We start from the raw sequence: 72,089 nt of genomic DNA on the forward strand, positions 1-72,089 counted from the left end.
GTAAGTTTAATGGATGTAGTGCCCAGCAGCCTTATCTGTGGTTTCTGCTACACGTGGCTCTAACCAGAGAGCTTACTAAAGGCTTTTCCTGGTCCCATTAAGTAGTAGCTGTGCAGGTGGACATGGATGCTATGCAGAAGGTGGACACGGATGATCAAATATGAGAGCAAATGAGGCAACACTGATCAGCACAGCAAGCTGAGGTATCATTTCCTTGTTGCAGTTCAGATTTTTGTAGGCAACACAGCAAAGGATTTTTTTAAGGGCACATTCAAAGAGCTGCACAGTAGCCTGTTACCAGAGAACAGTGGGCTCTGTAGTGAATGCACCCCAACTCAGAGAGGAGGCCTGGGGGGCTGGTGGGCCTGGGATAGACCAGATGGGGCTCTGGTAGCAAAGATGTGCGGCACTTGCTTATGTAGTCACACCAGGCTGCAAGTGGTGGGACGTAGACAAAACGGTGTGCCAGGAAAAAGGCAACCCATGGTAAAATCTGATAAGGGAGGAGGAAGAAGGGGCTGCAAGGGCTGTGCCCCTGAAGTAGAAGGGTAGGGCAGCTGGTGACAGTTTGGGAGGGAGAAGCAACAAGGGATAAACAGCCTCTTTTCTCTCCAGCCCTTGTGGTATACAGTGATGATTAAGATCTGATGTGTATTGACTGAAGCTTTGCTGTCTCACTTATCCCAGTTCTTCACAATGTAACCCCCTTCTCACACCCTAGCCATTGCTCTGCTCTTATTGATCGTGATTTTGCATAAGGAACAGGCTGACTTTCCTTCCCACCCACCCACACTTGTCAGGCTTTTTGTGTACAATAGTGATTCTTAAATGCTTGGGCACCAAATTTCTTGCTCTGAAATCTTCGAAACCACTCTTGACAATATTATTCTATCTTTGTAGCCTGCAAAGCATTCAGGAAAGTCATATGTAAAGCTAGGTTTATTGTAGCTAGTGCAGAAATTCAAGTTTTGCATGTGGTATGAATCTTATGTCTCAGCAAATTTTTCGATTTCCTCATGCAACAGGGATGTGCATGCACAAATCCTGGCTTTGCACATCAGATGTTGTACATGTGTCAGTCAGGCACATGCAAAATTGCAATTCTGTCTGAGAAGCAGGATCCAAGCAAACAGCGTTAGTGGCAATCCCCTGCACTGCTGTTCTCCTCACATATCCTTGGCTGCTCCAGTCCCTGGGAATTGTCCTAATACTATATGTCTTTTATAAAAGAAAAAAATAACCTTCCCTTTCTTTTTCTGAGGCCAAGACTTGGGCTACACAGACTTCAATCCAGGAAACCCAAGAAGGATGTGACGTTTTTAATCAGCGTTAACAGGTAGGGTGTAGGCAATTAAATCATTATCAGTGTTTAGTCACATTACTGAGTTGCATAAAGGAAGTAGGCAAGTAAGAGGTAGAAAAGATACTGTTCCTTTCATTTTCTGAACAAGCCTGGAACTGTGTTCCAAGCTCTTTAACCAATCTGAGTAGTTACTGACGTTATGAGGACACCCAAAACTAAATGACTCTTACAAATTCTGCCTGTAACACAGCCCCTGTGGACCCAAGAATGGCGCTGTTCATGATGAGATTGTCATTTTTGAGATGGGTAGATTTTTGCATCCTGGCTGACCTGGTCCACACATGCCACTGCTGAGAATAGTGGTCTCCCTGCATGCTCCAGATGCCTTGCTTCCCCGCGGAACAAAACAAGTAGAACATTCACCATACCAAAGGAAGGGGTTAGCGTAGCACCCTGCAGTCAGAGTGCTGGCACAAGGGAGGGGAGAAAAGGAGGAAGAGTGAATCCCCCTTTCAGCCTCAGCTGGCTGTAACATGGATTTGCACCCTGCAGTCTTGCCCACGCCTGCCTCTTTGTTTCCTTCAGATTGTACAATCCATTTAAACCGATTAACTAATGGGATACAAATTCACAATGTACCCATGTAACAATCAAGCCTGTATTAAAGAAAAGCATTTTAAACTCCTTCTATCACCAGCTTTGGCAAAGTGAGCTTGACTCCAGAGCAGCCTGGTGCCCTGGCCCCCTGTGCCATGCATCCCTGCTGCTGGCAGGAGCTCTCTGCACTCCCACCCAACCCCACCAGCTCCCTCCTCCCCCAGGCACAGTCCCCGTGGGGGTGGTTCCACAGTGGGGGGCTGATGCAGCTCTTGTGACCTCAACCTCAGCTTGCCATGCCATCACACAGGGAAGGTGCCACACAAAGCCTGAGCCTTCTGCATGCTCTCTTTCTTCCCCTTCATCCTATGGCCACCGAAGAGGAAAGGGAGAGAAAAAGTGGAAACAATGGTGAGATGGATTTTCCCTGGTCCATCCCAAATTTATTCTACACTCCTCACTTTGAGAAGAACTGGTCTATCTCAGATCCCCTCAGCAGTCTGAGTAGGCTTTTGGTTTTGATTAAAAATAACCACAAGCTAAAAGAAATTAAGATAGCTTCTAGATTTTTCTCTTTTTCCCTTTAAAAAGCCAAAATAGATGGAAGGAAGAGTTAATGTCAGGAATTTTCCCAAATGAGTTTTCTTTTGATGTCCTAGTGCAGTCTATATTTATTAATGATATTTAATGCCTGCTCTCAGTTTAGTGATTTATTTTTTTTTAATTTATACAAGCGTGATGAAGGGATGCTAGTGTTAGAGTTGCATTTCAGTCATCTCAGTTATCCTGGAAAGGTTTCCGGCAGGCCGGATAGAAAGGAAATAGGAGTTTTAATGACATCAAGGCATGAGTTGCTGATACAAACACGTGACCTCTCAATTTACAGCAATAGGTGAAAGATGCGCTTCTGCTTTAGAAGGAGAAGCATTTCTTATTTGAATGGTGAGAGAGGACACAAGTGCATGTTGTTTCTTTCAGAAAAGCTTTTACTCTCACATTATCAAGAGGAGAGATGAAACCTCAGCAGACTCACTTTTAAGCACTGAGGAAATAGTCAAGTTTCAGAGTAGTGGCACCTTTTTTTGAACGAAAAATTACTTGATATTTTCATCCCTCCAAACATTTTTTAGCATCCAAATTTGCTTTAGGTGGTTTCCCCAGGCAATTATGTAAAGAAAGCAGCCCAGTACTATTCATTTGTCTTTATCTTGCTTCATGCTGTGCCTGGTGGCAGAGTGTTCTTCGGTTTCCCATGCTTTTTCATGAAAAATGAGAACACTGACTTCTTCGCTGGACAATGCAGTTCTGCAGTTGTGTTTGTTTTTGCAGAGTAAAATCCTGGTTTAGCACAGTGTTAGCTTTGGACCTAGCAGCTAGTGTTAGCATGGTGTAGGTTTGGCTGCTACATTACTCCAGGTAAAGCACAGCTGGCAAGCCTTAGATCTTCATGCCCAAAACAGCCTTTTCTATAGCACAGCAATCAGAAAAAAATTCAGGGATTAAGTTCATCCACCAGGTTTGTTGCCGTGGTTGAGCTCATAACATTGCTCAGTGTTCAAGAAGGGTGAGGATCCCTGAGTGCTGGTAGTGGAGGGTGGTAACAGCAATTTTTGAAGAAGAGCAGAGGGGAAGCACACACTGAACGAGAAGAAGAAGAGAAAACAAGTGGAGGAAAGAGATGAGGGAGACGAAAGAAAAAGAGAAGCAGACAGAGCAAGACAGAGAAATAAGTAAAACACAGTGGTGCGCTGGAGCCGTGAAAGCAGAAATGGAAGTGAAAGAGGGGGTGTTTCAGAGGGACACCCAGCACCAGCCCAGCCGTGGTGGGTCAGCACTCCTCAGCGCGGAGGCCCTTTGTGATTCCCCGGCACAAGCCCGGGGGAGCGGTCTCTCTCCCAACTGCTGCTTAGGGACACCGCTGCACCGACCAGCCACCAAAACAGTCCTGGCCTGCTCTCCTCGGTCAGGCAGAGCAGTACTAAATGAGGCCCTCTGGAAAGGGAGGTTACCGCAAAATAAGGTGGGAAATCCCTCCTGGTTAAGGAAAATAGCCATGAGTCAAAACATGCAAAATCTCAAAGCTTCCCATCACTGCTGTTATTCGTATCAGTCCTGATCCATTTTTATGCTGAAGTAGCCTCACGTATGGCTGCTCCAGTTGGCTGAAGCTAAGAAAAAAACTGAAACAAACAAAGGCTAGCACTTCCCCATGGTCAGCAGCCTCCCAGTAAGTAGCCAGCTTACTGGGAAAGAGGATCCTTGTGAAGCCATGGTCATTCCTTATTTTGATTCTGCTGCTTCAGCATTTCTGGTGGCTGTGTCAAAGAAAAAAGTCAGTTGCCTGAAACAAGCTCCAGTTGATCTGAAGTCTGAACTAGCCTTACCAAAACCCTCACGACTCATTCCCATATCTTTCCTATCCGTCCACTAGTCAAGAAAGGTTCCCCTTGGTTTGCTGAATTTTCAGAATTTTCAGTCCTTGGGCTGTAAGTTTGGGGGGATTTTTTTGCGGATGATTTGACTTGCTCTTTTTATTTTGTTCTCCTTTCACTCTGTGTGGTTACGTAGCATGGCAAAGCAGAGTTGACAGGAATGCTCTCCTCTGGCCCACGCACATTTTCATGTTAGGCAGAGGTAACTTGGATGGGTGAATTCTCTTCTGGAGTCCAGGCATCACGTTCATAATATTGACTTACTCTCATAGCTGTGGAAGTTGTTAGTGAGGCCAATGCTGCTTATTCTGAAGTATTTGTCAAGTTGTGCTGTGTGAATCCAAAGGAACAGCTGGTCTGAACTTCTCTAGAAACAGTTATCTCTGAGCAGATTTGCCTCATTTCTTTAATTTCTGCTTTGGATTTGGTCTGCCTGGTCTCCATGCCACTACACCACTGGGACAGCCACACTTAGAGCAGAGCTTCCTTTTGAATGATGTTGGTGATTCATAGGCTCCTACCACAACTCCCTGCAGCCCTCTGAACAACTGTTTCACTTGCAGAACAAAACCCAAACCAGAAATAGGAAGTTCATAGCCAGGTTGCTGGTGTTGTAGAACTGAAGTAATATAAAGTAATATATTAATAAATTAATCATGCAGTCAGCTTACACACTCTCATTTTGTCCTCGCAAAAGGTTTGCGATGGTGCTTTTGTTAGGCTGCTCAATACTCTTACACCGCTTCACAGGTTGGTAGCTTCATCTGTCAGTGAAGGTACAGAGCAGAATGAAGCATCAATGGCAAACACTAAACTTTTAATTCAATAACTCATTTAATAGCAAGAGTTTGCCAAAGTTTGAAAAAAACACTTTATGACTGAATCGCAGTCTTGATTCTTACAAGCCCAGATTTTAACCAGCCTACTGGTTTCTTCACTGCCTATTCATTTGTGTTCATTGTAGGCTATATTTTTGTAACTTATGTCAGAGTAGTGTCTAAGCCTACCACAAAAATTCATTCCAACCCTTTTTTCTGCAGTGGCCTTTCCATGCAGATGCTCTGCAGTGAAGCTGGTCCCCGATGAACCCGACGGGGACGAGCCAGGAAATGAAATGCTGAGAATCTCAGGCTCGAGCTGGAAGGCAGCCAGGGCACACTCCGAAAGCAGGCAGCGAGGCTTCTGCCTTGAATGTAGGTCACCGCTCACTTATGGAAATTCACTGCTCATGTGAAGAGTGCCATGAAGCAGCGCTTTAGGGAGAGGAGGCAAACGTGTAATGCTTTCTGTGTGATAATTACAGCGGTGCGAGGGGGAAGGCTCCCAATTGCTTTGGCTTTCTCTACTCCATTTTAACTACCTCTAGAGAAGCGAGGCATATGAGTGTCTGACATCACTAGAGAGATTCCTCGAGGGCACATTTCACATGGAAGCGTAGTTTAAATACAAAATTTCTTGACATAAATGAGGCATCTGTCTTTCATCTTTTTTAACAGATTACACTCAAGAAGTTGTTCCAGGCTGAACTCTATTGTCAAAGCGAGGAGCTGCCTGTGAGCTAATCTCCCCATTGCCTGCAGATCCCTCCCACAAGCCTGCCCACAGCAATTAATGGGGATCTTTCCTTGCTTGTGGAATACGAACATGCACACACAGATATGCATTGTGGAGATCTGACTTCTGATGGGCTCTACTGAAACCAACTGCAGAGCATGCTTACTGTTTGCATGTAACCACAGAATTACATATGCTTGGTATTGTGCTCTGAAAGCAAGGAATAAAGAACTAGTTTGGTTAAAACTAGAGCCGACAAACCTTTCTTTGGTTTTTATTTCACTGAGTTGTCATATTCATCAGAAGAACACCCTCTCTCTTGTATCTCATTTAACCCCAGGACAGTAATGCCTACTGTCACTTCTCCAACCCCTGTTTGGAGCTCCATCACCAGTCACTTAATGCCCTGCTCTGCTGCCCGCTGTCATCGACCGTGCTGTCATCCTGCACCTTCGATATACCTTAATGCATCTCAGGCATGATGATGCAACCGAAATGTAACTGTCAAAAAGAGATCTCAAGAGAGCTCACACTAAAAGACTTGTACTGGTCCTTCAGTCTCACAGATGCAGCAACCGAGGTCTTTCATATTGGCGATCTGTTCTGAAAAAACAGCATCTTCTGTTATTAATGATCCTGTTCCCACCTTTCCATCCTCCACACTGTATAACCTGTCCCTGTGCATTTATACTGCATGTTTTTATTAGTCCCTGCATGCATTCCTCTCTGTTACACTAAATCTTATGATAAAAATGGCTTTTCTATCCATCATACCACTAACAGTAGCACTTTCCAGGAACGCACTCCTGACAAATAATGCAGTTTGGCTGTATGATGCACACCAGCACTACACTCAGCTCTTCACTGTAGCTTTGGGCCTGAATCAGAAGTTGCCCCATGTCTGTGACAACAGATACTAGAAAAAAAGAGCCTCCTATCCACCAGCAGAAGAGGGACTGTAAAAGGAAAGGATGCTGCTTGGCAGACAAAAGTCAGACATCAGGCCCCAAACTCATACTGTCTCAGTTCTGGCTTGATGTCATGATTATTTCATCTTGCTGAGAAATACTGTGGTTAGAGAGATGGTGCATCTCAGTTCAGTTGCTCTGAGCTAAGAAGAGAAACTCATGCAAGTGAGTTTCAGATCCCAAATCTCATACATATTCAATATAATTTTTAACGCAACTGTCAGGACAAAATACTTTACTGGCCAATGACCAGTTCTGAAGAAATACATCTAGGATTTAGGGAGGATGTAGGTACCTGCATCCAAAATTACACTGCAAAAAAACCCACTGGCCCTGACTCTTAGGAAATTTTTTTCCTAATACTTACTGTTTTAAATTCCTCTACCCCTAGAGGTGCATCTCTGAGCACACCTAGAAGTGCCGTGCTGCTAACCTGGTTGAACAGGTTGCCATCTGAGCCTGATCAGGATTCACAGATTGGAATACAAATTCTCCGTTCTATCTGTTAGCAGTCAGACAGACAAACTCTCCAGTTCCTCCTTGGCTTAATACAGCTAGTTACAGTGTTTCTGAAAATGGCCAGCTTTTCATTGCAGGAGCCAGATGCAGCCACAGCTCTTTCTGTAAGATAATAAATACTGAATTGCAGTTCTGCTTCTGGAAGGCAGTGTCACTTGTGCTCCAATAAAAACCCCCACTGTAGCCAGAGTCTGGGCTCCAGCACTCAGCTCTGCAGTAACTTGGTAAACCACTTAACCTCCCCACACCCTGGGTTGCTGAGCTGTGGGACAGGTATGCTATGAACTCATCAGATGCTGAGAAATTTCGTTCAGGGTTTGTGCAATGACACATACAAAGAACTGTCAGTGGGACTTGTCTACAAAGCCTCTACCTCCAAAATACAAGCCTCCACCTATTTAGCACAGGAATAGCTCCATTAGATGATAATATCAGGAAGTGATTGTATTTTATTCAGACACCTATAGGAGAAGGGTATGATAATATGTGGTTATTGTGCAAAATTAATGAAACGCCCTAAGATCCTTAGTGGAAAGAGCTGAAAGAACTTGAGTTCTCAGAGGGTAAATTATTTATGATCCACCCATCTGAATTATTTATCCTCCATTAATTTCTATGCCCTAGAGGGAAATTTCTATTATGCAGCCCTAGTCATCTAAAAGTTGGATATCTAGTCAAAGTTGATTGTCTAAGGTCACTCGATAGTGGAAATATGGGCAACTCCAGAGGAAGAGTCACCCCTCCTACCTTAGACACCTCCCTTAGACTCTCCACATTGACCAGAGAAGAAGTTGAGATGCCTAGCTCAGACTAGACAGCTACCTTCAAATGCTAAATCTGTGCAGGGCCCACCCTGGGTATGCAATTAGACCCTGGGTATGCAATTAGGTGCACCAGTGAGCCTGTTGCTGCCCCACACTCCCCCCCAGTGCTGGGCCGGGGCTTGTTGCAGGCAGGGCCCCCTGCCCCTTCCTGCTCCCGCTGCCAGACTCGCTCCAGAGCCAGAGGCACCTTGCCGAGGCAGCACGCAGGCTGAGTGATAGCAAGAGATTAATGATTTGGGAAAGACAATGGAGATGGGGTGAAGGGGAGAGAAGAAAAGAGATGGAGAATGAGAAGAAGAAAGCAAAAATTCAAGAAATGGAAATCAGCTGCAGGAAAGACAGCAGTAAGGGGAGAAGGAAAGAAAGGAATAAAAAGTTGTTTGGGAGAAACAAAAAAAAAAAACCACCAAACGCCATTTGCAGCCATCATTTAAGGTTGGTGCTTGGCACTCCATGCAGGAAGATGGATGGGTGCATGACCAGGCAGAGCCATCCCCCAGAGCGGGGCAGGCGCTCTCGTCTCCTCTGCCCAGCGCTGCCCGGCTTTCCTAGCACTCTGCCTTCCTCCAAGAGGCTTACTTAATGAATCACATTGACAGCCAAGCATCGTAAATCACCTCCTGTCACACAGCTCTCACACTTCCATACTCGTACACGCTCATTCATTACCGTGGCTGGGCATGTCAGAAATAGGGCTGCCAAAGCAAAGCTGTTGGAGGAAGGAGAGGCACTGCTGCCCCATCTGCAGCCCAGCACACGCCGCTCCCCATCCTCGAGAGAACAGCCTCCACAAGGCACTTACGGGAAGGGCAGGAGGATAACCGGCACTCAGATGTCCTGAATATGCAGATTTATATTTGGAGGCTGTTACAAATAAAAAATATTTTAAAGCAATCACATTAATCAGGGCTTTTTTATGCATTTGCTGCAATGAGACACAAATGAAAAGAGTCATGAGTGCATACTGAATGTAAAGGTTAATCAAAGGCATCTTCTTCTTTTGGCAGCTATATCCTTCTGCTGGTCTTTGCCAGGAAATATTCACTTCATTGTTTCTCTTTTTTTTTTTTTTAAATGATATATGTCCAACCCCCCATTCTCAGGTTTTCTAAAAATTAGAATTATATCACACCCATTTTAAGTACCTGGAGAAGAAAATGGTGAACCTGTAACATTTCAAAGCTACTCTGACAAATGGGTTTTCATCTTAAGTAGTTTTGACTGAGACTTTTCTATATGTATTATAAAAGGCGCTGACTGATCCTTTGTTGCAGACATTGAATGTAATCCCTTTAAGAAAACCACCTGAGCTAGCAGAAAACCGCAGAGCAGTCCCAGCCCATCAAGAATCTGTACAGGCCTGTTGATATATCTGTTCTGGGGACATTATCTCCTACACACTGCCCAGCTGGGAAGCATTTGGAAATATTTTATGGACCGATTCAGCATTAAATGGTGGGTTGACTGCAGACTGCAGTGCAGGATAGGAGCACCTAAGCCAGCTTTCGACAAGCCCATGCCAATTTAAGATGCTGTTTACCTGGTAACATTCACTTTGGGGAAACACAGATGTTGCCTGCGCTCTCATTCACCCCAGTAGATCACCCTACACAGCTTCAGTCATATCTAAGTGGTCACAGAAGGCCTGGTGCAGAATTTGCAAGAGAAGCATTAACTCAAAGCACCACAATTCAGCTGGACAATGTCCCTTTCTCTCAGGGCACTGCTCCTGTTGGAGGTGGAATGGATCTGTCTGTGTGGGGTAAGGTTTGTAGGGCTTCCCAGTGGGGCAAGGCTTGTAGGGCTTCCCAGACCCTCCTGCTGCTGTGAGCCAGTGCTGGGACAAATCCAAGTGGTGATGCTTGGTCCTTTGGTACAGCAGCAGTGCTGACCTTGGCTCCACTCTCTACCGTAAGCAGCACACTTCCCATAAGTCATTAATTTTTAACTTTCTTCAGCCTCTGGCAGGAACTGAATTGCTGTAAAATAACTCATACTGAATTTCAAAAAGAGGCTGAGATAAACCAGGAAATCACCTTTCCTCATTGAAAGGATTTTACTCTCCAAGACCAAGTAGGTCTGTGGAGACCAAGTGGACTGTTTTCACATCCCGCCATCTCTGTCCTTCCTTTCTAGCTTCACATTGTTTTTTTCTCATCACAGAAAAGGTCTCTAATAATTTTCTTCTTCATCTTCTTATGTCATTTCCAAACTTAGCTCTCTGAATTTTCATCTTGTTTAAATTTCTCTGCTCTGCTGGTGGACTCTTTCTGCTACCAGGAAGGTACAAGGGGTAAATGAGGTGAATGACAGTTTAACCCTACAACGTAGTTGTGCTTTTCCAGTCCGGCCCTGGTTCTCAGCCTCAAAATTCTTTTATTAAACCTTCCCCTTCAGACTTAAAATAGATGCAGTTAACATGCCCAAAATTTTGCTAGAAAAAGGCAGATTTCTGAGTTTCTTCTGGCCTGGTGAGGTAAAAACCTACTTTTGGCTCTGTTCTCAAGACACATCAGGTGATCATGCTGGTAGATCTTCACCTGAAATGAAAGTGAGTTTCCATCTTGGTTTCTCATCCATGTTTAGACTCTCTCTTTTAAAATTTCTAATTCATCTAGTAAGTTTACATGGAAGGTATAGATGAGATCAAAAGCCTACTTTGGGTGTTGTGCTTTGTCCATGCAAAGCAGTAGGCTTTATAATCTCACTGTTTTTTCTTCTTACTTACTGTGGCTTTAAAGGCAGTAGATACCATTGAAGCACATTATCTACATCTGCATTATAAGCATTACTCATGCTGCCCCAAACACTCAAGGGAATTCAGTGGTGACATTAAGCTGGCTGCAGCGCAGCAGAAGAAGGTAAGGTCTTCTGCATCTGAACTTAGACACGAGACATGTCTGTCTGTTGTTCTTGTGCCACAGGGCTCTGCCCTCCAAGCAGGGATAAAATACTACTTTAGTCACAGGATGGAAAGATTCCCTACTGTGCCAAAAACCCCAACCCCCTGGCAGGGGCTGGCAATTTTGCTGGAAGTCTTGATGATGACAGCTTGTCTATCCAGATCAGGAAAAGGTAGATGGGTGGAGTAGCCCTGTGAAGCCTGTATAACACATGTTGTTAATAACCCACTCAGGAGATGGTTTCCATCTTCCAGGCAGTTTGATAATGACTTTTCACAGCACTTAAGCTGGAGAAGGTCAGGATTTCTTCTGATGAAATGAGATTGGTAGGCTGTGGAGAAATGCAGTTTCCTTGCAAATTGAACAGTTACTGAAGAAGACCAATTTTAGTATAACTTTGATCAGGAAAGGTTTGTTAGATACTGAGTGGGAAGTCTCACCTAAGAATGCTTCTGTTTTAGTGATGGAATGCAATTCACATTTCCTAATATAGAAAAAAAAAAAAAAGAGGAAAGAGGAGAAGAGTAAAAGGAGAGAAGGGAAGGGCAAAAATCTCACAAATGCTGGAGACCATGGCCTATTACATTTGAAATTATTGTGCTGTGAAAGTAAGTTTGTTCTGTTCTGCTTAGGAATTTAGGTTCATAAGACAAACAGCATTGCTCTGTTCAAATACAGCTTTTCAATTGAGCAAATGCGTTTGTAAACATCACAAGCTGTGCTCTAAGAATCCTTTATTCTGCCAAATTCTTAGTTTCTTTGGGCATCTCCTATTATCTCTTTAGTGGACACTAGCTAACCAATCTGCTGTGTAAACTGTTTGTCTCACTGGTGTTGTAGGATAAAGTACAGCCATCCAAGATGTCTCTCCACCAATATGATGATTCAGAACTACTTGTATGACTTATGTGCTGCTTGTCCCCACAGATATTTTATTTTTCTCCACAGCTGTATTTCCAGATTTTATCTTATTGCCACTTACCATACTAATTGTTTTGTGGGTGTATTGCTAGTGAACAAAGCCTGACTAGATTTACTTTACAAATGCTGTGAGCTTAAACTGCAGTAACCACTCTGAAAGTTATTATGCCTTATCAATGTGCATATACTAGGTTCCTACCCACACGCCTCTTGCAGAGCTGCAGGTCTGCAGACGGGCTTTGGCAGTGCTTTAGGCTGTAGTCCCTTTCTCCTGCTCAGCTAGTACAAAAGCCTAGGCAGAGAGTTAGACATCCATATATGTTTGGGAAGCTGAATCAACGGGTCCAAAAGGAATTTAACCGATATTCTGAGTTTGTGTGTGCATGCATAACCATGGTGTATATCAGCAAAGAGGTTCTTTATACAAAAAAATCCTTCTTTCTCTTTTCCATCCCTTCCCCACCTCCACTGGCCACAGCTCAAGGGTACAGTAAAGGTCACCTATAGCACATTAGAGGAGTTGGAGACAGGGCTACAGCATATCAGAGTCTACGTGCTTTGCTCTGGCGGAGCAGCCCATGTGGAGCCGGTACGAGGTGACACCACTCCCGGGGACAGTTCAGAGCTACCTTCCCATTGGCAGCCTCCTACCCTGTCCTTGCTTTTCTGCTCTGACAGTCCGCACGCCTCAGAGCCTGGCTGTGCTGACAACTTTTAACAAAGCCCTTCGAAAATTAGCATGGCCATTTCCATTCAGGAACCACGTGAGCTTTACTCAGGACATACACTGAGGTACATGAGACCTAGCTCTGGGAATACAGAGACGGTAATTTTCTTCAGCTAGTGGGGAATTTTGCCCCCCATCATTTTTCTGTTCAGTTCCTATTACAATTTCTGTCACCTCCAGACAAAAGAGACCTTTAATTCTGGCAGATAGCATGGAGGAACTAGGAATCCTTGTTCCTCATTACAGCGTTAGACTTAGCAGTCCCCAAGCTGTTATGAAACACTGCAGAGGGGTCACAACAGGAAGTACAACCATCAGCAGCAAGTAAAATAAAGGCTTTCCTTCCTATTCTAAGATTTCAGAACTTCCTTATCCTCCAGCTCGAAATCCTCTTACAGCTTTTGCATTTATTTAAGGGATTTTTTTTTTCTTTTTCTTATTTCTGCCTGGGCCACGTTAAGGACCCACCACCTGCTCGCTCCTACGGCATCCTCAATTTGCATGAAAACCAGGCAGAAGGAAAATAAAAGATGCAGCTTAATCAATCCTCAGAGGAGACCTTGAAGTCTCTGGTCAAAGGTCTGCAGACTGCATTAGGTACTCACTTCCCTGGCTCCATCTGAGCTCCTGCCGCAGCTCTGTGTCTCGTTCCTCCAGCCTCATTTCTCTTTTTCTAATTAGACATGGTGCTGCCATTCAGGATGGAAAGTAATCTCACAGCCTATTTAATATGTACCTGTTGACTCCCGCACAACAATTTAATCAGAATTTGATAGGGTTTGAAGGCAATCCGTCTGTTCAGAGGCCAAACAAATAAAAGCCGTCTGAGAAACTGCTCTCAAAACCCAGAAGAGGGATTATTTCCAACTAGGTGCAAAGCCTGGGTCAGATCCTATTCATTTTATTTATATGAGCAGTCAAACCATGAATGGAACGACACGACTGAGCTAGGTAAGCAGGATCCAACCTATTATTTTCAGCTCCCTGAATACCCCTAGTCCTTATTCATTGAGAGTCCCAAGGACCTTTTGACCACAATCAGACAACACAAGCAGCAAGTTTAAGCACGGGATTATCTGAGCAGTTAAAGTTAGGCACATGCTTAAACGCTTGCTGAGTTAAAGTTCAGAGCAGCTCTTGAGGTTTGGTCTTCCCTGCTCTCATCTGTGGACACTGAGGAAAGTCTTTGTGAAGACGTGACTGCTTCTAGCTTTCACACAGATTAATACGGTACAGTCCATAATTTTTTTGTCAGCTGGGGAGATTACTGTGTGTGGGAACTTCTCAGGCTGCACAAACAGAACAAAAAGCAGTGACCCCCACTAGCTGGATTTCTTTTCTCTCCTTTAAGGCTGCCTGCATGGGCAGAGATGTAAAAGGACTATTGCATAAATCCCAGGAGGATGGATGAAAAAGTGGGTTCCCGGGTATATTGCAGCCAAGTACCACTGCTGGTGGCAGCAAAAGAGATGGCTGCAGCTCCCAGCCAGGGCTGTGGGCAGGAGAGGGAGCCCGGCAGCGCAGGCAGCATCCACGCATGGTGCCGGAGCAGCATGCCTACCTTCACTCGCACAACGTGTGTTTGGCACCCTGTTTTAGCAGGCAGGTACACCATTGCTCGATCATTTGGAGGAAAAAGATGGGAAAAACATAACGTCTGAGCCAGGCTGAAGCAGATGCCCTTTTTACTTTATCCTTAGCACTCTGAGGAAACTAATACTTGAACCCACTCCATAGGCAGCTGACAGGTTGCAGGCAACCTCTCTTGTCCCCACCATGTACTTCCATAGCGCTCAGCTTTTGTTTCAGGGTCCGGTAGCTACTGCAGCTGGAACAGCCCTCAGGGCCTCCCATTGCAAAGTAACCTCTGCAGCTCCAGGATTATCTGGCTGGCAGGGCCCAGGGCCTGTTGGTTTTCGCTTTACCAGGCTCCTCAGGCAGGAGGAGGGGGAGGGCAGCGGGATATAGGGTAAGCGTGTACCACAGCCTCTCAAGGTTACCCAGCGGCTATTATTAGCCCTGAGCTGTTGATCCAGCAGCCATTTATTTGTCTCCGTAGGTCAGGTACAGACTGCAGGAAAGCTCACAAAGGAGTGAGCGGTGATGGACAAACTCGCAGCTCTCCTTCAGAGGACAACGAGAAAACTGTGACCTGGATGGGTCAGCCTTCTTCAGCCTCCTTCAGCCTCTGTCCATCCTGGGCGAATAGGCAGCGGTGCTGGTTTGCTAGGAAATGCTCAGCAAAGGAAGGTAGCAATAGAAATTGTAAATTGTGTTTTCTTCAATGGCCAGTATAAAAATGCCCAAGGCCTCAGGATTCGATTGACAAAATCAAATCCATAACATTGCATACCCCTTAGTTAGCCCATTGCCTCAGATTTTGTAGCCTTTATATTACATGTTGCAGACACACATTCGCCCACCCACACATGCACAAATCTAAGAACAGATGTTCATTTTGCAAACAGCTGTTCTGCTTGAAAATGTCACTGCCTTGGCTACCTGTCCCTGCCCCAAAGTGAAGATCACTCCCTGCGCTCCACAGCATACGTAGAAAGAGGGTTCGTGTGAGCTCCCCCTCATCCTCTTCAGAAAAAATGCACTGGGTTAGTTCACCTTGCCCAGGAGGATGCTGATTTACAGGACAGGTAATGCAGTGAAAATTAGACTATTTGAAAATGTTGCAAATTAGGCATTCAGAGTCTCCAAACCCTGTTACAAAACTTGGCCTTGAAATTTATCAATCAGAAATTCTCCATGCTACCACTAAATGATTCAGAACATCTTATTAAAATCTCACCATGAAGTAAAATGGTGCTGTGCACAGACACCCTCAATTTTTGCAAATCCACTCTCAGACTTGACTCCAGTTTTGTACATTATCACTGCTTGTGTCTACAGTTATGAAAGTTAGCAAGACTTCTCTCTCCCAGCAAATTTGAAGGAACAATACCTGACATGAAGAATCCAGTGACCCAATTTAAGTATAGCACTGAAAACCATCAGGTCATTGAGCTTCTTACAGTGTTCCTTGTTAATATGCAGCTTCTTTGAATGCACTATATAAAACAAGGGTAGTAAACTTCACACAAAATAGTAGCACTACAAAATGCAGCTGGATTAAAAAATAATGGATCTTTCTTGAGATAGGTGCTTGCCTGCAAAATTTCAACTGAACAGTAAGCTTTGTGGATAAATTAATTTTTTAGCAGATATAAGCATCTGAAATAGGAGGACTTTAAAGAATAGCAGGCATAATTTACACACCCAGAAGATATATACACTTATCCACAGAAATTCAGACACTGCTTTCAGCAAGTCACTCCAAAATACCCTTTCTTCCACATTTATCTTTTTTTTTCCCTCTTGGCACTCCTGAATATCCTTTAATATTCTTATGAATTTGTCTGCTTGTGATTCTGATGAAAAAATAATCTTTTCAATCTAAGCTGAAATAGAATGAATTAAGCCCAAGCCACATTGATATTAGCATGAAAATGATGCTCATGAAGTCAGTGTGATGCTTATTGTAAATGGTCATTGCAATACAGTATAATATTTTGCAGGTTCAAAACAGACTAAATTTTTATTGCAAAATACCATTTTTATTACATAGGTATGTATTGTACTGTAGTGCTGAGTGCATTCATTAAAAATATCTATGAAGCATTATTTTTTCCATATTTTTTGTAGCCAATATTGCTTCCATAGTCTGCAATTGCTCATCACCAGCAATTATTCCTAGTAATATCTTTCAGCCACCTAGCTATTCAGCTAGACATACGTAGGATAGGACACACCTCACTGAGGAATGAGCTGTGTTTTAAGGTCTTTTTTTTTTTCTTTATAAAATCTCCTGTCTAGAGACACACTGAACTGATTTTGAACTCCTGAAAGAAGAGGGAGGTAAAGAAAGAGCAAGCAACATGGTGAATGAGTTGGTTAACAGGACGATCCAGAGCAACAGTTCAGGTCTCATCTCCTAAGGTACGCTGGTTTGCAGTTCATTTCTATAATTGCTAGCTCTTCAAGTTGGCAATGACTGTCACCATTCCTTTGTGTTTACAGCAAAAAAAAATAGTTCTTTCCCAGTCTGTTAATACAGATTATCAAACCTCTCTCTCCAGTCTGTGTCTGAAGTGTAGATGCCCTGAAAAGGGCTCATGGCTTGAGTGCTTCTCCTTCTAGTGCGCTTCATTGCACATAAGTTGGCAATCACCATGTGTGAGCTCATCTTATCTCATAAGCTACGCAGGACCGGGCCAGTTCAGTTCTTCTGTGATATCTTTGAGAAAACCCGAAGAGCACTAGAAAGTATAAGTCGTCGTTTGTTATGGGACTGCCCTCTATTTGAATGATTTAATTACTTATAGACAAGCAGGCAGGCTGGATCACCGAGATTGCACCTAGCCTAGCGCACCCTCACCCAGCTCACCCTGGGGCAACGCACAGACTCCCCAGCTGCTGCTTCCACAAAACACAAGCACAAGGTGTCCCAACCATGGTAACTCTTACGGAGGAGAAGGCACCCAGAGCTCAGTGTTGTCTGAGGCTCAGTCCACCACCATGCCGTAGTCACAAGTAACAGGCAGGAGAGGTGTAATCCAGCCCACGGGTCATTGCCTTCCCCACAAGCCATAAAAGCCTTTTCAGCATCCTAGTTCAAATACAAGGGCCAGTCCTACAGATTTACAGAGAAAATGAGAAATCAAGTGTAAGCATTACCATTCTGGGTGCCTGTGTTAGCAGTGAGTTTATAAAGTGCCAATAGAGATTTCTCCCCTCTATTTGTGCAAAGTTTGCATTTTCCCTCTGCCAGTAGTCCCTCCTAATCCAATGGGGAAAACTGGTTTATGGCCCTAATTCAGGTAATTAGTTTAACCTTGAGCAAATCAGCAAGGCATGCCAAAATAGCTGTCAGCAGTGCCCACCCAACTTCTCATCTCTAACTGTGGCCAGACTCTCAGGCTAAAGGCAAAGGTAGAAATCCCCTCACACATCTTCCCAAAACTGGTTACTCATTAAGGAGGAAGCAGGCAGGTGATGTTTCACAAGTTTAGTTTCTAAATCCAGGACTGCCTATATCACTATCCTTATCCTCTAATTTCAATCATGCTTCTTCCCCTTTAGTATGCACTCTCCGAGTAATGTAGTTAGGAGAAGTAATCCTACTCTTTCCTAACTTTCTTTTTGCTAAGCTAAATAAGCCAAGATTGAATAATCTCATCTCATTAGTTACTCTTAGTTCCCGTATCACCTTGGTAGCTTTTCTCTGCTCCCGTTTCAATTTAAATTGGTTTTTTTTTAATATAAAGCAACTCTAATATTCTCCGGGTATTCATAGAAACATAGACTCATAGGATCATTAAGATTGGAAAAGACTTCTAAGAAAGCTCATCAAATCCAACCATCAACCCAACATCACCATGTCCACTAAACCATGTCCCTAAGCACCTCATCTACTCGTCTTTTAAATACCTCCAGGGATGGGGACTCAACCACTTCCCTGGGCAGCCTCTTCCAATGTTTAACCACTCTTTCAGTAAAGACATTTTTCCTCACATCCAATCTAAACCTCCCCTGGTGCAACTTGAGGCCATTTCCTCTCGTCCTATCGCTAGTTACTTGGGAGAAGAGACCGACACCCACCTCGCTACAACCTCCTTGCAGGGAGTTGTAGAGAGCGATGAGGTCTCCCCTCAGCCTCCTCTTCTCCAGGCTAAACAACCCCAGTTCCCTCAGCTGCTCCTCATAAGACTTGTTCTCCAGACCCCTCACCAGCCTCGTTGCCCTTCTCTGGACACGCTCCAGCACCTCAACGTCCTTCTTGTAGTGAGGGGCCCAAACCTGAACACAGTATTCGAGGTGCGGCCTCACCAGGGCCGAGTACAGGGGCACGATCACTTCCCTACTCCTGCTGGCCACACTATTTCTGATACAGGCCAGGATGCCATTGGCCTTCTTGGCCACCTGGGCACACTGCCGGCTCATGTTCAGCCGGCTGTCAACCAGCACCCCCAGGTCCTTTTCCGCCAGGCAGCTTTCCAGCCACTCTTCCCCAAGCCTGTAGCGCTGCATGGGGTTGTTGTGGCCGAAGTGCAGGACCCGGCACTTGGCCTTGTTGAACCTCATACCGTTGGCCTCGGCCCATCGATCCAGCCTGTCCAGGTCCCTCTGCAGAGCCTTCCTACCCTCGAGCAGATCAACACTCCCGCCCAACTTGGTGTCGTCTGCAAACTTACTGAGGGTGCACTCGATCCCCTCATCCAGATCATTGGCAAAGATATTGAACAAGACCGGCCCCAAAACTGAGCCCTGGGGAACACCGCTCGTGACCAGCCGCCAACTGGATTTAACTCCATTCACCACAACTCTCTGGGCCCAGCCGTCCAGCCAGTTTTTGACCCAGCGCAGAGTCCACCTGTCTAAGCCGTGAGCCGCCAGCTTCTCGAGGAGAATGCTGTGGGAGACAGTGTCAAAGGCCTTGCTGAAGTCCAGGTAGACCACATCCACAGCCTTTCCCTCATCCACTAGGCGGGTCACCTGGTCATAGAAGGAGATCAGGTTGGTCAAGCAGGACCTGCCTCTCATGAACACGTACTGACTGGGCCGGATCCCCTGGTTGTCCCGCTCATGCCTTGTGAGCGCCCTCAAGATGAACCGCTCCATAATCTTCCCCAGCACCGAGGTCAGGCTGACAGGCCTGTAGTTCCCCGGATCCTCCTTCCGGCCCTTCTTGTAGATGGACGTCACATTGGCAAGCCTAATTCATACATATGCATTGTACTAAAGCTTCCTTTTTTTCTGCTGAACATGCTTGGATTGATGCATCATAGAAGTACAGCAGCGTAGGTTTGGAAAAGGACCGCCTGGGACTACACCCGGCATTCAGTCCTGCTCCTCAGTCCCTAGAGATTGAATCCCAGCAGTATCACACTGGTGGTTCACAGATCTTCAGCCACCAATCCACATTCCCCCTGTCTTCCCTGCTGCCTCTGACACAGGGACCCTGCTTCTTGTGAGTCCATGCCCATGGCTTTGCACTTCGTGCTTCTATAATTCACCCTGTTCCTGTTGCTCTAATTCACAGGGTCCTCCAGTCCTCCCTGAACGATGCTCCTGTCCTCTGCAGCATCAGCGACCCTGTGTCACTTCATATTGCTGACAAATATCTTAAGTTCTTGTACCAAGGTCAATAATGAAAGAATTGGATCGAGATGGTTTCCAAACACGTCCCTGAAGAATGCCACTGATAACCTTGCTCATCTTGGCTCCCGTTGACACGCTCACCTGCCCCCCACTCTAATTCCTGTGCAAAACCCACTCACCTCATTACATAAATGCTTGCAATTACAATTTCAGCAATGCTCAAGGCCCATGAACTTATTCACAGAAAGCACAGAAAACAAGTGTTCAGTAAAATATTCTGCAGGGTTTAAAAACACGTTTTTTTGCTTTTGATAGAAGTAATAATGAAAGCAAGACCTCCTCTTGTAATCTAGGGCAAGGCTGATGTAGGAAGCTTTATTGTTTTAATTCTTTTAAAATAAAAATCAGAAGACTGAAATGAGAACTTACAAAGTATAAATATAATTTTGCTTGTTTTCTGGTGCACTCTAAAATGACTGAAGCCAAGCTATCTCTACTCAATATAAATAATATTAAGAGTAATAAGAATAATGCATTCTCAAATGCATTATTGACAATAGTAAATAATATGCAAATAATGAGAATAAAAAACTAGAGAAAAATTATTGAATGGAGTAAATATCTTTAAAAAGTTTAACTTTGGTAAAACGATTGTTCTGCTATTGTGCAGCTACTGAGTATGACTTAAAAGGAAAGTCATGTACTTTAATAGCACCTTGGAAATTGTCATATAGCAGATATTTATTGAAACTTCTTCCATCCTCCTCTATTTCTCACTCTCTTTGTAAGACTTGGAAATAAATTGGTTTTGTAAACTGTAAGTGTGAGAATTCTAAAACAGCTAATGTTCACAGGATATTACAGTCATAAATTACCTTTAAAAAACTTGGGGCAGGAATCTGGTATAGGAATCGATACATTATTCAGTTATGAGAAACTACCTCCAGAAGCTGTTATTAATGGGAGCAAAGAGCATTAGTCAATGAGTTCTTCTGATATTGCATTATTAATACTCAAAATGCAAATTTTCTGAGATGAATCTGCAGAAAAAAAAAGACAGTAGGATATCTGATTCGTGCCAGCCACGATATGAAAAGAAATACATTTTGCATGCAGCACTATTGTATCTGCGAAAATTGCCGCCAAATTGCCACTGAAAACATCAAGTCATGCTTTTGTTCAGTTTTATATTTATTTACTAAACCACTTATGAAGGTCTACAATCAACAGTCTTTTCTTAAATTATCTAAAAATACCATTCAGTGAAATTCTCAGATCATTTCCTATTAAAACACAAAAAGGCAGTTTTATAGTTAGAAAGCAATAGATTTATAATTGCATGTGAAGTTTGGCAGCTCTGAATATGGGATAGAAATAGGGAGCTGACTTTTGTGGGTATTCCTTCCATTGTCCCTAAAGCTATCTCTCCCTATCTTTCAGAAACATTGCTTAGTGCTCTTTCCTGACAGGCGGGGAGGCTCTGAGCGGAGCCCGGCTGAAATACAAGGTCCAAATCAGCGGACCTCAGCCTTCCTCCTGTCAAGCGGTCACAGGTTTCCCCTGCCAGCCTTTTTCTCTTTAAGTTCTTTATTATTTGCACATTACGCTGCTTCAGACAGTGCTTTGTCAAGCAAAACAGTGTCTACTGCTCCTAATATTTTCTATCCTCCCCTGCCTTTACAGACCTCTCCTCTGTTACTGGTAAAAGATCACGCCTTCGGTGACTTGATGCAGAGAGGGCTTTAACTTAACACGCTTACAGCCAAGGAAACTTTCTGCCCCGGTGTTGAAGCTTTGCCTCACCCCCTTCAGAGGCAGCTGGCATTTATTTAAGAGAGTTGAGGTTTTAACGTAAGTCACTATAGGTGTAGGACTCCCCAATTGCCTTTGTCAGCTCAGCATCACCTCGCTGGGCCCCTGGGCGTGCTTGCAGCCGCACCAAGAACCGGGCCGATCCTCTCTGCTGTGGCTGTGAACCGCTGCGGCTCCAAAGCCCTCTCTCTACTCAGGGCAGATTTCACCAGAAATTGAGCGAGCACAGTGAAAATGAGTGAATGCGAACTTTTTTACATCGTGCAGTAAAAATATACACGATTCATTTATTTCACAAAGGGGGGAAGGATCCAGTTCACAGATTAACACCATCGAAGTTAGCAATTCAGGTGGCCAAATTCAGAGGCGTGGGGCCGAGTGTGGGGAAGGCGGCCGCGGGCAGCACCCTGCTGCCTGCACTGCCAGGGACACGGCAGGGCAGCAGGAGCCACAGGCAGGAGGAAGGGAAAAGCCACAGCAACGAGCCACCCTCCTCCTCCCCACACCACTCCCAGATCTCTGTGCGAAATACCCCAGCGCGTGTAGGGTCGATAGGGTGCTCTGATTCAGTTCCTCTGGTGAAATGCTGGTTTTGGGTAAACAGTGCAGCCTTAGTGTAAAGGGTCGGAGCAGCTGCTGAGCCCCAGGTGAGAAACGGGGGCAGATGTGGCTCTGTGCAAATTTTAGGTGCCCCATTACTGTGATCTGGATCTGCAAAATGAGACCGGTGGAGGGAAAGCCGAGGAGACAGCGAGGGGCTGCCACCGGCCCCAGGCATTCCGATCCCCGCTCTGGGCTCAGGCGGGCTGGCAAGGCTCCTTTTCTTGCTCTGGGCTCCTTTTTACGGAAATTCTAAACTTGGCATTTTTATTTTCATAGTCAGGGTAAATGAAGAACAATTCGGTGATTTGGACATATCTTTGGAACGAGTCATTTTTAATCACTTCCTCCTTTATTTGATACAAATGCGGCATCTCTGCAGATTGCTGGCTTTCTCTGAACTCAAGCTAGCAGCAGTAAAGACGAGCAGCCATCTCTCGCTTCCTCCGGCTGCTGAAAGGAGCTATTTGCAAGCAAGCGTGTGCTGTGGGGAACAGAGTCACTTCCTTACCATGTTTGGCCAGAGAAAGAGATTGCACTAAACCCGGAAGCGCTCATCATTGTGCAGTTCAGGAAAATATTTTAAACATCTCTTTTGCCTTCCTGCTCCTTTTTTTTCCTTTTTTTTTTTTTTTTGGTAGGGGAAGGTGCATATACTTGTATGAAAACAAAAGGCTGAGCCGTCTCAGACTTGTCTCAACAGTTTTATTTGACAAAGTAGGATTCTGCGATTGAGCTGAAACTGGCTAAAATGTAGTGCAAGCTTTAGCAAATGCTCTGAGGGTACATACTGAGCAAAGTGGTGGAAGGCCCAAAGCACCTCATGTGTCCCTGCCTAAGTGAGGTTATACTACAATTGACACAAAACCAACTAGGATATGAAAGAAATTAAGCATTGAGCAGGAAAGCAGTAAACACTGAGTGAAGGACTGCTTTAAAAAACTGTAGTTTTAGCACTCTTTACATGAAAATGAAATTAAAATGCAGTCGTTTTCCATTTTCAAGTGAGCTCTGCTGGGATGTGTACTGCTAGCTGGACATCAGCTTTAAATGCTATCAAAGCTGCTACTTATGGCTTTTTTTTTCTGTCTCATAAAAGGTCAATGTCTCAAATAATTCAAATTAGTCTCGCACCTTGGGAGCGGAGTGCCTATTAGTGTCTTTCTTGGTGTAAGCAGCACCCACGGATGCATACGAACACCCTGGGGTCCGAGTCCCATCACTTGCTGCTGAGTGCCCATTTGGCATGGGAAGCTGGTGCGAGCCCCTCTGCCACGTCTGTCTTTGGGCTTCCCAGAGCGAAAGGGTTCAGCGAGGGTTCAGTGAGTGCAACCAGAGCTGAAAACCTCGTGCTCCAGGTTTTGCTGGCACCACAAACGAGTGGCGTAAGCCAGAGAAGGCCTCAGACTGAATTGCAGGGATCTAAGTAGGGCTGAAGGGTGCCAAGCGGGGCTGCTAGGGCATGTCCCGCAGGCTTCTCGGGAGGGGATGTCCCTCTTGTCCCAGCTGGATGCCCACGCCCCTCCTGTCCCCCACGCATGCCTCCTGCCCCACAAGCAATGCCTCTGGCAAAGCACGATGCCAGCACGACTGCATTTGCAGGAAATCAGTGTTTTTGCTTTCAACGCACCTTTTCCTAGCAGAAAGACAAGCGGGTGGCGAGAACGACCCGGTAGCAAGGGCCAGCTACGCGTGCCCGAGACACATGGCAGTTTTGTTCTGCTGCCTTGTGCCGGGCCTTTTGGTGCCTCCCTTTGCACAACCCTACAACTGCAGCAGGAAGTCTGCAGCGAGAGGAAATCCATCCCTTTCCCAAGGACAGCCCCACGTGTGTTGGGGCACTTTGTTTTTTTCTTCCCACAGGACTGAGGCTTGGGAGGGTGTGCCTGCTGCGTTACTCATGTCAAAATCCTGGACTAAATAAATCCTCGTCTATAGGTCTGGTTACGCTCTTGCCCTCTGCCGCAGGCTGGCGGTGCTCCCTCCCACGCGCGGGAGCAGTTCTGGTGAGAGCAGCCCTAGGGAGCAGGATGCCTGGAAAGCTGTTCCCCCTCGGCTGCCAGTCGGCAGGGCAGGGGCTCCATGCTTTACACCGCCCTGACATGCCATAGCACAGCGGGGTCAGAAAAATCCCCCTCTCTGGGAAAGCAGTTGATCCGGCTTCTACCAGGGAAATATTTAAAAGGCAATTATTGGGAAGAAAGAGCGATTCTTTATTAATAGTAATAATAGTAACGGCAGCAGCAGCAACAACAGATTGCATTCATCATTCTCTGCACTGAAAAGCTTTTAGTGTCATCTGCCTTAGTTTTTACATGAACGCCTTCTGGGAAATTAGAGCTTATTGATTTCCCTGGGATTCCTACCATTCCCTGGGATTCAACCCTGTACGCCGGGTTTAGGAGAATCATCGCTCCGTGACCACAGCTGATTCACGGGGCAAGGTTGGTGGTTCCCCACCTCTGCAGATGCTCATGGCCTTCCTCAGAGGCCATGTGCAGACGCGCGGAGCCCTGAGTCCTGCCCAAGCTGTAGCTAGAGAGCAAACATGTGCCTCTGGGAAGAAGGTGTGAGTGTAAGGATTGTCCTCTGCAAGTCCCTGCAATGAGAAGCAGCGGAAGAAAGGCCTTTCTTTGACTACCGCAGATCCTGTGCAAAGACAACATTTTCCAGCGAACTCTTTTTCCTGAGAAAATGTTGAATTCTTCATTTTTTCCAAGTACCAGTCTGCAGAGAAGAGTTACTCCTGTACCTAAGCTAGGAGTTTCCAGTCACTTTGGAGCTGGCTCTTTCCTCCATCTTCCAGATGGTTGCTTTCCTGCTCTGAAACCTCAAACATTTTCACAGGTTGAAAATAAAGATTCCCAACCCCATCTCCTCGCAAACCTGTGTGGCACCCTCATGCCAGGGAGAAGTGTACTGCCGATGGAGGGACAAGGACAGCCTGACTGCTGCCTGTATTTACCCTCTGCACCTCATCTGAGATCACATGCCACCTCACCTCTTCCACCCTGAGGCTCAGTCTGGCCTTCAGCCTCATCCAGTGCAGCCCCTGCCTCTTAAATTCACACGCAGTTTCCCCTCCTTTTCCTGTTTTTGCACACATTTTCTCCTCGCTTCCTGTCACACTTCAGTGCTCCCTGTGCTTGAGAGCAAAACCCTTGATAAACGTCACTCATGGTTACTACCATGAGCACAAGACAGCTGTGGTTAACCATCAACCTTCGTTTGCATCCCATAAGCACCTAAAAGATGAGCAGCAGCGTTTGCAAGGACAAAAGCTTGAAAGCAAAGGCTTTGCAATGCCAGTGGTGGCACCACCCAGTTCCACCATCATCTAAGGGGTGGCTGAAAGCCTGGTCCTGACCACCACACCTGTGGAGGTTTTCTGGTGGATTTAAAGAGTAAGGAGATCAGGGAGCACCAGGTACAGCCATGTGTTATTTGTGTTGGCTTTTGCCTTCAGTTTATCATATCAAATATTACTCAGTTTATTGCCTGGCAGATTGATGATCGCTCTGCATGGCGGGTGGTGACTCGGTGGCAGCGCCCTGCCTGGGGACAGCACTGCGGTGGCTCCCCCACCTCCACAGCCCGAGCCTACGCCCACGGGCTCGGGGACCAAAATGACGGGGGGTGGGGACCGTGGGGAGGAAAACCCTGCTGGGTGGAAGCTGCGACATCCACTGCGTACCTACCCTGTAGCCTCTGAGTCATCTTGAAAGCGGCTCAGGTGGACCCCACCAGGCTCACACAGCCGTTTGCCCAGCCAGGCGTCACCACCCTCACAGCGTGGCCACGGACCAAAGCCACCTTCCTACCCTCTCGGAACGAACGGGGTGAAAGAGGCACTTCCAGAGAAGCACAGCCTGACTCATGCTGCTAAATACAGTCAACGGGACAAGTTTCTTCCTTGTCTGCTTGTCTCCCGTCCAGCAGAAGAGCTCTTGAATCAGTTGGCCAGAAGCAGTGGCAGGGTTTAAGGTGTTGCTTACTGAGGTGCCTGACGAAACTGGCACAAACCACTCCAGGGTCCCTTAAATTACCTGTGACTCATCCCTCTATGAAGCCATGCCCCTTTCATGTTTATCTTTTTTATTGTTTTTTATACTTCCTGATAGTGTATCAGTTCTTGTGTTTTCTTAGACTTCCAGGTCAAGGGTTTTGAACTTGTTTGTCATTGTCTTGTGGCGCAATAAAATTACGTATGTCAGCTTGACAGCACAAAATTTTGGTTTTCAGTGAGGATTTCAATATTCCTTTCATCACATGTAGTTCTCCAAGTGTCTGAACGCTTATAGAGTCAGTACAAATTTCCTGTGTTTATAACGAACAGATTATATGCATTTTCCTCCTAGCATATCCAAAGTTCCCTCTTCATGGCCTCTCACTCCACCATTTCATGGCCTTCCCGTATGTGAACCCTTAAACCTAACCCTTAAACATTAGCCTGGCTGAGCTAGTATTTTTGGCTTATGTTTTATTCTGCGTAACTCTGGAAAATAGGGCTGGAAGGAGCTTTGAGAGGTTGTGAGGTAGATAGAGACAACTCGGGCCAAATGTCTTTTAAATTAAGATCAAATGTTAAGTGACTGCAAGCTCACAGCATCCTGGGACAAGGTTATCTGCAGAAGGAATACAGGTCAAGGACACTGGCTGATATGGGTACAGGCTTGAGTTTGCGTCCTCAGGCAGGAGAGGGTGCCATTATCTCCTCATGTATGTGAGGTCTTTGGTGGATCTTCTCTGTTCCAAACATCAGAGCCAGAAGGATGTCCCTGCCACTGGCAGCAAATTGATGGTCGTCATGGGACTTCACAGATAAAAAATGATACTAATGCATTGGGTAAGAATGTTGAAACACAAGTAACACATTTGTTCACCTTAATATTTTCACAAGCTTTTAAATGCTGAAAATTGAAGAACTACCCAGTTGTCTTTGAGGCTGGTGTACCCATAGTCACTGCAGGAGGGTACAGTCACACATAACAAGATGTGAACACAACTGAAGTTGCTATGTGACTGGGTATTGCCTGCCTGGTGTAAATAATGCCAGAGTAGTCACCACATTGCCAATATTCATGTCACTCCTTGGAGAAAAGGAATGATTGCAAGCCATAGCCAAGCAACGTGTTACACGAAGCACTGCAGCACTGGTCTGGTAAGATAGCTCTAGTCTAGTAACACACCTGGTGAAAGAGCAGGGAAATAGTTCATGCCGTGATGATCATATGATATAAATTGTATATGGCTTCTGCTTCCCAGTGCTCATGCTAACCCCTAGCATGCAGCTGCTAGTTTCCTGCCTTCATGCCGTCTGCTAAATTATCACGGAATCACAGAATAATTTAGTTTGCCAAAGAGCTCTGCAGGTCATCTGCTCCAACACCTCACTCAAAGCAGGGCCAAGCTTGCAGTTAGATCAGGATGCTCGGGGCCCTTGGAGCTTTGAAGATCTCCAGTGATGGAGGTTCCCCAACCTCTCTGTTTCCAGTGTGTTACTATCCTGATTGTCATAAGCTTTTTCCTAATATCTAACCAGTTGCAACTTGTAGGTGGAAAGACTGGCTCCATCTTCTCTATAACATCCCATTAAGGCTGGGTTTGCTCCAGGCTGAGCAAACCCAGCTGCTTTCACAGTCTTTCCTCTTATATCATGTGCTCCAGTCCCTAGTTGATCTCCTGGACTTGCTCCAGTATGTCAATGACCTTATTGTACTTAGGAGCCCCCCAAAACATTTTCCCAGCTGCAGTTTCCAAGCCTCCATTGGTTTCAAACTTGTAAGAAGATCAAGAATGGTTTATCTATTTATTTAAAGGAAATTTAAAAAAAGTCATAGAAGGGCACAATTCCTGGGCGCTCTCTGCATTTAGCATTAGACAGATGGCTCAGATTCCACCTGTGCCTCTGGAGGCAGATGCAGCCCAGAGCTAAATGGGGAGCTGCTCAGCTGCGGCCGTGTCAAATGCTGAGCATATGTCACAATTGCTGGTGTCAAGGGGAAGAGGGGAAAATAGAGCTTTATAATCCTGCCCAAGTGTCCTGGAAATCAGCACCAGAGCCTCTTGTAGTGTCTCCTATTTGCTCTAGATCTTAAAAGGACAGGGAAATTTTCCATGGTCATCTGTCAGGTAAATAAGTTCCAGCAAAGGATAAAAGTTACCACAATACATAGTATCTCCTAATGGCTTGTTCTAGAGTAAAATCACCTTCTTGAGAGACCACAGAAGCAGAGAAGTGGCACCGGCCACTTGTAAGACAGCAAAGTTCACAGGGAGGTAAGGATGTAAGCAGTAGCCCACACGGAGGTGACTACAGGAGGATGGGAGAGATGGCAGCAGTTATATACCTGCCTAGAATAATGGAAAAACTTAGACTGGTCCCTGTCTTTTAGAGAGAAATGTTTCTCACTGTTGGCTGTATGGAAAGCCTCAGCACTGTGCTTACACACCGCTCTGCCTAAGAATTAGACCCCTGACCTCAGCTAAATTAAGTGCTGGGATCTCACCCTTAGCCCTTCCAATAGTGTCTCTCAAGATGCATCCCAGGGTCCCAGTGCTACACAGCCAACACATATTAATACAATCAATACATAGCAATAGTGCACAATTGTCATCACATCAATATTGATGAGCTTCATACCAGTTTACTCCTTGAATAACACACCAAGAAAAGTAAATGTTTGCAAAGTACACAATCGTGGGCAGCAATGTCTATGAAATATACCCAGGTGTCTGGACAGAAGTACTGAAAAAATGTGCATTTGGAGTGTCCCACTGACTTCTCACGTGGTTATCTTTGACAGAGAAACTTTCTGGTGCTTACCAAAATTCAGAGTCCTTTAATGTATCTCAGGTTGGGCACTCAAACAAAGTCATGCTCTATCTCACCATACAATAAGAAAATTTTAATTTGAGCTGCGAAAACATCTAAAAATAAAAAGTCATGAGTCTAAACACACTGCTACATACTGCTGCCACAAGTAATTGCCAGTGGTTGTACCACAGACACGATTGTTGTATCAGTGATGTCCTGGTGGTGGTCCAAAAATAATTGTACCATTGCTAGGCATGACTCAAGAAAAAAGAATTACTTTTGTAGCTGGAGAGAACCAAAGGGCACCACATCCATCTGCTTGCCTTATGGCAGGCTCAGCTTGCTATTTATCGTGAGTGGTGTAGTTTTGAATTCTACCTTCTGTAACTCACACCTCTCGTTTTGCCCCTTGGCAGGGAGCTGACAGCTCTGAGTCAGCCGAGTCCTGTGGTCCCCACTCGAGCAGCCATACATTACGTGTCAGCAAGTCTCGCTGAGTACGCGGGAGTAGGAGTCAAGGAGAATCCACTTCTTAGAGGGTGAAAATTACATGCTTAGCAGGCCAGAGAAGGTGCAAAGCACACCCAACTGTGCTGTTCTGGAGTCAGCTACACTTCTTCCCGAAGGCTGCCACCTCTCCTTCCCTGCGGTGTGGAGCCCCGTGTTGCGGGAAGGGAGGAGAATGCCAAATCAGGAAGAAACAGACTAAAAGCAAGGGAACAAATAGCTGCTGAAATTGGAATTAACGTCTTGGTGGGAGGTTCAGAATAATCTGTCATACTTAGCCTCTCTTTCAGCTATTTCAGAGAAGGCCGTTAGATCTAACGATGAACCCAGCAGGTAGCACATAGGAATGATATGGGCCAAAGTAGCAGCAACTCTCTTCTCTGTCACTTATTATAAGTATACTTACATAAGTATACTCACATAAGTATACTCATTATTTATCAAAGACTAGAGTCCCCAGATTCTTCAGCATTACAATAGCCAAAATCACAGAGTGCTTGCTGACTGTTTAGCACCTTCAGAGAATGAAATAATGGAAACTCCCATTCAACTAACATGGAAAGCTGCAGTAGCACTGCAGGCACATCAGCTTCATGGGGTTTCCAGCCTCAGTTACTGCTGGAGGGCCCCAGTCCTTCTCCCCGTGCTTCCCTCCTGCACCTCTCTGTTGAGCTGGCACAAGTCTTCATGCAACTGCCTGGAGAGCTGGAGCAGGGAAATGCTCTTGTCAGAAAAGAAAATGGTTTTGAGTGGCAGTTTTTCATCTCAGTTGGGGTCACTATGTGCCCATACCAACAGCTCTGCCAGCTCAGTGGAGGAAATGGCACTAGTGTGGACGTAATTCAGCAGGGCTTGGGAGTGAGAGGGAGGAGAAGGCAGGACTACTTAAACTTAGCTTGTCACTAAACGTGTAAGTGTGGCCTAAAACGCGTGAAACCTGCTTGCCAGGCTGCTCCTGGGGACCAGAGCTGTGGCTGGTCTTCCTCTGGCATCGCACCAGCATCTGCCAGTGTGTGCCCTCCTGCGTGCTCCGGTCCCGATATTGGTATGTTCCTTACATGCCGCTGCTCCGCCGGGGATACTTGGCGCTGGGGGACACTTTTGAAAGAAGGCAGGGACTTTTTAATCCTTTTCAATTTGCACACCTCTAAACCTTTCTAGCAGAGCCGCAGAACCCCACATAGCAGATTTCAATGCTTGGCTTTCTAAAGTACCTTTTTTAGCCAGGATTCCAGGTGGAAAATTGTGGGTCTGAGATGCCAAGCACAAAAATATGTTCTTGTTCAGGAGAGCTCTGTCAGCTTGAAGGTCTTGGGCTGCATTTCCTCTTTTGCTTCATTAAATTTGTGCACAGATAAATAGTTCCCAGTATGCTAACTCGAAGTATTATGAAAGCCTGATGGCTAATGATTCATAAAAATGTGTGATAAGGCTGCCTGTGCCTTATCAAACAAAGGACAAAATATCCAACACAACTACCAGATCAAACAGAATCAATTTCTAACTACTTTGGAGATACCTATCCGTAGGTTCAGCTAATAAAAACAAAACCGATAGGAAGTTTCAGGTTAAAACTCATCCAAAATGGGACTACAGGAGCTAGTTTTTGTCAGAAGTAACACAATAATGTCACAGAGTGACCGGGAGTTTTGCTAACTGTGAACAAAAGGACAAAGAGGACAAGATCTGAGAATGCCCTGTAATATAGAAATGAGCTGCGCCTCTGATATGAATAGACAAAAATTGTCCCCTAGGTACACACCAAATTAAGCCTATATTGAATTACCTACTGGAAGGGGTGAGGTGATGCTTATTCCCCAAGGCACTGTAATACCTACAGATCCCACTGCACCTGGAACAGCGTGGTAGACTCCATAGGGTCGGCTTTTTCAAATTTGTCCTGAGCCAAATTTTTAAATGCCCAGTTCTGTAAGAACGACTTTAAAGAACAACTAGAACTCCTACTGAAAGCCAGGGTTTCAACGCATACATGTGTCCAAATTAACTGGATACTTTTGCAAATCTGTCCCCACCTGTGCAAGTTAACTGATTTCTGAGAGCCTACATAAACATAACGTGAAAGATAGTCCAGGCATTCGGGGCAGTTTACAGTCTAAACAAGAGAAGTGGCAGTATAATTCAAATTTTTCCTTTTTTTTTTTAAGAAAGAAATACCGGTTGTTGACATTGTTAACACTATGAGCACACTTTTTAATTACGAGATACGCACTACTGTCCCCTCCCTCAGTCGGTTTGTGTGGATGCTCTGGGATCCTTCACTTTCATGGGAGCACTCAGGTCTGTTCTTACAGACCAAGACAAAGGAGCAGAGCGTGAAACACTGTAAATCAGGAAACATATGGGAATAAACTCAAGAAATGAAAGACAAAAAAGGAGGAGAACCACATTCACAAAGGCAGTAGGGCTAGGCAAATGCTAAATAGGGTATATATTGCCCTATAAATGCTTCACATAACTATGAAGGTCTATACTTAGAACTTTTAAATTTAATACTCTGTGGGGCTTACATACATGTGCTCCTAAATGCAGCATTCACCCAACATACAGACGTACATAAAATACCCCTACTAAAACAATTGCACAGGACCTAGAAAAAACAAGATAAGACCATTGGTTAGGCCATGCACATGTTTTAATGTTCTTTTAAGTTACTGGGAGAAAATCAAGACAGCAAGAAGTTAATGACAGTAACAACCCTTGATATTTGGTTCATTTCACAGGGGATTTATGAGGTACATATTTTATAATGTTTTTACTAAGATTGCTTTGCCTAATGTGGACTAAGTTTTTATGCTTTCACCCTGAAGTCAGAAGTTGTAATCAACTAAATAACACCCATAAATTTCAGTTTGCATAAGAGAAAACAACAAGGCATTGCCCTGTCCCAAATTTTATCTTCTAAATGATGGAAATTCTAGCTAATATCTGTACCTGTTGAAATTATGTCAAGAATATAAATCAAAGGAGCATACTGCATAACAAAGGTGTACATTTGTATGGTACAAGCTCCACTGCTGCTCTAAAATGACTGAATGTTTACCATTAAGGTAAACTAACCAGCAGACCCAATGGAGGATAGGTGATAAAAGAGAGGTGAAATTAGAGGCTCATAAGATATCACAGGAAAAAGGCAGTTATTCATTTCTAGTCCTATTATTTTGCTGCCGAGGCATGACTTCCTACTGTGAAACAAAATCACTGGTCACAACTGAGAAAAGTATTAAAAAGATGAGAATAATAAAACCACTGCCTATTCGAAACTTCATTTAATCCTCATATATTCATGCCTGCTTTCTGAAGGTGGTAAAGTATGTATATTCTTGTCAATTAAACTACTGACTGAGTTAAAAGTGTGGGTTTTTTCAAAAATCATCATTGCCTTAAGGGATAATGCAGGTATGACTGAATGTCTGAAAAGCAAAGAACAAACACAGTAGGACCTAGAGGAAATAAAAGGTGGCACCTTATGTGTCTAATTGTTGAGTTTGTAACTTTTGTCTAGCTCCAGACAAACCTTGAGCTAGAAATGAAACATTTCTCTGAGCAATGACAGTGCAGCCTCAGGCTACCTTCTTATTTTGGTTGAGTGTGTTGCCAGTTGCTAAGGGATGAGGAAAGGAAGGACTGCTGTTCAGCGGGAACCAGCCTCCTCACCTGTGAGAGACAGGGATGGCGACGAGGAGCGGGGACGGCGATTAGTCCCACAGAAGGAACGTCTTTTTCCTTCTGCTTATAAAAAAGGCTATCTGTGTCGGCACTTTTCTTTTCCTAACCAAGCCTAGTAATACCAGGCAGTAAATGATGTGTCAAGGCTCAGGGTGGATATAAGTTTCCACAGTTCCTCTGAGCTCTGTTCATGGATCCATCCACCCCCTGCTAGTCCAGCTGAGTGTCTGAAACATAACCCGCAAAACAAAGAGTGTAGTAACAGGTTCTTGTTATAAGGGTATCTGCACCATCTATTTTAGGCTGGTTTGGTGATCTAACTTCTGTGCAATTTGAAAGACCAAAATTAGCAGACAAGTTCCCTTTTAAAGTCAATAGAAATGTCTGCAGTAGCTAGCTGAACATCTCCTTCCTTGTTGAGATAACAATGAAGCATGGTTTAACATCAAAAATATTTGTCAGCTTGGCCAAATACATAGTAATTCTTAAAATATTACCAAGAATGGTATATGCAAATTAACAGCCAGTTTTCATCTTCTATGTCTATCATTTCCCTTAAGCAGCACAGTGTACACTCTAATAAATCGGATACTGCAAAATTACACTGGAGATATTTCTTCATCTATCAAGTACCGTAATGTTTGAACGTTCATAAGGACTCGAGTATGTTTGTCTACCTCACTGGAAATACTGTTTTGCATCTGAGGAAGGAACGTCTGCTTGTCATATGCCCCTTCTATGTAAACAATAAACTGTGGATAAATTGTGCTGCATTTGTAATAATGGCCTCATTACTGTCAAAAGCAAGAACAGTGGCTGAAGGCAGTGGACAGTCCATTAGCAGATTAAAAATCTATACTCTGCATCTATGGAAGAAGCAATCTATAAGGGCCCGCTAACATGAAGACATATCACAAAGGGTAATTTCTCAGACTTCATTAAATCTGTTGAAAGAATTCAGTGTATATGGCTGAAATTCAGCATGGTGTTATAAATAATTCACATTTGCAAAGACCAAAGCCCAGGCCTTTATCACACAATGAATTGATTTATCTGAGCAGAGAAGAACTGGGTACTTATTCCTGCCAAATCTTTGTTTGTCGGCGTGGCGTTTACTCATGTGATTAGTCCCACTGGTTACTGCCACCTTTACTCAGCCTGGAGCATGCCCATCCCATAAATAGCCCTCCACACAGGAGTGGACAAGGGTGTAAACTGCTAGTGATTTCTTCATAATCGTAAGCTTTTATTAGCTTGTTCTCTCTAGTGGCCCATTTTCTTTTAACACCAATAACATTTTAGAAAGATACCACACCTAAAGACACGTGTGATTAAGATGCCCATAATACAGCGCTGATGTAAGCTGTATTACTTCTGTATAAAAATCAATAAAAGGGAATTTTAGAACAGATGTTAAGTAGTGCATGGTATTCCAGTTTCCTATCTGTCTTTTAATGCCGCATGCATCTTTGGATGCAGCTCTATGTGAAGGATGATGGGTGAGATGCTCTGTCCCAGGAGAACCAGTGCTCCAGGTAGTCCCCTCCTTGCTGTCTCTGAGCCAGCAGCAAAAACCAAAAATGACCAGCTACTCTAGATTACTTGCCAGAGCTGGGCATGAGGGGATGGCCCTTTCTCCCTGCCCTCCTTTGTGGGGCTGCGCAGAAGAAAGTTGCCAAAGGCAAGACTGCAGCTGGGGCTTGCTGCTTCCCTGGATGTATCCAGCTGAAGTCACGGTCGCCCTTTCCACCACCTGCAGCTCCATTTTGTCACCTGTACCGGGGTGGACTCCCACGAAGTCCTGCAGAAATAACAGTGGTCTTAGCCACTGAGCAAGGCAGTGGTCAGGGCAGAAAAACCTCAACCAAATAGTACAAGCCTCATTCTCTCGGCCTTTAGAAGCACATTCCATTTGGAAATTGCATCTTTTGTGTGTGTTTGTGTTACAAACAAAGGGGTCTCGCATTCATTCAGGCCAGTTTTGCATCGGGTCGAATCCTGACCAACAGTAAAGCTGTCTCCTGTCCCTGCTGACTCTAATGAGAAGCGACAATGATTCACTGGACTCCGCGTGGAGATTTCGTACACGTTTGCCTTAGCATATATGCCAGTCCCGCTACATACAGTCTGTTAGCTTATGGCACTGCTGAGAAGAAGGACATACAGCACCTCCACATCCCTGCTGTGCAACGTAAGCATACGGTACTGATATAAAATGTAATTGATTTCACCGGCACAGCCTGACGTGCAGCTCACAGGCGAGACACTAAAATGATTTAAAGGGATCAATAATCTGCTGTTAGATCGCAACTATTAATATGTGATATTGCTCTTTCAAAACCCCTAGTGAACAATTTGTAATGGCTTCCTTTCTTTCTCTATAACTTCAGCCTCCTTCTTTCTTTCTCCTTCCATATATATCCTTCGTATATACTTGTCTGAGCACTCCTGGAGGATGACACGTAGGGAAAAAAGATATACCAAGACATAATTACACCGGTATAGCTAACAGAAAAGGCCTAGACGTTTCAAATGTCAGTAGATCTGAAGATGTGTGGGCAGGATTTACAACACTAGTATGTTGCCACTGGTAACTGACTGCATTTTTAACCTTCCCACTGCTGGCTAGCAGCGTGAAAGAGGGTAAGTCTAGGGACTTAGCGCTGGAAATAAATAAGCTCATTAAAAAACCCTAAAACTTATTGTTGCGAAGCTGAGACGAACAAGGGGAAGGACTGCATAAAGGTTAGATAAGAGCTCTTTCTTCCTGATGGGCAGCCTACACAGCACCTAACCCTTCCAGTTTGCTGACATGCCGCTGCTTCCTCTGCTGGGTCAGCTCTGGGGGACCGGTTTTGGCCATTCCAGAAAGAGGGGAAAGGAAAGAGTGAAGCTTTTACTGGGAGTATTTTAAAGGCACAGACATCTCAGGCAGAAGATATTTGATGGAGTCCCTCTGTCAAAAAGTTGGCAGCAGGCTCCTGCTGAGAGTGAGAGATTTGGAGACACCAAGCAATCCGACAGACTATTAGACTGTATAATGGAGTCAGACATATAATCTGAAGTAGGGAGTAGTTGCTGGCAGGGGTGGTACACCCACAGTTTGGGTATGACGAGTGAGGACTAAAGAGAAAACCAAGCTTCCTGGGCACATAGCAGTGGTATTATTAGGGTGCCTATCCAGAGGGAGGGGAACAAATTTAGGGAAGGAAACAGGTTTCGATGAAAAATAAGAATATGTGAAAGGAGATAGTGAGAAGAGAAAACCTTGAGATATGCAATTGCACTTCATGTGTCATGCAAAGAGAGGGGATACTCCCATTCCTTCTGTGAAGCGTTCGTTGCAACAGAATCCTGCCTAAGAGGCCCCGTACAAGCTAATATCATAAACTGGGGGGAGTTGCAAGGGACTAAAACTATGTTATTACCCTTAATTAGGCACTCAGATAAAAAATGGCTGGATGTACAAGTGCCTTAAACATCTAGAAAACTCACTGAAACGAAGGCAACCACGCCTGCTCAGCACCTTGACATTTCATAGGGCCTTTAACTTCAGCAAGGAGGGAAATTTCACGGGAAGCTGTGTGCATCCAACTGCTCCATTAGCATTATCCCTAAATATGCATTTAGGAACCTTTCAGGCTGCCAAACTGAAAATTGTGTGAAACCATTCCTGGTCTCAGAACACTATCTGCCGTTTTTTTGATCTCGGAGAGCACAAACTGTAGACAGATAGCCACAGCGTGGCCTTTGCTGAAAACAAACTCTGTGCCTATCAGCTCACAAAGTCCAGCTGGAAAGGATATAGAAGAGACAGTGCTCATGCTGCAATGCATGTGATTAAACAGCTCTGTTCCATTTAAAGGCCTTTTGGAGAATGTCAGACTGTTCCTAGTTTTAACCTTTAAAATGCAGCAAGGACTTGAGAGCTACTTTGGCATTTCTCAGTGTAACCCACACCTCCCACACACACAGCAGAGATGACTTTAACAAGCAAAGCATCAGGGAAGCAGCCGTATACGGGTATGTACAGCCTATGTATGGACCCCTGTAAAAGGTTGCATCTTTCCCGGAAAGGTTTTTCACCTGTATTCCTCTTGGCATCACACTAACTCCTCGTGCTGAGAAGTGGTGTCATCTATAATAGCCTCACTCATTTTCAGAGCTTCCCCCTCCACTTAATGCTGGCAAGCCACCTACCAAGAGCAAAGCAGGCAGGAGATTTTTGTGTGTCTCCCAGAGTGGTAATTAAAGTTGCACCAAAAAAAAAATTAAAGAAACGTGAAGTTCTTCCTGGGAGCGATGTTCTCTGCATGATCCAAGCAAGCATAAGCTGCTTTTGTAGTCACGAGCTATGGAGATGAGACTGTCTGGGATCCATCTATCCTGCCCTAACATGTCAGAGCGGTGGGGTATAGCTCAGCTGCTAGGAGTTTTCTTATTCCTAATTCATGCTGAAGCAACATGGTGGGACTAAAAATCATTGATGCCTTCATCACTTCATTTCTTGTAATGCTTTGTTTGCTACTGCTAGGGAACAGGAATGTTTGTATAAAGCTTATTGTATATTGCTTTCTCATGGAAGTCATTTTAATATGCCCTCCATGATAACTTCTCATGGGACCTTCTAGCCTTTGACCTAATCTAAGGACAAGATTTTCTGAAGACCTAGGCATCAGGCTCCCTATCAAGAAAAGCCTTCATACACAGTGTAGTACCCTTAATCTAGTAATTAGATGCTTTAAGTAATGGATTTACATGTGAGCTGGTTTGCCCCATTCCTAGGATGCAAAGCAGCCCTAAACCCAGCACTGAGCCTGTACTGGTAAGGTTATGGCTGGTCTATATTCCTGCATATTACTGGTAGGGCTCAATCATTTTACAGTACTTCTCTGCATGGCTGAAATTTCATAACTAGGAGCTTCACTGTCTACCATTTCCCTCAAAAAAAAGCCATGTTGCCAGTGCCTATAATATGAAATGTATTTTTTCTAGGAGGTTCCTATATATTTTTAAATAAATTTTTCAAAAGAGGTTCCAAGAAAAGATTGAAACTAGCCAGCACAAATAACAAGAAAAGGCTTTTTTGCCACCTTCTTTCAATTCAACTAACCAGTCCCCTCTGCTCCTACAAAGTTCTCTTCCCATTGATGTCCTTGTTTTAATAAAATTTGTTCTCTGTGCTCCTCCTGACCCCAGGGCAGCAGATACCGATGCTGCCACTGTTCTCACCTCTAGGCAGGGCAGCAAAAGCGCGGGACTGGGGATTGCTCAACATCTGGGCATCTCTGAAGGGCAGCCAGAGCAGGGCGAAGGGCACTGGAGCTGGTATGACAGGCACACAGGAGCCCGCGGCACCCAAAAACAACCGCATGCAGCCAGCACCAGCCCTGAGATGGGCTGGAGCTGGCCTGTTTTTGAATAGCAGCTTGCAGACCATCTAGTAACAAAATGAGGTGACAGGAAAGCTGAATAGAAATGTTAAACCAAAAAAGGCTCAGCTGCCCTGGGGAGTGTCCTGGGGCTGACCCCGGGAGCCCACCCTGCGATATTGCTAGGGGTGCGCGCTGCTGGGTGACACTGTGGGTGACCTGCCCACGCGGTCCCTCTTCACGAGAACCCAAAATGGTGTGAATAAACCTGCTGTGAGCCTGGAGGGTGTTCAGCATGCTAAAGATGGTTTCCTCCTTGGGATTGTAGATGCTCAGGGCCACGTCCACTTTTCTGCTTGGGGATGTCACTCTGAAATAGCTTCCTTTTCCTCACCATTGGTTGCTCTCATTGCGCATTAAGAAAAAGGTGCAATGCAAAGAATGGACCTTTCTCAGGCAATTCTCTCTCGGTCCTCCTCTCTGGACTTTCTTTTCTTCAGTGGAGGATCAGCTGCCTATGCCAACCCTAGAAACCAAAGCTAAATTTTCGTAATAAACCAAATGGTGAGGATACGCTGAATCACTGGGGTGTTGCACGCAGGCAAAGGCACAGCTGCATATAGGAAGTCTGGCAGAAGCAGTCATCTGGCAAGAAGGGAAAGCAGGTGGTCACATTTTCAGGGCAGATTATAGTCTGTTGCAGCCTTGGGTCTACTTCACGTACAACTCAGCCACGCTTGCTGCCGGCAGTCCCCATTCAGGCTTCTGATTTTACCAAATCTGTGCCCATGAGTCAGCTCTGTTCCTGCAGGAACAGTTTCTTCACTACACATGTCTTCATATCCTTAGTTTTATGACAGGCACCAAGGTGCCGCCATAATACCTTGAAAAAATAATAGTGATAAAGTCCAAACAGGTATTCCTTTGGCCAACTTTACTGGACACCAGGGTGTAAACTAATATCTTCTTTTTACTGTCTGAGTTTGATACGGCCACATCCTTTGTAAGTGATGAACTCACCAACATGACATCCTGGAAATGAGTTAGAGAAGGTTTTTTTCTATTTTTCTACGTGGTTCACACCTTGGTTTTGATAATTATAACTGTATAGTCTCAGAGAGGACCATAAAAGCTTCTAAAGCTGACCTAAAATTAGTTTTCATCCATAGTGCTGTCCAATACCAAATTAGGACCCTTCGGAGTGGTGAGCAAGTGTTATGAGCCCTTTGCCAAAAAGCTGAAATTTCCGTCCCACAGGAAATACCATACCACGTCAGGTCTTGTCGCATATATAATACTGACTGCTATTCCCACTGCACAGTGGGTCAGTGTCATTTCTGAGAGGCAGTGCTCAGTTTGGGGGGAAGGATGAAGAATATCTCTCCGTTGGCTCAGTTTTCTTACACAGGCCAGATGATACAGAGCAGGTGAGGTGAACTGTGATGCATGAAAAATTAATCCAGCAAGCGATTTTTCAGATTATTATGTAGCTCCAAGATTCTCTACATCATCTTGCATCAAAATCTAGCTGTGCAGAGGGCCTTAAAGATAAATTTCAAAGCTGCAAGTGACGGTTTGAAGAAATATTTCTCCATTTCAAAGCATTTTAAAATGCTATACCTGAGTAATATAAACCATATCATATATAGTTATATGTCGGCTGGAAAGGAAGCACCATTACAGGAAATAAAACATAAACTTATATCTATGAAAATTTGTAAAATACATTAGGTGAGATTTGAACCATCTGAGAGCCTGAATTTCATCCTTTTTGTCTAGAGAGAAGTAGATTTCAGCTAGTTCATCTCTTATTTTAGAGACCTGAATGTTGCTGTTGTAGCTTCAAACTGCTAGAAGAGACTAGGGATAACTAAATTATTCATGGCAAATATTGTAGAACATGCAGATGCATTCCTCCTCTTCTTTTTTTTTTCCCCTTCATTTTCAAACACATTTCTAGTCAATTTGTAAGTGTACTCAATATTCATCCATATTACGCAAACAAAGGGCACTGCAAATGTCTGTTTATGGAATATGCTATAACTACAAAGTCACATGAGATTGTTTCCAGGCCCAAATTTAAAGCCCTGGACCACATGCTAAAGATAAAATGTTTATAATGACAATACTGGGAAAAGTTTCTTCATCACCAAGAGCCTTTGGTCAATGGAATGATGACTTTTTTTTTTTTCCCCAAGACAATGTTTTGATTGAACATGTTGTGAATATTTGGGGACTATTCAAATGCTGGAAATATATTTAGAGTAAATCCACCAATTCATTTGCAAAATACTGGTGAATGAAAAATCTATGTTAGGTAAACAATAAATCCAGAGCCATCAGAAAACCTGAGGCCATAGGAATTCTGAATTTTAAAAGAAAAAAAAAGAGATTTACTCTTTACAGCCTCATTCTATCATTCTTTGCATATCATGGCCTGAAACTAATGCTATAGATTTGACTGTGCTTTGCCATCAGCATCCTCCTATTGCAAGGGAGCAGTGGTTGGAGAATCTCCCAGTTGCCAATTCTCATTACATTGCATGAATCTCATCGTGCCTGACAGTTTTCATAAAGCCCAAGCTCCAGGAGACTGAAAAATCTCCTGAGAACCTCAGCTTTTGATTACAAGGAAAAAAGGAATGTTGTAGTCCTCATGATTGCAGAAACAAGAGAAAAAAAAGTATCTTTGCTGTGCTCCCAATATGCTGAAGGCTTATTAAGCCAGAGGCAAAATTAAACATCTCTCAGAACGCACTATGTTTGAAATATTTTTTTTTTCCTAAGCAGGAAGGAGAGAAAGTCAGAGAAGGGACTGGTATTTTTAAAACCTGGTAAAAGCAATACTGGAATTCAGGTCATTAACTTCAGCTGAAAACAGAGAAAAATGGGTTCTTTCTTGTCATAAGTCACAGAATTTTGAAATAGATATATGGTAAAGAGCAGAGCTTTTTAAAAAAATCGTAGTATCACAGGGACAATACCAAATTAATCTGTCAGACAGTGTACAAATAATGGATAAATGTTGTCTGGAATTGCCTTTCTCCAAATTAACAAAATAGCCCATTTTATTTACAATGCAGTTGCCTTGCCTGTTGAATTGAAAACGCACAAAGCTGGCGCATCAGATGATCTCACGGAAGGCAGCTCTGCCAAGACTGCTATAGGTTGCTTTGCATAGTCATCCTACTGTATGTCAACGAATAAGCATGAGCTGCATGTTTTATTTCTTTACACCCTTTTTAGTATCAGCCCTGTGGAATTATTGCACTGAAAGCTGTGTTATGTGCTCATTGTATTTTATATGATGCTTGGATTAGCGCACGGTTCCTTATTAATAAAACTGTGTTGTGCAGCAGCTGTATGTGGCAGCCATATATGATTACAATACACAATAGGAACTGCTCATTTCTACACTGTTTCTAGGGAAGTAAAGGGTTACTAGGGGAAGTGGTGTTTTATCACACATTCAGCATTGCACAAAAATAGCCTAGAAGACCAAAATGCTTGTATTAAAGTCTCCTCATTTCTGTAATTAATTTTAATACCACAATGATCTATTTTAGATATCGTTAGCATATGCTTTCTGTCCAATATATGCACAGTTAATGATATCTGGGGAGGTACGTGAAAGAGAGAGAAAATCTTTTCCTAAATATTGAGAAAGGAAGAATTTGGTTCAGTGCTTGAGGGCAGAGCTACTCACCGCGTAGCCTCGATGGAGCTGCCTCTCTGCTGAGGGCGGGGAGGCAGCGCACCAGACACCGTAAAGCCTTCGTCTCGTAGGGCTGGGATAATGTGACTGCACAGCGTGTGAGATCAAAAACCATATGTGCCTTTCTGTTTCTGATGACCCTTTATTCATAACCAGGTTTTGGGCTGTATTTTTTTTTTTCTAGTCAATTTGTTGCTGATGAAAGTTTCTAGACTGACAGCCGAAGAGGCTGGTCTCCTTTATTAGCCACAGCCAACAACCAGCGCAGACACAGCCCCGAATATTACAATCGATCCCTCCGAGCCTTCATTTTTCATGCCATCAGTTGCATTGCTGTAAAATAGGTGTCAGATGTGACCACCTCCATATTGCCTATGCAAAGCATGGTGAATATCTGCGGCGATTTTCTCTGAATATATGCAAAGAGCCGAACAAGGAGCAAAGCAGGGGATGATAGGCTTCAGCAATTCCTGAATGTGACCTGGAAGGTTTACTTTCCAGTTGATTTTGTGTTTTATTCAGTCCTTGATCCCAGAAACAGAGCTCCTAACAGTAGTAGTAGCTTATTGCCATACCTCCTGAAAACAGATCTGAGCCTCGCTACCTCTTACCGTGTGCCTGAGGCCACCAGGCACGTCGCAGATGGTGGTACCCTTTGGCCAGCACCCTCTTCTGATCACTTTGGATTTGTGATTCTGAAGTCAGAGGCCTCGTACCTCATTACGGTTTTGCTGAACTACACTGGCTTACAGCACGCGCTTTCATTGACTTACACCGAGCTATGTATGTCTCATGCTCTGCCTCTCAGAAATACGTTGCTTTGGTTTTCTTCCCATAGATGGATCCACAATAAGCAAGCGCTCACTTCTACTCATTTGCGCACGTACAGTTCAGACTGTACGCTTCTGAATTTAGTCATGTTACATCCTGTGTTACCTGATTAAGATCAGTAGCTGAGAGTTGATTGTTTAATTGACTTTTCAGAAACTCAGCTAAAACTTTCCTATCCGTTTCCCATTTTATATGCGAAATAAAATGAAAGCTTGAAACATTTACAAGTGCAAGAAATGGTTCACTTCGTTCCTGAACTCATCAGCTTAAATTACTTTGGAGGTACTTATGGCACCAGGACTTCCTAGATCTTCTCATGGACTGCATCAAAACATCTCAGGCCCGAATCCTAGATTCTCATCAAACACTCGATTCTGCAAGTTTTCCACTGCTGGGGGGCTGGGGACTGCGCCTACAAATACACAGCACCTTGGGGCTCCTCCTTCTCCGGCAGCACATCCACCAAACCTCCCAGTAGAGGAGCCCCGCTGCCCTCACTGGTGTAAACTCAAGGACAAGAGTTTGTTGATACAGTCAGATGCTGCTAGGGAGAAGCTGTAGGATGAAACCCAAAATCTACATGACCCCCCCCAAGCCAGCAGCCTCAGCAAAACCCAGGCTTCCCCAGAGGGACTAATTTTGCTTTATAGGGACTGGCTGAAATCAATACAGGCTCAACCCCTGAAGATAAAACTAAGGCACTGAAGAACCATGCTCACCACCCTCCTCCAGGCTCTCTGACGGCATGTTTTTCCAGAATGTTACTTACTTCAAAGTAAAGTGAGTGATGGATTAAATCCATGACTACTAAAGTCAGCTCCTACTGACCTCCCTGGATCACAGATTTTACCTGCTGTCTTTCGAGGAAAAATAACCAAAAAGCATCCCAGGCCTGAATGAACTGCCATAAACCAGCAATGTGGAGTGTTGCTATTTGCATATAGGATTTAACGTCATCTTCATTTTTTAAGTTACCATGAGGTTTTTGCCACCAAATGCTTAGCTTTGAATTAGTAAAGAAACTGGAGCTTTTTATTCTTTGATACCAATTCTTAGGATCAAGTAGCCATTAAGATATAAGTGTTCAAAACATGACTAACATTTTAGCAAAATTATTTGCATGGAACACAACCGACTAAAATAGCTTTAGAATATTAAAAAGCTCATGTTCGATCTTGGGCTTAAAATTCAAGTTACATCCTTGTTTAAATACTGTATCAACGGAACAAGGCTTAATTATTAAACCAATTATGAATTTATACAACCGAGGCTGAATCTGTGCAACAGTACAGAACGGTTCTTATTAAAAGAGCTATGCTATGGGCGGGGCAAAGCAATAAACGTAGCCAAATTTTTTGCCTTTATCCATCTCTACATTAAATATTGAAGAAATATTTAACGTGATATACTCACATGGTAACAAATTACAAGACATGCAATTTTTTACTGAAATTGTCTAAAAGCTAGCTTCGAGGAACGCAAATTTATCTAATGGTGAAAGCACGTTATCAAAAAAATGAGAATGGTGATTGAGGTTTGAGTCATCTCCAAAGGTTTTATAGCATCCCGTGTCTCAGTACCGGCTTTTATGCTTCATATCCTTTGATACAGTTCTCCAAATAGAGGACATAAATACCATCCAGGTTTTAAAACATTTTATTTGCATATTAAAAAAATTGTGCATTCCAATAATTAAAATCATTTGAACAAAAAAAAAAAAATGGCACTCGATTAACTGCATTTTACAGCTCGCAGGACCTTGGTACAGCTTTGCATTTATTCGTGTGTTACTCTAGTTTACTGTAGTCCCACCCAAGTTCTTCTTTCATCAACATGCAAGCTCTTTCATGCCACCAGGACCAAAGCCAGACAGGCAGAGGGAAAGGCAGCGCCTTCATTCAGTGTCAGTAGTTCTCTCTATTCTTTTGATGTGAAAGGGGCAGTACAGTCATTTTAAACTTTATCCAACCTCTTTGCATCTTACAAAGTTAAACAGCTAAAAGAAGTAAAATAAGAAGGCAATGCTTGTGGAATGTACAGTGCATAATTTGGAAGGGCAGATTTCATTACGATTCACCCGCTTGCTTCTCCTGTTCAATTGCTAAAATGGGGAAAAAAACAGAAGAGAGAAAAAAAAAAATAAAGATCGAGAACCTGAAATGCATTCACGTGACAATTCCTACGATTTGTAAAAATATACGTATCAAAATATATATATATATCCCAGAACAGAAATGTAAATAATTGTAGATCAAGCGCTACTGCGCGGTGGGTTCAGGTTTTCGCTGTCTGGCACCGCCACAGCCGGGTATCCTCCCCCCACCCCGCACCCGCGGCACCCCGGCTCCCCGCCTGCCGCCCCTCTTTGTCTCCTCCCTGCCTGCCTCCCTGCCTGCCTCCTCCCTGCCTGCCCGCCTGCCTCCTCCCTGCCTGCCCGCCCTTCCCCGCCGCCTGCCCGCACTCACTTTCTTTTGAAGGCAGTGGGTTTTTCTCTTGCGTCTCTGTCTTCTTCAATTTGGACTTGTCAAATTTCTCGATCTCAGCCATGTCTGGTTTGTCGGACATGTTGGCAGGTGGCTCTGCGCACACAAGGGAAGAGCCCGTTACCCGCGGCGAGGGCTCCCCGGCCCCCCCGGCGCCCACCCCGGGGCGGCAGCGGGGCCGCGCCCGGCGCACCCAAGGCGGGGAGCCCCGCCGCCGCCGGAGCCGAAAACTCCACGCACGCCGAATACAAGACGCTTAATCCCCGGCGTATTTAAAAATAATAATGATAGTAATTTAAAAAAGTGTTAATTTAATCCAGCGTCAAAGGCAGTGCTGCTCGCCGCCAGCCGCCGCCGGGGGCAACTCCCAGTATTTGGGCGCTGCGGAGTACAATAGAGGGGAAGCGCCCGGCGCTGACCGCGTTTTTAACTCGTTAAAGGAGAATTAATTAAAAAATAAAGCCCTGGGACGGCAACAAAGCCGGCTCCTGGCGCGCACGCCACCGCCCTGCAGCGGCGCGGCCCCCAAACAATACCCCCCCCCCCCCCCGACAACAGCCCCCCTACCCCCACCCCCCCCCACCCCCGGACAACAGCCCCCGCGCTCTGCCCTGCCCTGCCCGCCGTCCCTCCCCGGCAGGGGTACCGGGCAGGGGCCCCTACTGCCCGCGCTGGGGACCCGGGGGGGGGGGGGGGGGCCGAGGGAAGGGGGGGGGAGTCGGCGGGACCCACCGGTGTCGCCGCACGGTGATGCTCAGCCCCGCCGCTCGCTGCTGCCGCCGCTCCGCACACCAGTATAAAGGGCGCTCGCTGGCGGGGCGGTTTTATCCCCGCGCCTATGCAAATGGCGGTGATGTCACCCGCTAACCATTTTGCCGCTTTCCGCCTTTTTCTCTCTCTTCCCCCCCCTCCCCCCCTTGCTTCCTTCCCCTCCCTCTGCCGCCCAGCCCTCCTCCCCCCCGCGCACACGCACACACAGCTGCACACACACAGACACAGACGCACACCCTTAAAGCCGAAAATCGCCCCGGTCTCCGTCCTGGTCGCGGTCCCGGTCCCGGTCCCCGCTCCGGCCCTGGCCGGCGGGAGGCACCCCCGGGACGGTCGGGGAGGGGGGAGGCGGCCGCCGCCCCTGGCTCCCCCGCCCTGCCCCACCGCCCCGGGGCCGGTGCGCGGCCGGTGCGGGGCCAGGCGGGGGCAGGAACGAGGGCGGGGGGGGGGGGGAGGGGGGCAGGAACCGGGGCGCAGGGGCAGGGGCAGCCGCTGGCGACCTGCCGCAGCGGCGGACCGCTGTGCTAGGCTTGAGCGGCGGGGTGGTTTTGCTTCAGCTCTCTGCCCCTCTCCCGGTTGAGCAATATCAGCTCGCCGCTTATGTTACTCAAATTTCCGTATTTAGAAGGAAAAGACGAAACCCTCGCCCCTTCAGAGCTCCGGGAGCTGCCCCCGCCCCCCCCCCTCCCCTTCCCCCGCTGCCTTTGCAACCCTGCTGCGGGGAGAGAAAAATCCCACTGCTGTCCTTGCAACCCTGCTGCAAGGAAAGAATAAAATCCCACTGCTGTCCTTGCAACCCTGCTGCAAAGGAAAGAAAGACCCCACACACACCCCCAGGCCGGGCCACGCTTTGGTGCCGGTCCGGCAGACAACAGCTCCGGCCAGATGCCGCCCGGCCCTGGCTCCCAGCCCCGCTCCCCGGCAGCGGGTCGGCCCCGGCGAGGCATCTCCCGCCCGGCCCCGGCTGCCTGCGGCTGGGGGCGGGAGGGCCGGGGCCGAGGCCAGGCCCGCCAGCTCCCCGCGCTGCGGGGCTCCGTGTGTCCCCAACGGCTCGCTCGGGGAATTCCAGCAACAAGCCGCATGCGGCAGTCGGTCCTAAAACCGGCATAATCTAGCTGGACGGGCAGTTGCTGTTGGGTGGGGGGCAGAAAGGGGTGTATGGCGCGGGTGACTCTTGTTTCTGCATTTCCAGCATTGGGTAATAAACTGAATTATTCACGTGAAAGTACTGAAAGACGAAGGGGGGTGTATCTGTGCATGTGCGTGTGGCTGAATGACAAGGAATCGGGAAATCTCTGCGCCTTTGTCTGGCAGCAGCTCTGCAAGGGAGCGGAGGCAGGCTTGCTTTCAAGGTGCGAGGTGGGACGGGAGCAGGCGTGTGGGAATTAACTTAATTTCTCCTGTTTCTGGGACGTCTGTATGGAAACCATGTATTGCTCCTTGCTCCCTGCTCTCCAGCAGGGTATCTGATGCGAGGGTGACTGCTGGTGAATTAAAAGCCCTGAGTCACAAACAGGATTAATATATGCAAGGAGACCTGTAAATACATTTCAATAAATTCCCTGGGGATGCTGCTTCCTCTGTTTTGTGGCTGTCCTCTTCCCCTTGGCCGGCCATTTTTCATAGCATTTCCAGAGCTGTAATTTCAAGAGGGTAAACTCTTGTCCCCGCGGCAATCCCAATAATACTTGCTATAGTGAACCAGGATTTCCAGTCAGCCCAGAGTCTTCCTAAAGCCGAGCTCTTTCACATTTGGAGGTGTGGCGTATAAAGTCTGGTTTCTTCCTCTAGTCCATGAGCACCTCCAAAATTGAGATGAACAGAGTATTATCACTGAGAGCGATGGTGTGAGCTACAAGTATTCCTATGAGCCAGGGACTGTGCGAGACTGAAGGCCAAAGGAATCGCTTAGGAAAGAAATGGCAAGGAATATATCATATAATTTGGGGATATTTACAGATATTAATGATAACAGCATTAAAAGCGTTTCCGAGGGATCTTCTGTGTTGGATACCAGCTAACTCTACTAGCTTTTAGACAAGTTCTGTAAAACGAGTTTACGGCCTTTTACTGCTTTGACGCTTTTGCGCATTGAACCTCGTGACTAGGAATTGTGAAATTTCTCTGGTGATCAGTTCATTAGCATCCCCAATGATGTTACAGCCTCAGACCTTTCAGTTTCGCCAAAGATTTTTTTGTCTCTTAAGTGAGGGTGAATTTAATGTAAATATTCTTTAGAATTGTTCTCCTCTGTGGCTGCTGCAGTCGCTCACCTGTGTGTCTGAGCAAACCAGTATTCCCCTGACCTCCGTGCAGGAAAGGCACTCGTGAAATTAAAGAACAGTGAATGTTTGTGGGACTGGGGTCTGATTTTTCAGAAGCTGCTTGTCCAGTAGCAGTACTGCCTTCTTTCGCTTCTGCTCATTTTGGGACAGAGCCACAGATCCCTTAAATCAGTGTAACCCACAGCCTTAGATGGAGCTTTGCCGCTACCTGCAAACCAGGCTCCTCTGCTCAGTTCAGGTTCAATTATCGTGCTGAGAGACGGAGACAAAAGATTTACACTTTTGCTGCTTCTCTGCCTTCCTATATCTCCTTTCTGGTGGATTAATACTGAGATAGTCACAGTGTCTTAGAAATGTCATATGTACTTCACTACATACATGGAGAAAGTATTGTTCCGCTGAAGCAAAATGAGGGTGTTGCATTTCGGTGGCAGGACATGGGCTAATTTCTGTAAAAGGAAATCCTCTTTATAGCATTTTGTATGAGTGGTATAGCTACAGAAATTGCATGTCCTTTTATGTTTGCTTCAGTTTGTTGCTATTTGGAGAATGCGAGGTACGTGTTCATAGAAGACTGCCCCATGTCAAATAACTTCTGGGGATAACAGACTCCAAAGCGCACTTGGATGGAGCAGAGCTGATATCCTCAATAAATGTCCCAGGGCACATGATACAAAGGATAGCTAGCTTAGGCGTTCTTATTTTGGATTTTGATGAGCTGATTCATTTTTTTAATTGCTTTATTGTTTTTTGTGTCAGCAGTTTCTTATCGTGATTATTTAAAAAAATTCAGTCAACAAGTATTTGGTGGTGTAGTACCCGGCTAGACATGCACTCTCTCAGTCATTTGCATGTTAAAGGAGAGCACTTTTCAGCACATTGCTGATCCCATTTGCAAGAAGGAAATTGGACCCTCGCTAGCACAGTTTTCAGCTAACACCTTTGAGGGTTTGAACAAGAGCAAGGCTGCAAGTTCTTTCTTGCCTTCTAGGAAATGCACATAGTATGAAAGGTAGTAAGTGGTAAACCGGGGTTCTCGCGTCTCATTTCTATGTCCACGTTTGAAGCCTTGTAAAAAACATGAACGCTCTTTTCCAGGTAAGTATGTACTGCTCCCGTTTGCGAAAATGTGATAATAAAAGACTTGCTCAAGGCCACGCAACAGGGGCTTAATCAGATATTAACAGATGTCAGTGAAAGTGTCTGTATCCCAAATTGACTTCAGTGGGCTTTTCTTCGAACTCTGTTTGAAGAATGTTTTGAAACATGATCAGGAGCACAAATCTTCTAACCTTATGCTAATTCTGCCATAGAGTCTATGCATTTAATAAAAAAAAAAAAAAAGAAAAGTAATTAGGGGAACATGAAATGTCTATGTGATAAAGCACCCAAGATTAATTCCCATCTCAGCTTATTATTCATAATGGGATCCCAGGCATGCCAGATGACTAGTAAGATAAAAATAAACTCTGTATGTAAATTTCTCAATCATATGGAAAATAAATTAAAGGAAGAGAAGCCAAGTGATTGTTTTCCAGGTCTGTTTCACATGCGAAATCTTCTTTTCACATGCTTGACTCTCTGAGAGAGAATGCTTTCTCTCACTCCATATACCGCTAGAGGAAACAGGAGCTGGCAGTGATCCTGAGAGTGTAAGTGAAGAGACAATCCCTTCGGGTAGTTTCTTCCTGCGCTGCCTCCCAGCCAGCAGCAGAAGGGTGTTCACGGTGACATCAGGGCTCGGGTGTTCAGTTGTTCAAACGTCAGAGCACAATATTTGTGGTGTTTCACATTCCACCAAACGCTATCGACAATTAAAAAAAAAGGATAATTGATTCATGGAGCAAAGTGTTTAAAAGGAGAACCTTCCCATCCCCCCTCAGCTTAATTTCAGAAGAGGGATTGCAAAATGCCTGTCCTAGCTGGACAAATACTGGCGCTAATTGGCTTTACAAGTAGCAGTATTTCCTTTTTTACTGTGCTTGACAAAGGGAACTTTGCAACAAGTCATGACTTTAAGAAAGTAGTGCTTGTGGGAGAGGAGAAGCCAGGTTGGGAAGCTCAGATTGCTGCGCGGGAAGCTAAATACCCTTGAGTAGCAGATGCTACTCTCCCACACCAATCTGCCCGACTCTGCTTTCCCTGCCTTCCCTATACCCGTAAACAATAAAAGAAGAGCATTGAGCCTTTCTTCTAATGCACGCAGAAAGCTGTGGCAAAGCACCAGTTTGGAAGGTAGGCTCTTTGATACTCCAAGTGGAAGGCTGCCTGCATACGGTCAATAACAAAACAAACAAGATGAGGAGGCCTTCAGCTGTGGTTTCCAGCTTTTGTGGGATGCTAAGAATTTATTGTCATCATGTTCTGAAATTTTTAAGAAATGGAGAAGAAGCAAGAGAAGTATGTTACCAATTTTCAGAAAGATTTCTTTAAGTTTGCAAGGAACCACCAAGCTTTTAGTTATTTGTCTTATGTGTTTCACACAGGGGATATTTTGCAAAGGTCTATGAACTGAAAGTGTCCAAACGACCTGTTTCGGCTGGAGTTCCTTGCTGCCAGATGCATGTGCAAACACTATGTTTAAAAGCTATCTCTAGAAACAGTGGTTGATTTGCAAAGTACCTGAGAGAACCGAAAACAATACCCTAGCACATCTCCTGCCTGAAGAAGGCATCTCTGTGCCAAATTTTCACAAGTGCTTGTCATCACTTTCTGAATTTTGCAGCAACTTTTCTTCCCTCTCGTTTATATGAGTAAAAATAATAATTTTGAAAGTGTGTGACATCAGCATAATGCATCACAAAAGCATGATGAATCATTTCTCCTAGTGCAACTCAGCAATCCCTTGATCCTCCAACATTAGGCTTCTCCTAAGTAAAACTGCTAATTATACGTCATGTGCATGGGTGTCAACAGAGATTACAAACAGAAATCTCAGGCAAATGGAGAGACTGGATTTTTATGTCACCATTGAATACGAGTTTCTTTCAATGCAAAGATAAAGCTAGATATACATTCAAAAAACTGTGGTTTCTATTCAACATACAAACAAGTCCATATGTACAAAAGACAAGGCGACTATTCTTATCGGAATTCCATTGAAAAAGGGATGACCAAAGTAAACATGCAGAATGAAACAATGACTAATAGCGTCAAACTGCCTAGGCTATTGTATGGGCTTTGGCAGTCCCTTTGGGGATTGCCGATCCACTTGCTCATAAGAAAGAGCACAGAGATAGGGAAATACCCATCAGTGAACATCCCCAGGATGCCCATACTGCATACTGTACTCATGGATGAGTTGCAGAGCAACAAAATGTACCTGATGTCATTAACTAGGTGAATTATGTCGTTCCAACAGTGGGGTTCCCCCCCTCCAAAGCTGACATTCTCATGACAGGACTTGACGTGTTACAGAAGAGTAGCGTAAGTCACCATGCATGAGCATACAGCAGAATTATTTTATTCAGCTTGGAAAATAGCACTACCCTTGAGACCACACCTGTGCTATGTGTATATGTGTATATAGCTATCTCTCAGCTGGCTTTAAACTACTGGCAACTTGGAACTCACCCCAGGTTTATTGCTTTGTGTTGATTTTCTTGGGTGGATTTTACCACTTGTGCTAAACGCTGCTAGCCATATCTGAGGCATTTGCTTTAAAACCATCTTAAGCACATTCAGCTATCAAGCTCCTTTGTGTTTTCGGCTCCCTAAACCCATATGAGTGCAACAATCTTTTGTCTCTTGTAAGATTGTAGGCAGGCAAGATTTTTCAAAATTTATGCATGGGTTCATCTATCTAATCTATCTATTGCTTTTTCTCCACTACTTCCTTCTTAATTCAATTTATTATTAGGGGGAAAAAAATAAAGGAAGAAACTAAGTTTGCCACCCAACCAGGTGTAGAAATGGCTAGGAGGTCTACTCAAAACCTGATTCACCTCCTTGACATTTGAGCTTTCACCAGGGTAAGGAGTGAAGGATGGAGCTGTTGGGCTAAAGCACATCCAGTCATTTAAACTTTATTGACGTGATGCTTTCTTCACAGTGCCAGTTTGTAAAAAGCAAGGCAGAAGTGCTTCTTGTCACTGCCACAGCCATGGATTTTAGTTGCCTCTGGTGTACTCCACAGGTGGCAGGGGCTAGGAGTGTGTGTGTGTTGGGGGGGTTACTTTCTTGAGGATGAAAGGCACAGCTCTCGCAGAGTGAAGGCTTCATCACCCCAACAACGTGTGTGTCAGAAAAGGTTGTCCTGGCACCCACACAGCTCCTGAAACTTTCAAGTCTTCTGCCCACACATTTCTCTTCCAAGGCGGAGGGGAGTTACGACGTCTGAGTGTAAACAGAGGTGGGGTCTGGGAGGGACATCTGTTGAAGCAAAGTCACACGTGCAGAACGTGTGTGTTGAAAAGGACCCCGTGCTTGGTAGGCATTTAGGATTTTCCCAGGCTTGTCTTTGGCTCACTTTTTCGAACAATCTAACCTTGACTGTTATTACTGTTGGGGCAATTAAGGCAGGTGGGCAGGGGGCTCAGGAAAACACCACTTTGCCCATAGGAGTGTTCAAGTTATTCCACACAGAAGAGTATGGACCAGTGCTAGAGGTTAAAGGTTGATAAAGCTTGTGATTTTTGTGTTTAAATTACCAGGCTTAGAGAAATGCACGCAAGGATGTGGTTGCTGGCAGGAAAACATAGTGGCAGGGTCAGATGGAGCAGAGTCCATTTTCCCTTGCAGGAAGAGGAGCCCTCAAAGTTACAGTTTCTGATCGTAGCAGCGTCTGTGGCATCTGCTTGCTCAAATGTCACCTCTGTTGCTCATTATCACTAGGTACAAGTTTGTTTATGTCTAACAGAAACAAAAGCATTCCCTGGCATGCTTTAAGGTTGGTAGGAAGTTACTGCACACGTGCACAGGAAAAACAACAGCAGTAACTCTAATACGTATTGACGTAGTGGGATTATTGCCAAAACATGTCACTGCAGGCAGGCAGGCAGGCAGGCAGAGCTCATCTCTGCAGAGAGGTGTACAGCTACTTTGCACCTGAATGCAAACTATCACACAGGAGCAGAAAGAACAAAAATACGTAGTTTCCAATTTTTCAGTCCATGGGTGTTTTGCTACTGATATTAATAAGAATGGGATTGAGTCCAACTTCCATTTATTGCAGTTATTCGATGTGCCTCGAACAGAATGGATGTGGAACTGGGGATGGTATCAAACTTCCCAAAGGGAACAAGTCTCAATTTATATGTGTAGCCTCTTTATCTTCTGCTGATTAGTCTCCTACACTTGTAATGTAAGTTTTATTTCACAGCTGCAGTCATGATAAAATGAGAATTATGGGATGAGAAAGAGGAGCAGCTCTGTACATTGAACTAGATGTGAAAGTTGGTTCTCTCCCCATAAATCACGTACGTGTGCAGACCCCGTGCTGTTCAAGCAGAGTTTTGTCCACTAGTAACGAACTGCTGCCACCGGTGGGCTGCGGTTTGTATTGACACACACTTTTAATGCTACACATCTGCAATACTTGTAACAATAGCCAAAATATTCCAAGATTCCAGGTCTAAAATGAAGCCAGGCCTGCACTGGCCTGTTGGAGGGAGCCATGTACTAGATCAAAAATTTCATGTCTGTCTCTGCAATACACATCGAGCATAGACCTTATTCTGTTGGTTTAGACACACCAGCAAATTCCATAAGGGGTAATTTTCACACCACATCTGCCAGTGTTAGTCCTCCCACACTGGCTTACTTGGCAGAAATGCAATTATATATGTATAAATTGTAGGGATCAAATTTTTACTGGTGATTGCCATGGTTTTACACAGGTCAAACATCAGTCTTCAAGGAAACACAAGATTTAGATATTGAAGGGCAGCTTCAGCAGAAAAGATACATAACGTGTCTTGAAACAGACATGTGAGCCACAGCACCTTTAAGTACCCATTGTCTCATTCTTCACTAAGTTTATCAAAGATCTAGAAGCGAAATCACTTGAGAATCCTTTAGTGCTTGCTCAGACCATGGCTAACACACACTAGGAAGCCTGACTCCTCAAAAGCATGATTGTTTCCACCATTTCTCTGAAAATGTGGCCAGAGATTGTGGTGACGAGAATCCTTACGTGTATGTATATGTACCTACAACACACACACATATGTATATAATTTGTAATGTGTAACATGATATTTGATATATGGTATATGATATATGATATACAACATACAACATGCAAAGTAATATGACATTACATTATATAATGTAATATAATATTATAATATTATAGTATATGTATAATATTCTATTACATTATGTTATATTGGCTCCACGGTTTTAGTTATATTTCTTAGCTTGAAGGCGATTCAGATTAACATCTTTTACCTTGCTGAAAAATATCCTACCCAGGCAGTAACGGTTAATGTAGCGTGTCCAGTTTACACTCCACTAGAATGAAAACGAAGCAGCAGGGCAATGAAGAATCATTCCTATTTGGACAAATTACTGACGCGGGCAAAATTATTTAAGAGGACAAATTCAGGGTCCTCAGCAAAAATGGGTTTCTTGAAAAGATTCATCATCCTGTAGCATCCCATCCCTCCTGAGCACTGAGGGCTGCAGTATGTGCTCCCGTTTGCAGTGTCTGCTCAACTCTCCCATCTGCATCCCAGGAGGATCCACCCTGCCACAAATTTTCACCCCTTAAAAGATGATACTGAATTGAAACATAGACCACACAGCGGGTTCATGCACAAACTTAATGTTCAAATGCAGTTTGCTACTACCACCATCTTTCCTACAAAGTTAAAAAATTTCAAATTTGCTTCAAATCCTTCAAGGCAATAAGGGCCTAGAACTCTGTCAATGCGGGATGGTTTTCTTGCTGAGTGAGTCACGCTTTACATTGGTCTAAAGAGACTCTCTCCTGCTGATGCTTGGGCAGAGTCCCAGCAAGAGCTTCATTTATTACTTGCTGGTGAGCAAAACAGCTGCTCCAGTTCCTGCAGCCTAAACCCATCATTTTCTTCTGTGTTTGCAACTCCAACACGCTGCCATGAGGAAGGCTCTGAGCATTAAGGGAATACTGCTAATAATTAGGTAGTATGTTCCTTTTCTAAAATTTCCTAATACGAGGAAGCTAAAATTATATATCCTCTCCCAGAATAATATAAGGTTATCAGAAAAATAAAAATGTAACTTTATTAATAACAGCAAGAGGATATTCTATTGGCCATCTGAATTAATCCATAGAGTACTTCAACAAGGAACAAAATATTTTGCTGGTGTTTGGTCTGCACCAAAGAGAGGCAGTCTCAAAAGCCATGACAACTGTCTGTCTGAAGGGAACCTGATTGGCCTGCACATGGTTACTCTCAAAAGAGGATAAGAAAAAGCATCCTGGTGAACATTTAATAAAGGAAATGAATGACACATAGAGGAAAAAGAATAACTGGGAATATCTGTTTTTCACTTGCCCTCATGCAACAAAAGCGGATCACCAGTGAGAGTGGAACGCCGTGCATCTGCAGTTGGTAAAAAGATTTCTTACACGACTAAAATTTAACTTTGGGAGTTCTTGTCACAAGATACCGAGGAGAAGAGCTTGGTAAGACTCACAAAAAAGGTTATGAAGCAAATGGACAGTTACGTTGTTCTGTTCTCCTGAAGGAATATAAAGCCTCATGCTTCACTCCAAACGACAGTGGGGTTTCCACATCAATAATGGATGTGGAAGCATCCATAGAGCGGTCTTTGTATGGATCCTTGCAATTCTCCCATGTTGATCACTTACCATACTCAGACCTGAATATTTACCTCCAACCTGTTTTTCTTGCTGTTTCTAATCTACGGCACTATTTTTGCCTCACTATCTGAGTTCAGAGTCCCCATAAGAGTTCTCTCCCATAGGCTTTTTTTAAACATAAGGTAGTTACTGATTCTCTTTTATCCTCTGCTCTATTAGCTCTCTTATTCTAATGTGTAAGGAAGCAACATCTTAATATTTTCCAGAAGCAATGCTAACACATCATAGATTATTTTCTGAGCATATGTTAAAACTCCAATTATAATTCAGCTAATGAACCCATATAAACCTTCAATTAAATAAAACTTATGCAGTACTGTCTACCCACCAAAGTACTTGCCCAGCAGTTGACTCTAATGAGGTTATGTGGATTCCTAGCAGATCTGCGTCTTCAAAGCTTTTGGGGTGACTTACCGACTTACAATATTGCAAATTAAATTGATAACGAGTGCCCCTCTCCCCAACTGCAGGTTCCCCATCATTGGGTCCCCGATTCTCACCAAGGACAGGAAACTGAAAAACTTCAGCATTTCCTCTTGACTGATTCCCTTCACACTCCTTGCCCTTCTCTCTCTCATTAGGAAGAAAAAAAATCCACAAACAGTAGGGTTTCATCTTTGGCTTTATTGTTTCTTATTCCAAAAAATGGACAAAATTCATCTTCAAAATCTTTGTTTCACCTTCAAAATAAATTATCTTATTTTCCAAGTATTGTGTAAACAGCAGCTGTCAGCAAAGTTGGCAAATCCAAAGAAAGTTATTTATGGAGCACATAACCATGGAGTTGGAAGCCCATATACTGTAGATGGTTAGAGGATGCTGAAGCAGTTATGCCCGGTAGTATGGGCTGAAGAAACATGTTTGACCATAGAATCACAGAATCATAGAATCATAAAATCATAGAATCATTAAGGTTGGAAAAGACCTCTAAGATCATTGAGTCCAACCGTCAACCCAACACCACCATGCCCACTAAACCATGTCCCTAAGCGCCTCATCTACACGTCTTTTAAATACCTCCAGGGATGGGGACTCCACCACTTCCCTGGGCAGCCTCTTCCAATGTTTAACCACTCTTTCAGTAAAGACATTTTTCCTCACATCCAATCTAAACCTCCCTTGGCGCAACTTGAGGCCATTTCCTCTCATCCTATCGCTAGTTACTTGGGAGAAGAGACCGACACCCACCTCGCTACAACCTCCTTGCAGGTAGTTGTAGAGAGCGATGAGGTCTCCCCTCAGCCTCCTTTTCTTCAGGCTAAACAACCCCAGTTCCCTCAGCCGCTCCTCATAAGACTTGTGCTCCAGACCCCTCACCAGCCTCGTTGCCCTTCTCTGGACACGCTCCAGCACCTCAACGTCCTTCTTGTAGTGAGGGGCCCAAAACTGAACACAGTATTCGAGGTGCGGCCTCACCAGTGCCGAGTACAGGGGCACGATCACTTCCCTACTCCTGCTGGCCACACTATTTCTGATACAGGCCAGGATGCCATTGGCCTTCTTGGCCGCCTGGGCACACTGCCGGCTCATGTTCAGCCGGCTGTCAACCAGCACCCCCAGGTCCTTTTCCACCAGGCAGCTTTCCAGCCACTCTTCCCCAAGCCTGTAGCGCTGCATGGGGTTGTTGTGGCCCAAGTGCAGGACCTGGCACTTGGCCTTGTTGAACCTCATACCGTTGGCCTCGGCCCATCGATCCAGCCTGTCCAGGTCCCTCTGCAGAGCCTTCCTACCCTCGAGCAGATCAACACTCCCGCCCAACTTGGTGTCGTCTGCAAACTTACTGAGGGTGTACTCAATCCCCTCATCCAGATCATTGATAAAGAGATTGAACAAGACCGGCCCCAGTACTGAGCCCTGGGGAACACCGCTCGTGACCGGCCGCCAACTGGATTGAACTCCATTCACCACAACTCTCTGGGCCCGGCCGTCCAGCCAGTTTTTGACCCAGCGCAGAGTCCACCTGTCTAAGCCGTGAGCCGCCAGCTTCTCTAGGAGAATGCTGTGGGAGACGGTGTCAAAGGCCTTACTGAAGTCCAGGTAGACCACATCCACAGCCTTTCCCTCATCCACTAGGCGGGTCACCTGGTCATAGAAGGAGATCAGGCTGGTCAAGCAGGACCTGCCTCTCATGAACCCGTGCTGGCTGGGCCTGATCCCCTGGTTGTCCCACTCATGCCTTGTGAGCGCCCTCAAGATGAACCACTCCATAATCTTCCCCGGCACCGAGGTCAGGCTGACAGGCCTGTAGTTCCCCGGATCCTCCTTCCGGCCCTTCTTGTAGATGGGCGTCACATTGGCAAGCCTCCAGTCATCCGGGACCTCCCCCGTTAACCAGGACTGCTGATAAATGTTGGAGAGTGGCTTGGCGAGCTCCTCTGCCAGCTCCCTCAGCACTCTCGGGTGGATCCCATCCGGCCCCATAGACCTGTGAGCGTCCAGGTGGCGTAGCAGGTCGTTGACTGCTTCCTCTTGGATTATGGGGGGTTCATCCTGCTCACCGTTCCTGTCTTCCAGCTCGGGGGGCCGAGTACCCTGAGGATAACTGGTCTGACTATTAAAGACTGAGGCAAAGAAGGCATTGAGTACCTCAGCCTTTTCCTCATCCTCAGTGACAATGTTCCCCCCTGCATCCAATAAAGGATGGAGATTCTCCTTGGCTCTCTTCTTGTCATTAATATATTTGCAAAAACATTTTTTGTTGTCTCTAACAGCAGCGGCCAGATTGCGTTCTAGCTGGGCTTTTGCCTTTCTCATTTCCTCTCTGCATGACCTAACGAGATCCCTGTACTCTTCTTGAGTCGCCTGCCCCTTCTTCCACAAGTGGTAAACTCTCCTTTTTTTCCTGAGTCCCAGCAAGAGCTCCCCGTTCAGCCAGGCCAGTCGTCTTCCCCGCCCGTTCTTCTTACGGCACATGGGGACAGCCTGCTCCTGAGCCTTTAAGACTTCCTTCTTGAAGAACACCCAGCCTTCCTGGACCCCTTTGCCCTTCAGGACTGTTTCCCAGGGGACTCTCTCAACCAGTGTCCTGAACTGGCCAAAGTCCGCCCTCCAGAAGTCCATGGTTGCAGTTTTGCTGGCCCCCCTCCTTACTTCACCAAGAACCGAGAATTCTACCATTTCATGGTCACTAAGCCCAAGATGGCCTCCGACCACCACATCTCCCACCAGTCCTTCTCTGTTAGTAAACAGCAGGTCAAGCGAGGCACCTCCCCTGGCAGGCTCAGTTACCAGCTGTGTCAGGAAGTTGTCTTCCACACTCTCCAGGAACCTCCTAGACTGTTTCCTCTCTGCCGTGTTGTATTTCCAGCAGACATCTGGGAAGTTGAAGTCCCCCACAAGAACAAGGGCTAGCGATTGTGAGACTTCTGCCAGCCGCTTGTAGAACGCTTCATCCGCTTCTTCATCCTGGTTGGGTGGTCTATAACAGACTCCCAGCAGGATATCTGCCTCGTTGGCCTTCCCCCTCATCCTTACCCATAAACACTTGACCTTATCATCATCACAATCGTTGAGCTCTATACAATCGAAACACTCCCTAACATACAGAGAACTCTTATGGGGACTCTGAACTCAGATAGTGAGGCAAAAATAGTGCCGTAGATTAGAAACAGCAAGAAAAACAGGTTGGAGGTAAATATTCAGGTCTGAGTATGGTAAGTGATCAACATGGGAGAATTGCAAGGATCCATACAAAGACCGCTCTATGGATGCTTCCACATCCATTATTGATGTGGAAACCCCACTGTCGTTTGGAGTGAAGCATGAGGCTTTATATTCCTTCAGGAGAACAGAACAACGTAACTGTCCATTTGCTTCATAACCTTTTTTGTGAGTCTTACCAAGCTCTTCTCCTCGGTATCTTGTGACAAGAACTCCCAAAGTTAAATTTTAGTCGTGTAAGAAATCTTTTTACCAACTGCAGATGCACGGCGTTCCACTCTCACTGGTGATCCGCTTTTGTTGCATGAGGGCAAGTGAAAAACAGATATTCCCAGTTATTCTTTTTCCTCTATGTGTCATTCATTTCCTTTATTAAATGTTCACCAGGATGCTTTTTCTTATCCTCTTTTGAGAGTAACCATGTGCAGGCCAATCAGGTTCCCTTCAGACAGACAGTTGTCATGGCTTTTGAGACTGCCTCTCTTTCTGTGTGGTGCCCATATTTGCTAGGCAGAGAACAGAGGGAAGCACGGTGACCGCCATTCAGTCACAGCTCCGGTGTTACCCAGGACTTACTTGTCTGGTCAGAGTGATATTATTGCTATGGAATGCTTAGGCAGTTGTCCCAGATGAGAGTAAACTAGTCATTCATTTAATGGCGTGCTAAGGTTTTCAGATTTATTGCTTGCTATTGTATTGCTCATACACTCCCATGTATTGTTTCCCTTTTCTGAGTGTAACAGAGCAGAGCTCCTGAATGAGATAGGAAAAGGCAGCAAGTGGTCTTGCTGCAGACTATCAAACGCCCCATGTCTCCTCTCCTCTCCCCTCCCCTCCTCTCCCCTCCCCTCCTCTCCTCTCCTCTCCTCTCCTCTCCTCTCCTCTCCTCTCCTCTCCTCTCCTCTCCTCTCCTCTCCTCTCCTCTCCTCTCCTCTCCTCTCCTCTCCTCTCCTCTCCTCTCCTCTCCTCTCCTCTCCTCTCCTCTCCTCTCCTCTCCTCTCCTCTCCTCTTCCTCTCCTCTCCTCTCCTCTCCTCTCCTCTCCTCTCCAGTGGAGGAGCAGTTCAAACCAGTCCTCTCTCCTTGCATACATCTCTGTTTGCTCTTCACCTGCCCTAAAATCATGCTTTTAATGGTAATGACTAACAAACAAAACACCATTAAGGAGAAAAGAAATAACACCATTAAATATAGACTGGGCAAGTGGGTATTTGCAGGGGATACTATTTTGCTGAGGTAAGGCCAAGTGGAGTTGTGCATGAGTTGTATTAACGCACTTATGAATGGATTGCTCAAAATGAGCTATCCTATGCCATTATGAAATGCTCTGGGCAATTTTTTGGAGCTCAGCAGTTTGATTAGCCTTTTCCTTTTATATCTGCAACTAGCCACAGACAAAGAAGTCACATATGGGACTGCTCTTTTTATTTCAGCCATTGAATCTGTGAGTTTTCTTTCTGACATCCAAAGCCCCTTTTGAAATCAGGGAAAGATAACATGAAAAGTCAGCTGGCATAAGAAGTCATTTATGCTTATTAATCTGGGTCGTTGTCCATCTGCACCCATCTTTCATAGTAACTCACCTTGAACTTAAAGCCTTAAAAGCATCCATTATTTCTTTTGCACAAGCGAAAATATGCTATGGATAATATCTAAATTAGTATTCCATTAGCATTTGCCTTTGTCCTGTAGTTTGGTGCCAAAATAGGTCACTTTGCCCATCCCCCTATTACCACCAGACTAGAAGGAGGGCTCAGGGGGTTCACTATCAGCTGAGATGGGGGATCAGAGACTACTTTTGATACTTCTATTCAAAACTGTCCTGGGGAGAGAAAGCTACTGTATGTTTGCAATTAATGGGCAAAGGAAAGAAATGAAAGATAAAGGACGTGCTGGTAATGGAGAAAGAATGAAGTATAAAGTGAGAGTGATCAGCCTCCCTCAGAGAATGGATTAATTATTTTCCGACACAAATTTTTGGCCCAAGCCTTTTTTTGGGCAAGAACTCAAGAGACACTGTAAAATGACTTGGTATAAATGGGAATTTGGGATAATTTTTCTCTCAGCATCTTAAATAGTTTATATAAATCTGCCACTTTTCAAATGATGTATTAAAGCACTCTTGTGGTTGCTTAATATCAATATTCCTCTGAGATTTTACAAATACATCAGCAACATTAGATGGATGAAATCCTGTCTGCCATAATTCAGATGCCCAACATAGGCAATGCTTCACTGAACATTTAAGTATGCAGGCTGGAGAGCAGGGTAAAAAACAAGTCTGCCTTAACGTCGCTGCCACACTTCTGAAGCCTGCGATGGGCTGCTCGGGAAGCCTGCAAGGGAAGACGCAGTCTGCATGTAATCGCGTTTCCTGGTTTTGACTATGGAGGGACCAGAGGCATTTCCCACTGGTGGTCCATTCCCCTACCCCTTCCACTGGTGCTCAGGGGGATGCTGAGCACCCCTGTGCCCCACTTGTGGCGTCCCCTGGCCCTCTGCAGAGCAAAGGTGCAGCGTGTGCTAGTGCCTGCTCTTTGCACCATGGTTTCCAAGGATGTGGTAACCTCCGGGTAGATGGAGCTACTCAGCCCTTGTGAGGTTAAAACTTTACTCTAACATCCCAGGAGAGCATCTTAAACCTGATGTGCACCCTCACCCGGACCATGGTGGGATGGAAAAATTGCACAAGCATGAGTGCAAGGGTTAGGACGAGGGGCAAGAAGGGGCCTGGCTTGAAACCACAGGATCTCCCATTTCCCAGATAATTGCTGTACCTCCTAGGATTTTTCTCACAGGGTTGTTGGTCTTATTCCCTACCACTCCCTCATTTAGTTGGTGAGGCCCGTCTGCCTTATTATGGGGGGTGACAGAGCAATGAGTACCCATGTTCATGAAACATAAACTGAGTAAATGAGTGGCTAAAACATAAGCCCCTCCCAGAAATTTTAAGCTAAATGAGAAAACACCTTATGCCTTTGGGTGCCTATGGGATAAAGCAATCCATGAAAATAGGTGAGATAGCTCACTATTTGAGATTTACATGATGTGGATTTTGAGGATATACTTTTGGTATTTTGCACTCAACTGTCCCGTTTGCTTTGACATCTGAAAGATACGCTTTTTCTATCGGCCCCTAACATTGCTGTTTAAACTGTAAAGCATAGTAAAAATCAGCTAATTAGGAAGGAAGTTACACAAGTATTCAGATGTTTTCATCTTATATCTCATAACTTTACCCTCACGTTCCCCCAGCATTTTCTATGAAAGGCATGTCCCAGGGATGTCACAGCCCATTGCTAAGTGAAGAGAGAGAGTGAATAGCAGATAGGGCAGGGAAGGCTAAGGTCTCTTTTAGTTCTAGTCTTTCCAAAAGGTAAACTGTGCCAAGGACTTAATCACATTAATTTAGACAGATGAAGACAGAAGTGGAGTTCAAGTTAAGGGAAGACTGGGTTAGACAGTGTGGCTGAGATAAATGTATTCAAGCTGAATCATTCTGATTAAATTTGACTTAAAATATTTATGGAGCAAATCAAAGTAAGAACTTAGGCATAGGGCGTTCTTCAAAGAATGTGGAAAAGACAAGAGAGGTCTCTGAAAAGCAGTAAAGGTCAAAGACCATACCCATTTTTAAATGGTGGAATACAGAAAAACACCAGAGTATAGACTTGACAGTCTAACTTAAAACCTCAGAAAAAAAATTAAATACCCGGAAGATAATGTCACGATAGAGAACTGCCAACAGGGATTCAAGCCAATCCAGTTTCTTTCTTTGGATAAGGGGAAAGCAATAGGTGTAAAATATCCTGACTCCACTAGGGCCCCTGAGACAGCTCCTGTGTCGTGTTCTCATAAGCAAACTGAGGAAATACGGCCAGGATGGGAAACCCATACGAAATGTGTGCACTAAAAAGAAGAATCAGCAGTCCGTTCTCTACCAAGATGAGAGGTGTTTTGAGAGGGGGATTTTTATTAGCAGCTTGGAGGACACAGTCTTTTTCAAAAAAAAACCAGAAGTGGCTTGGAAACCTTAGTCTTACTTGCAGAAATAATGGATGCTCACTGATTGCCCTAACTGCTGTTGAAAGCATCACAGAGGGTGCGAGTCATCCTACCCAAAGTCAGTCTGCAGCTGTAGCCCAGGCTCTTCCCACAGTCAGTGCAATGGCATCTCTTGGGTGATTCATCCCATCCAAGGACAGAGGTTGAGGATAAGGGAAATGAATCACTCCCCAGAGTTTCCTTTCCCTGCCATCCCATCGACTGGGGGTGGAGAGGTGTAAGGGACTACCTTACAGTAGCTACTTAACTTTTAAATAGCTAATATTAAGCGAGATTAATCCCATCTTTAGTAGCCACTTGATTACCCAGATTCTCAGAGATACTGAAAGTAGACACTAAGTGGATCTGATAACTTGACCTGGGATCTGTTGATTGAGTGATGAGGCTTCCACATGAAATAGTTTATACGGGGATCTTAAGACTCTTGCCTGTTCCTGTATTTTCCAAGTAAATCACTGGGCTCACTATGGGCTCTAGATACAGTAGGGAGGTGGGATCACATTATCATCTGATAGTTTTAGTTATCAGCTGCTCAGGAGGAAGCATGAAACTTAGGGTGTAAGCCTGGGTCAAAGTCTGTGCAGTATTATTGAGTGGAAAGGAGTACAATTTGCACAAATAAATCAATGGAACTACTGCTGATCCCCTGCCCTGAACATCCTCTTCTCAAGTAGGCCACAATGGTGTTAATGGAAGTCTTTCTTGTGAAATGAAGAGCCACAAATTGTATCTTAATGGAAACAATCCTTGAATGGAAAGTCTTCTCTGTGCCTTATACCTGGTCCTTTGCAGACATTCAGGAGGGGTAGTGGCTCCACAAATATTGATAATTCTACTATTGAAGAGTTATATTGATAGTTTTCCTATTAGCATGAAAAAAAGAGGGAGGAACAGCAGACCTTTCCATGCAACCTTTCAATGCAAGCTCTGTTCTGTGTTTTAAGTTATTTTAAAAAACTTTTCTGCCACATTTCATCTGTGAGCCCAACCTAGCCTAAACCTACAGCACTCACAGAAGTGGAGTGGGATCTTGCATTCATTTTCTGTAGCTTGGTTGCTAAGGCCAGGAATAAATAAAGCCTTTCCTGCTGGTTGGCAGCACAGCTGAGCCTGGTCCACCACCGAAACCCACACAGCCGCCGGTCACTCCTCACTCCACTCACGGCAGCGAGGGGCTTGTGTCCCACCACGCCATCACCTGAAGTCAGCGGGTCTTTCAGCAAGGACAAAGGATGAGTCAGGGTTGGTGCAATGACCGTGATTTTAGGTACAGCTCTCTGAGTTAGGTCAAGGGATTGGCTTCTCCCCTCCATTTGGACGGAGATTCAAATCACAGCATGTGGCATGGATCACCAAGATCAGGAGGGAGATTGTACTGCTGAGGTCCAAAGGTGGGACCAAATTTCAGCCCTCTTTTTGCGAGGGAAGGCTCTCTGTGGTGTCTGTCGTGGCTCTGCCCCTCAGCTGAGGCACTGAACCCCCCGGCAAAGGTGGTACGGAGGCTGCTGCCACCATGCAGCAAACCCAGGGCGCTGAATAACCACAGGAGCAGCTGTTGCTGCGAGACATTGGCCCGAAATGCTCCAGCACGTCAACCTGTTTACTTCGTATTATAAAGATCATATGAATAAGGGAACGATCAGAAATGTACACCATCTGAATAAGGATCTTATAAACAGATGCCAATAATTAAGGCAGATGAAGCAACAGATATTTGCTTACATGTTTTCTTCCCTAATCTATATTTTAAAGCTTAGTCACGGCCTCTCGCAGGACAATACACTTTCTCCTGTGTATTTGGTAGTGCGGGGAATGAGGTGTTTGAAAGAAAGAGGAAATGAGTTGTTCTGTTACAAAATACTTAAACCCTCTGTGCTGGTAGAATATGAAGGCAAATACTTGAACATATTGGTGTATTTTCTCTATCCAGTTGTAGGGAGAAATTGCTCTCTCAGGCAGACAGCCTGCTGCTGGTGAGATCCTTGAAAGGCTCCACATCCTGATTGAAGCTGCAGTTAAAATTAGCACACCTGCCCCGTGGTGTCATCCAGGCAGTTCCTGCTGCAGGAAAAAGCAGATATGGTGGAAACCAGTGTTTAATTCTTACAGGGAAAATTTCATCTTGTGGAGGCAGTAAGTGATTCCCAGGGCAGGATATGGAGTGCATCATCTTACCCCAGTCCACTCACATCTGTTTGGATATTAGGTGATGCTTTGTAAGGCACTGTGAAATTTAGAACTTTATTTTTTTTAAAAAGCGTATTGTTGTGTTCATTCCCATTCTGTACAGTTACTGCAGAATCAACAGATACCCACTTCTACTGAAAGGAGCTTCTTTACCTCTTGTAATTCCATGAGAAAAAAAGTGAATCCTGAGTTTATTTTAGAGGTCACAATATGCCTTCTTCAGGCAATCAAAAGCCAAAACTTTCAATATAACAAACTATCACCATGCCATGCAGTTTTATGAGTGTATGTGTGTGTGTTCTTGTGCATATACATGCGTGTTTTAGTGCAAAATAAAATAAATCACAGTTTATCTTTTCTCATGGATGCCACTCTTTCTCTGATCCTCCTTCTTCTCCAAGCCTTCTCACACATTCTGAACTGTCCCATTTTCTTTTTCTTTGCATACCTGCCAGATTATTCCTCTGCCCACAGAAAAATTTCTGGCATGTCTGTCACTCTGTTTTTATAGTTGCCAGCACAACTGTTCTCGCTTGCTGCTTAGTTTTCTAACAATAATACCAGACTGGATTTGAAAGTACAATGATGCTTAAAAATAGTGACAAACTTAAAAATACCAAGGTATGAAATACCAAACACAAATACTCTTATTTCTTTCAATTTCTAAGCAAAAAGTCTTGCTTCTCTTCATTTTCTCTGCTTGCATGACCCCTTCAGAATCACAGCAGCCAGCAGCGCTCTGCTGAATTCATTGTACATTCATTCACCACCTCTGCATGACCTTGTCACGCTGAGCTTTGAGCGAGGCTGGCTGAGCTGCCATTTACGGCTCCCCCCATCCGTTTTGAGAAAGAAACTGAAAGGGAAATACAGAGTGCAGAAGAGCTTTTTTCCTTTCTTTTTTTCTTTTCTCCCATTTAGGAATGTCACGCATACTAAGACAAATAATTCCTGAAATAAAAGCTCTTAAAGATAAGATTGGGATTTATTTTCTTTAAGCCAGTTGTTTAAATAGTTAGTCATCTAAAGTTAGTGACTCCAGGCTCCCTCTATGCAGCCATAAAGGGAAATAGGCACCTCCAAAGGCCAAAGACCCTAAGGCTAAGGTGTCTACAGCTGGGCAGATAAATCCTCTGTGGAAGTATCTGTTTCTCACTGTTGACTATAACCGGAGCCCAATTTACTCATTAAAATTAAGGGAGGCGCATCCCCCACTTGATACACCAGGGAGAAATGTGGTCCCGCTCTGATGTGGCTGAAGGGCTACCAGAAGTAAAGTGGTTGATTTTTTGGTGAGTGTGGCCGATGTTCTTTGTGTTTTAATTTCTTTAAGCAGGGCGGTTATACATGCATTTGCAAGGTGCAAAAGTACAGATCTGGTCCAAGCAGAATTCTTACTAAATTACATCATGACAGATTAAGTGGATGTGGAATTCATTGCCGTAGCGGAGGCCAATTGTGTTTTTCTTGCATTTGCTTGACTGTATTTACTCATTCCATTTGCCTGAAGGATTGCTCCCAAGGTTTTTAGGCTGCATATTTGAACTATATGCTATGTTTGTTGAACAGATGCCATAATTTGTGGGTAATATTTCTTTTCAAAAGAAAATTTTTAGTGTTTTTCCTCCCCTCCAACTTAAAAAAAAAATGAAAAAAGGATTAATCTCAACATAACACTTCTGAGAAACCTACAGCGGCAATCTGCTGGTGCTCCAGGTAAACCAGTGAAAAGAAACTCCTCCAGGGAAGTAGATACATGTTTCAAAATTGTTAGAAATTTTTTTTTTAAACAAAGAATAGTTGGGGTTTTTTTTAAAGGAAATAATCCTGGCAGTAATTTGGATATTAAGTGTGATGGTGATCTACAAAGGAACTTAATAATTTGCTTGACTTTAAGCACACGATTAGTCTCACTGTCTATTCACATGCTAAATGTAATACTTATGCACTTTGTTAAACATAGATATGCTGCCAGAAAGTGTCACTGTAATTAGATTGTTACAGCAATGCATATATGAACCTTACAGCATAATTTCCCTGATTAGCATGATCATTATTAAGGGCACCTTCTTTCAGAGAATATAATTGTTTTTTACAGGCTGTCTTTAGTAAAAAACAGCTTTTGCACAGAATGAGAGTGCCTTTTACAATATTGTTGATGATTATTTATGCTACTATATTTTTAGGGAAACACTGCACTCTGCAGGTGAAAACTCTTCCCCCATCTTGTAGCACACTGGAAAGGTCTTGGGAAAGAAACACAGATTCTCTGTGGTGAGCAGTTAATACTTTTTAACCAAGGAAGTGCATTGTCTGCAGCATCCTTATAAACAGGAACAAGTCTTCTTTCTTTCCTTCTCCACTTCTTACTTTCTAAAGAATAGCCAAAAATATATAGATATTCTGCAACATTTCCTCCGGTAAAGAATATGTAACTATACAATAAGCGCACGTTGGCTGTTCACATAATTTGCAGGGCTCAATAGAAAGTTCCATGTCAAATCTAAATGCCCTTTGCCATTTCCTGATGCTAATCCCACAAACTGTCTTTCCAGTTAGAACTAGGAGCAGTCAGTAAGGCTCAGCCCCAAGCCTGCACTCCTAATGGGAGTGCCTTGCCTCTTCACCCTCCCTCATGACTGCCTTGCAGCCATATCATCTCTCCCTAGTCTCTATTTTCTGATTTCTGGCCATTAGATGGCAATCGTGACCATCATCTGCTTCGCGCGTTCATGTCTTCTCACGGCCAACATGCTCGTGTGCCCACGCTCCTAAGAAAAGCTTTTCTTGTCCCTCTCTGCCTTTCTTATTTATAGCAGCAGTAGCTATGCAGAGACTGGTTGTTAAACCTGGTGGTGGTTAACGTGGGAGAAAGGAATTGCTTGTGCTTAGAGGGACAGTGTTGTCCTGGCACAAGAAATGTGCACTCCAGCTGAAAACAGCAGCATTGCATGTTAAGGCTGCCGGGAACTCTCCTCTGTATGGTTTTCTTTCCGGTTCCCCGGAATTGCACCAAATGGCAGGTCTCTGGCTGGCGTTTTCTAGACATACAGTAGTTTTGTGGCTGTGAACTTAAAAAGTTTCCGGTAAATGTATTCATTCCCAGGAACAGGGTTAAAGCAGATATATGATGCAAAGTCTTTTAGTTGAGAATCTCTGTTGCCACTCTCCTTTTTTGGCAGGGATTTGAAGCTTGCCAGATGAATCACCCTGAGGCCTGTCGCTGACTTTGTCCATATTATAGCCCCTAAAGAAGTCTACAGTGCCAGTAGAGACTGGTTCGTGTTTGGCTGCAGTGTTTTCTGCCCCTTCCCTGGCTGCAGAGCCCTTCGTTGGCTGCAGAGCTGCCATGAGGCTACAGAGGCTCCCTCTGCGGGAGGTGCCCACCAGCATCTCCATGTACAGTGTGTCCACACACCTGGTCGGCCGTGCAAGCCCACGTTCACATGCATCCTGCTCAGGATCTGTAACTGTGGTGCAAAGCTGCAGGCTTTGGGCAGCTTCTGGACCCATGCAGGAGGCACTTGTCGTTACTTGCCTCTGGCCACGAGCACATTTTCAGTTTGGCTGCAGAGAAGCCACCCTTTGCAGCCAACTGAAATCCCCCGTGTTGGCAGATCCTCCCTCTCTCCCCTCTCACCATGGCGAAGCTAGATGGTACTTTGTAAATCCCCATTCAGTGTTTAATCCTCAATTTTCCCTTCAAGTGGCCCCAGACTTCCAGCACATCCCTGTTCTGCCAACCCAGCTCCTGGGCCCCAATGTACAGGTGGCAGTGGGAAGGCAGGATAACCCCTGTTGCTGTGTAACTGGAAGGGGGAACGTGTAACCCACCGGTCGTGGGAATACCCTTCAGTACGAAGCAGAGCCTCTGCCTTTGAATTCTGGGGCCTTGCCTGTAGATGGCATTTGCCAGTATTAAAATCTACCAGAGATCAGCTCATAGCTCTTCCCAGGAACACATCTCATCATCAGGGAGAGGAGCACGCTTGCATTTTTAGGGCATCATCCATGCTCTGGCAGAAACACCAGTGGCTCCAGAGGCTTAAGTCTGGATGCACGTTCTCCTTAAGGGGCCCCAAAACAGGCTGGATACCCTGTGCTCTGACTAGAATAGCTTTTGGTCAGGTATATATGTTCTTTATGGCAACAGGCTGAAAAGCACTTTTATAACCCTATCAAATAGGAAATTTCCAGCTAGCATTAGTAACCCACAGTTACATAGGCAGGAGCTCCATCGTTTTTACATGTTGTGGTACTGGGCTGAGACACTTCCATAAATATCGTCTTCTTCAGGCAGTTCTGCAGTCCCTGCAAGCCACCCGCTGTCAAAATGTGGGAGCCTGTCAGGCTGGGCCAGTTCCCCTGCTCCATAGTCCAGGTGCAGACCACGTATGCAGGAGGGGCAGCAATCAGTTTGTCTTCCCAGTCTGAAATGGCTCTGTCTAATACCCTCCAAATCCAAAATTCAGGCACATTTCCCTGAAAATCCTCCCCTTTCTTTTTCTCCTCTGGATGACTACCTCACCTTAAACTCTTCCATCATCCAGAAGAGGTCTTCCAACAGGTGGTCTGGTCATGGTACCTCCATGGTCTGGCAGGTAATGCAAAGCTCGTGAGTGTACTTAGCCAAAATAGCTGCATGTGCTAGCTAGAGTGTCTTCCTCTTGTGGCCCCAACACGGCATGACAAATTGTCCATAGCGCAGGGTCAGTCATCTCCAGAAAGCATTCTGCTCTGTTATTTTGCCTGAATTGAGAAATACTGACAGCTTTCCACTGTCTCCTAGCTTTGTTGCCTGGATTGCGATACTGATGTGGTTCCAGTATGTGCCTTTTCACCTTCTCGTGAAAGAAGGCCAGAGCCGCATGGTGTAACCTGCCCACCGAAAGGGCGAGCTATGCGATTCGCATGAGGCTGGGGGGTGGGAAAGGAACCTGCGCCCGGGAGGTGTGATGGTGTTTGGGGAAACAGGATGGTTGTACCTGGGAGGTGTGGAAGAGAAATGGCACCTTGTGGCTTAGCAGCGATGTCGCCTGGTGCAACCAGCAAATCTGAAACTGTAGAGCCATTTCTAATTTTGGCAATTTCAAAATCTTGAGGGCTTAACCTCCACCTTCTAATTTTGTTTCTTTGTAATATTTCTAGCTGTGTATTTCTAGACCCATGCTGTGAGGAAATTAGTCAGCTTTTATGCCATTTCTAGAGGGAATTTCTGCTGACTGACTGTAATTTGTTCTGATGGGAGTTTGTCACATTAAAATGTAAGTAAAAACAATGTTATTTGATCAGTTGCTAGTATATTTGAGGGAAATTATTTTTATAAGGTATTGATGTAGTTTACACACTTTTGCTTTTGCCACTGATGATAAAGGATTTATGTTGAAATCTGAAAACCTGGCAGTCTATGTTGTTGTGGAGTATTTCTCGTTTTTGATGGCCTTTAATATGATATTGTTTTCTTCTCCTGAGCGGCTGAGGGAGCGACATGGAATTCACAAAGCAGATAGTCAAAACAGTCTTTCAAAGAGGGTGAAGCTCTGCTTCTGGGGCAAGTAAAACACAAGGAAGGCAAGTCAGAAGTAGTGATAT

At 44.8% G+C, this 72,089-nt stretch overlaps 1 protein-coding gene across 1 annotated transcript; it reads right to left on the bottom strand.

Moving 5' to 3' along the window:
* Window positions 1-44,878: 44,878 nt before the first annotated feature.
* Window positions 44,879-46,538, bottom strand: TMSB4X (thymosin beta 4 X-linked). The gene is made up of 3 exons (XM_076357523.1): window positions 46,454-46,538; window positions 45,704-45,817; window positions 44,879-45,339 (listed from the first exon to the last, which is right to left on the bottom strand). Exons 2-3 carry the CDS (start codon window positions 45,801-45,803, stop codon window positions 45,305-45,307), a joined length of 135 nt encoding a protein of 44 aa, XP_076213638.1. The 5' UTR covers window positions 45,804-45,817; window positions 46,454-46,538; the 3' UTR covers window positions 44,879-45,304.
* Between the last annotated feature and the right edge of the window lie 25,551 nt (window positions 46,539-72,089).

This window comes from Aptenodytes patagonicus, chromosome 1 (assembly GCF_965638725.1).
Source record: "Aptenodytes patagonicus chromosome 1, bAptPat1.pri.cur, whole genome shotgun sequence".
Lineage (NCBI taxonomy): Eukaryota > Metazoa > Chordata > Aves > Sphenisciformes > Spheniscidae > Aptenodytes > Aptenodytes patagonicus.

Bases quoted from the DNA above. Each gene is read 5' to 3' on its own strand.
- TMSB4X (XM_076357523.1), bottom strand. From the start codon at position 45,803: ATGTCCGACAAACCAGACATGGCTGAGATCGAGAAATTTGACAAGTCC. The intron at 45,340-45,703 runs GTGAGTGCGGGC...TCCCCATTTTAG, and splicing joins CCCACTGCCTTCAAAAGAAA to CAATTGAACAGGAGAAGCAA.